General features: G+C 35.9%; 1 protein-coding gene, 2 long non-coding RNA genes and 1 pseudogene across 3 annotated transcripts; all 4 read left to right on the top strand.

Moving 5' to 3' along the window:
• The first annotated feature begins 12,969 nt into the window (after window positions 1-12,969).
• LOC109082324 (B-cell receptor CD22-like) lies at window positions 12,970-38,477 on the top strand. Its single transcript, XM_042716096.1, has 15 exons — window positions 12,970-13,024; window positions 13,971-14,315; window positions 14,408-14,550; window positions 15,588-15,591; window positions 16,173-16,292; window positions 16,437-16,691; window positions 19,209-19,448; window positions 21,202-21,277; window positions 21,549-21,591; window positions 28,448-28,522; window positions 28,657-28,731; window positions 28,863-28,937; window positions 37,265-37,339; window positions 37,473-37,551; window positions 37,709-38,477. The coding sequence occupies exons 1-14, from the start codon at window positions 12,970-12,972 to the stop codon at window positions 37,539-37,541; spliced, it is 1,650 nt and encodes a 549-aa protein (XP_042572030.1). The 3' UTR covers window positions 37,542-37,551; window positions 37,709-38,477.
• A 7,703-nt stretch (window positions 38,478-46,180) lies between these two features.
• On the top strand, window positions 46,181-56,131 carry LOC109060216 (annotated as a pseudogene).
• Window positions 47,765-48,495, top strand: LOC109075695. The gene is made up of 3 exons (XR_002015249.2): window positions 47,765-47,810; window positions 47,955-48,035; window positions 48,371-48,495. It is a non-coding gene; the product is annotated as an uncharacterized LOC109075695 (long non-coding RNA).
• Window positions 56,132-56,442: 311 nt separating the features above from the next.
• On the top strand, window positions 56,443-57,720 carry LOC109078214. The gene is made up of 3 exons (XR_002015721.2): window positions 56,443-56,522; window positions 56,628-56,687; window positions 57,021-57,720. It is a non-coding gene; the product is annotated as an uncharacterized LOC109078214 (long non-coding RNA).
• The last annotated feature ends 7,571 nt before the right edge of the window (window positions 57,721-65,291 follow it).

Genomic DNA, 65,291 nt, shown 5'->3' with positions numbered 1-65,291 from the left:
CTTAGATGAAATCAATGAGAAATAAAATACATGAAATCTCTCAAGATCTGATTTGTTGTAACAAAAATCATCCCCACAAACAGCATCACCAGCTCCACTTATTAAGATGTTGGTTGTTAACCAGACTGACTCTATTTTCTGTCAGACAGTCTACAGAAGATCTTATTGAAAATTAACTAATGTTTAGATGCTGATTTATTGTTTCATTTGAAGTAACCATGTTAGAGATCAGTGTTTGCTTTAGTTGGTGCCTTGACCCTTGACTCCTGTTTTATTTTATTTTTTCCTCTCTGGTGGTTGTAACCATATGTTTCTGATGCAAAAGAAAAAGAAACCCAATACAGCAGAGCATGGGTCAAGAGCCCAACTAAAGCAAACACTGATCTCTAACATGGTTACTTCAAATGAAACAATAAATCAACATCTAAACCTTATGGTAGCCATGGCTGAGTTTTGCACTACCACAGTACCCAGCATGCATTGCAGCATTTTTTTTTTTTTTATGGTCAAAAATTATTTATTTTAACTGATTATCATAAAACCAGTGACTCTTAAAATCACTTTTATTATAATCCGAAACACAAGAACTACAACTGACTTCAGACACAGCTCTGAAATCACAAAATCTTACATGAAATCTCTTAAAATCACTTTTATTATAATCCAGCCAATTTTTTGCACAACACCTTTTTAATTCTGAATTAGACTCAGATCAACAATCACTTTTATTATAATCCAGCCAATTTTTTGCACAACACCTTTTTAATTCTGAATTAGACTCAGATCAGTAATTGATGATTGTTATCACCAGTTTACAGTATAACAACTGACACCTGTGTTTTTGAGTTATAACAAGTATGTATCAGAAACACATGGTTACAACAACCAGAAAAAAAAAAAAGCTACGACAGAAGTCAAGGATCTAAAGCAAACACTGATCTCTAACATGGTTACTTCAAATGAAACAATACATCAACATCTAAACCTTAGTTAATTCTCAATAAGATCTTCTGTAGACGTGCTGACAGAAATAAAGTCAGTCTGGTTATTAATAAGTGGAGCTGGCGATGCTGTTTGTGGGGTTGTTTAATCAGATCTTGAGAGATTTAATGTATTTTATTTCAGTTGATTTCATCTAAGGCTGTGTCTGAAGTCAGTTGTAGTTCTTGTGTTTCTTTTGTCTTCAGTAATTCTGTTTGTTAACAGCGGGTGTTCACCACTAATGCTCAGTGATCATTCAGTTAATCACTTAATTACTTAATTGCAATGTATATCTTCTTTTTCTGAACTCAACTGAATTAAGTTCAGTGTACTCATAACTGTTAGTTTTAAAACTTAGGCAATCAGTTTCCTCAGTTTGAGTTAAGTTACTTGTCAGGTTTTAGTGAGGCTGTGTCTGAAGTCAGTTGTAGTTCTTGTGTTTCTCTTTTCTTCAGTAATTCTGTTTGTTAACAGCAGGTGTTCATCACTAATGCTCAATTATCACTCAGTTAATCACTTAATTACTTAACTGCAATGTATATCTTCTTTCAGTGAACTCAACTGAATTAAGTTCAGAGTACTCACAACTAATGATGTTTTATTAACAAGGTTCGGGAGGAGCACGTCAGATACTTAGCCTAATTAGCACAGGTGGAGCACACTTAAGATAATCAACTCTAGGTTATAAATACAGCTGAATTACCCCTATGCATTGACGGTTTATCAGCATTCGGTTTGCACCTTTTGCCATCATATGGCAGACTCAGGTTCTCCCATTTAGAAGACGAGGTCTATAATGGGGATTTTTCAGTTCTCTGGCCAATCTGCCGGGCCCAGAATCGCTCCTTCTCCGCCAGACACCGCTGCCGAACTCCATGCTTCACACGCTCCCCACGATGCCGAGGCTTAACCTCGCCTTTACCGGCATCACTTCCATTTTTCCCCGGCGTCCTTTTATCTTTCGGCCGTGCCTACAATTCCTACAAGTGGGAAGTGGACCGCATTTAATCCTGAGGCAAACGGCGATTAATTCCGACGCTCCGTCCTCGCGAAGGTAAAGGTAAGCCATTAGTCTCTCAGCAATCCGTCAAACCTCACTCCTAAATCCACAACAACAGGGCAGCCAATATATTGGGCCTCGAACTCGCCTCGCTCGACACCTCTATTGCCCCACGGTGCACAAAACCCGGCTCTCCTTAAGCGCTGGCTCGCAGCGGCAGGCTTCCAACGAGCCTGGGCCGCGCCGCCGATCTCACCGTAGCAAAGCTTTACTGGCTTCCCGCTTCGACTCAACCTTTTACCGTGGCTCTTCCGGCCGCAGCGTCATCATGCAGCCAGGCCTCAAGCTCTGGCGCTAGCGGCACAGGCCACGTTGCAAATACATATTTAGGTAAGTCGCTAAAAAGTGTCGTTGGTTGCCGAAAGTTGTTAAACGACGTTGTGACACAAGGATCTTGATATTATTCTAGCCACGTCACAAACGGCGTAGAATACAAAGAAAATTCTTAGATTTTCGTAATTTCGCAAATATTTTTTCCTGTATTTTAAATTACACTTCACTCAGATAAACAATTGAAAAAGATTGATTTGCGAGAAAATTATTTCAACTATGTACCTAAATGACTATCTCATTTTCCTCTTTCCCGTCTTCTCTTTTTTCCAGTGAGCACTTGGTCTCACAGCGGACGCAGTGAGAACTTTCCCGGTAGAGCACTTACGTTTTCTCTTTCGTCCAGTGAGCATTTGGTCTCTCAGCAGACGCAGTGTGAGAAAATCTCCCGGTCAAGCTCTCATTTTCCTCTTTACTGTTTTCTCTTTCGTCCAGTGAGCATTTGGTCTCCCAGCGGACGCAATGTGAGAAAATCTCCCGGTCAAGCTCTCATTTTCCTCTTTGCTGTTTTCTCTTTTTTCCAGCGAGCATTTGGTCTCACAGCGGACGCAGCGAGAACTTTCCCGGTAGAGCACTTACGTTTTCTCTCTCGTCCAGTGAGCATTGTGTCTCTCAGCGGACGGAGTGTGAGAAAATCTCCCGGCCAAGCTCTCATTTTCCTCTTTCCTGTTTTCTCTTTCTGTCCAGCGAGCATTGGTCTTACAGCGGACGCAATGTGAGAAAATCTCCCGGTCAAGCTCTCATTTTCCTCTTTGCTGTTTTCTCTTTTTTCCCTTTGGTCCAGCGCAGCATTTGGTTCTCACTTACGTTTTCTCTTTCGTCCAGTGAGCATTTTTTGTCTCCCAGTAGGACGCAGTGTGACTCCCGGTCAAGCTCTCATTTTTCCTCTTTCTTGAACTTTGGTCTCCAGGTAGCAGCGGAACTTTCCCATTTTTTTCTCTTTCGTCCAGTGAGCATTTTGTCTCCCAGTAGACGCAGTGTGAGAAAATCTCCCGGTCAAGCTCTCATTTTTCTCTTTCCTGTTTTCTCTTTCGTCCAGTGAGCATTTGGTCTCTCAGCGGACGCAGTGAGAAGTTTCCCGGTAGAGCACTTACGTTTTCTCTCTCGTCCAGTGAGCATTGTGTCTCTCAGCGGACGCAGCATGAGAAAATCTCCCGGCCAAGCTCTCATTTTCCTCTTTCCTGTTTTCTCTTTCTGTCCAGCGAGCATTGGTCTTACAGCGGAGAAAGGCGCAAACTCGCCTGATCGGTCGCTCCAAATTACAACTAGCGGGGGCCGTCAGTCCAGGTACAATGAGCCGCTATCACGGGCCCCCTGGCCAAACATTCAGACCCTTTCTCGAGATGCCAGCCCGCCAAACTCGGCACTCATTTGGAAGGTGGGGGGGTCTTTAGTTCAGCAGCTGTCCTCTGCTCTTCAGCTTTTTGGGGGGAGTACTCTGGGTTCGGGCCGAACTCCGAGCTCGGAGTCCTCCCTCTGGACAGCACGCCAAATATGCATTATATAAACTTCAGTTAATTATATGTAAGTGTGAACTCGTGAAATTATGTTTTATTAACAAGGTTCGGGAGGAGCACGTCAGATACTTAGCCTAATTAGCATAGGTGGAGCACACTTAAGATAATCAACACTAGGGTATAAATACAGCTGACTTACCCCTATGCATTGACGGTTTATCAGCATCCCCCCTCCACCCCATCTCCTCCACTTAGAATTCATTTTACACCTCTATATAGGGGGGAGTACTCTGGGTTCGGGCCGAACTCCGAGCTCGGAGCCCTCCCTCCGGACAGCACGCCAAATATGCATTATATAAACTTCAGTTAATTATATGTAAGTGTGAACTCGTGAATTGGTTTTAAAACTTAAATGGTTTAAGGCAATCGGTTTCCTCAAACGGTTTCAGTTAAGTTACTTGTCGGATTTTACAGTGTAAAAGAAAAATACAAAATGTGAAGAGCAGGGGGGCGTAAGGACTGGAATTGAGAACCGCTGCTCTACACTGCTCAAAACTCGCGTTTGAATCATCAGTGGCAAATCCTTTACATATGTAAACCAACTTACAGACTGTGAATCAGATGTGCCAGCATTGTAGTCTTCTCTCCCAGGATCAGGAAACAGTCCTCCATAAAATGCGTTGCACACATCTAAATATTTGGGTTGAACTGTTCTGGAACAGTGTTGTAAATACAACTTAACCATTCTAGTTGTATCCTCTTTTGGAAGGCCTAACAAAGTATTTTCGCTTTCACAATGTAACAACATCTCCATGACATGGCGCCGGCGGCAAACAGCGAGAATCAAAGTTACACCTTCTGTCTTTGCGTAAACATTTGGCGGCATTATTCAAATCTTCCCACATCTTGACGTGGACATGTCTGGGCGTGTTTAAATGTGGCGTTTTAGGGGGGTGTTAACTTTTATAAAGAATATCTCTTTGGGTTTGACACTTTAGTCTTTGCAACTTTAGGGATCTTATCTATTCACGAACAGCTTGTAACACTCCAAAAAAAAAAAAAAAAAAAAAAAAACTTGAAATCACATCATATGACTTTAGTTGTTTCTTTCTTGGTATCAAAATTATCTGGTCTTTATTCTTTAAACAATGATGTACACTATGTGTTCATGAAATGCATCATACTATTTGTACAATATTTTGGGTAAAACTGCACCAATCCTCCAGACCGGCCATAAACATGCAAATGGGCTATAAAGGGAGACAAAGAAAACTTCTCCCGCTCAAAAATTCACGCCTGGCATTGGCTATTCCACCCAAAAGGTGGGTGTGGATAGGAACTATCAAAAGTCATTAAGACTAATCTTGGCTCAAAAACCTTTCTTCTTGAGATGGACACTATCCCAGACTCCTCAAAACTCTCCTCTTGAGTTTGATTTTCCGGCAGTTTTTAACTTCAAGTAACTTTGTCGTTCCGCTGTGGACTTTCCTATCTTCAGAAGAACTAGAGGAAAACCTTCAGCTCACTTCTAAAAGAACTCATCAAGAACCTCCGTTGTCTACCGCATCAGGACTCTTGTTCAGCAACAACGCCAATGCAAATAACTGTTTACAACTATTTAGATGCGTGTTTAAGTTTAAGCCCCTTTTTAAAGGGATACTCCACCCCAAAATGTAAATTTTGTCATTAATCACTTACCCCCATGTCATTCCAAACCAGTAAAAGCTTTATTCATCTTCGGAACACAGTTTTAGATCTTTTGGATGAAAACAGGGAGGCTTATGACTGTCCCATAGACTGCCACGTAAAATACACTGTCAAGGTCCAGAAAAGTATGAAAAGCATCGTCAGAATAGTTCATCTGCCATCAGTGGTTAAACCGTAACATTATGAATGAACGACAATACTTTATTATAGATAAAGATTATAGATTTACCTATAGATATAAGCTAGATGCAGTTTTTTTTTTGGATCCACATCAAATGTTCTTCGACTTTTAATACATAATAAATTTGTTTATGAATAAAGATTGATCTGTTGAAAGCAGTTATTTTGAGTAAAATGCCAAATGTTCTCCTCCTAATTTGACACTGAAGGTATGCATACAACATATCACATTCAAATCTGATTTTCAAGAAAAAAAAAAAAACCTGGGGAAAATAAATGCAGAACATGTTCACACAGGACACTAATAACATGACTACAGGTGCTGGTCATATAATTAAAATATCATCAAAAAGTTGATTTATTTCACTAATTCCATTCAAAAAGTGAAACTTGTATATTATATTCATTCATTACACACAGACTGATATATTTCAAATGTTTATTTCTTTTAGTTTTGATGATTATAACTGACAACTAATGAAACTCCCAAATTCAGTATCTCAGAAAATTAGAATATTGTGAAAAGGTTCAATATTGAAGACACCTGGTGCCACACTCTAATCAGCTATTTAACTCAAAACACCTGCAAAGACCTTTAAATGGTCTCTCAGTCTAGTTCTGTAGGTTACATAATCATGGGGAAGACTCCTGACTTGACAGTTGTCCAAAAGACGACCATTGACACCTTGCACAAGGAGGGCAAGACACAAAAGGTCATTGCAAAAGAGGCTGGCTGTTCACAGAGCTCTGTGTCCAAGCACATTAATAGAGAGGCAAAGGGAAGGAAAAGATGTGGTAGAAAAAAGTGTACAAGCAATAGGGATAACCGCACCCTAGAGAGGATTGTGAAACAAAACCCATTTAAAAATGTGGGGGAGATTCACAAAGAGTGGACTGCAGATGGAGTCAGTGATTCAAGAACCACTACGCACAGACGTATGCAAGACATGGGTTTCAGCTGTCGCATCCCTTGTGTCAAGCCACTCTTGAACAACAGACAGCGTCAGAAGCATCTCGCTTCAAAAAGGACTGGACTGCTGCTGAGTGGTCCAAAGTTATGTTCTCTGATGAAAGTAAATTTATAATTTCCTTTGGAAATCAGGGTCCCAGAGTCTGGAGGAAGAGAGGAGAGGCACACAATCCACGTTGCTTGAGGTCCAGTGTAAAGTTTCCACAGTCAGTGATGGTCTGGGGTGCCATGTCATCTGCTGGTGTTGGTCCACTGTGTTTTCTGAGGTCCAAGGTCAACGCATCCTTACTGCTGCTGACCAACTTTATGGAGATGCAGATTTCATTTTCCAACAGGACTTGGCACCTGCACACAGTGCCAAAGCTACCAGTACCTGGTTTAAGGACCATGGTATCCCTGTTCTTAATTGGCCAGCAAACTCGCCTGACCTAAACCCCATAAAAAAATCTATTTGGGTATTGTGAAGAGGAAGATGCGATATGCCAGACCCAAGAATGCAGAAGAGCTGAAGGGCCACTATCAGAGCAACCTGGTCTCTCATAACACCTGAGCAGTGCCACAGACTGATCGACTCCATGCCACACCGCATTGCTGCAGTAAATTCATGCAAAAGGAGCCCCAACTAAGTATTGAGTGCTGTACAATGCTCATACTTTTCATGTACATACTTTTCAGTTGGCCAAGATTTCTAAAAATCCTTTCTTTGTATTGGTCTTAAGTAATATTCTAATTTTCTGACATACTGAATTTGGTACTGATTTTCCTTAGTTGGCAGTTATAATCATCAAAATTAAATGAAATAAACATTTGAAATATAGCAGTCTGTGTGTAATAAATTAATATAATATACAAGTTTAAATTTTTGAATGGAATTAGTGAAATAAAACTTTTTGATGATATTCTAATTATATGACCAGCACCTGTATATGTATGAAACCATTCAGAAAAATGTGGGCATTAAACTCCAGGGCTGAAAATGAGTCCCACTTCGGCCCTGACACACACACACACACACACACACACACACACACCTATAATATTGTATATTATAATATTGCGGCAACCTGTCATGTCCACTTTAGTCTTGTCAATGCAGCACACATGTGCTGATAGCTCTGAAGAAAACTAGAGCCCTATACTGTTAACTCTTGTCATCTGTAATAATTGCATATGTTGTCTGTAATTTTAATTCTGTACGAATCGGCCATGTCCATAATTTGTGAAGTAAACCCCCCCCCCAAATGACCTACCATATTTTGCCAAACACCATCTTGTGATAATATTAGTCCCGTGCGAATTGGCATGTTCGTTTGGAAGCGCTTTTCACTGCATTAGAAAATGGGCATGTGGCGTGAGAGCATTGTCAACTGTGAGAGCGTTGTCAACCTTGCTGTCTCTCACAAGGTACACATGATCAAGATGATGACTAAAAATAATGTCAGTGTTAATTTTTTTTTTTTTTTTTATTGCTACTGGTAAAACTATTTATGTATATTACATATTGCCATATTTATAGTTTTAGAATAAAATGCTTAGAAGACTAATAAGGATTTAGATATTCAGAGGAAGTAGCTGTAATGTGAAAGTGAAAGTTGTGACATTTGCCAAGTATGGTAACCCATACTTGGAATTGGAGCTCTGCATTTAACCCATCCAAATGCACACAAACAGCAGTGAGAAGTGAACACACACCCGGAGCAGTGGGCAGCTATATCCAGCGCCCAGGGAGTTCAGTGCCTTGCTCCAGGGCACTTCAGCCATGGGTATTGAGGGTGGAAGAGAGCACTGTTCATTAACACCCCCCACCTACAACTCCTGCCAGCACCGAGACTCAAACCTGCGACCTTCTGGTTACAAGTCCAATTCTCTAACCATTAGGCCACAGCTGCTGTGTTCTAGTAGGCCTATTTCTGCTTCATCTGTATGTTTTAAAGTTGTTGATGTTTATTACCAAATTGCCAAATATGGTTCATTGAGAACATACACATACACGTTTGAAAACATTATATGGACTGATGTAAGGTTTTCACAGTTTAACTTCAATTTTATGCCTTTAGTCTAATGGCATCACTGTGATGATGGCCTTGTTGCCACTATCTGCACAAGGTGAAGTGTCATAACCACATATTAAAATATAAGGTGCATGCATCACATCAGAGTGTGTTCTTGAGAGTGTGAAAACCACAGTGCTGGTTTCATCCTGGTCATTTGTAGTGCTATCACTGGTCATGAGTGTTGGAGAAACAGGTAAGAGCTACTTTTATTATCTTTCTTCAGATTCATTATAATCACATATATGTTGTGTGTTTGTGGTATAATGGAGATTAGGCTAGATGTCTTACAGGGATTTTCTCATGAGCTGTAAGGTTTAAGGTCAAAAGTCCAAGTGGTCTTGTATGTTGGTTACAAACACCTAGTTCAGAACTGTTTTAAATTTAAATATATGTTGTAAATTCTGACTTCAAAGTGAAAATTCTAGTATCACTGTGCGCTTCAGTTGAGTTTTAAATAAACACAGTGACTTTTTTAAACTCAAAGCTTGAACTGTGTGTTGGGAATGTGTGTTCTATTAATATGTTTTCAATGAACTGTGTCTTTTTAACCATGAAAATGTTTCTTTAAGTAAATGTGACTTTAAAGATTAAAATTTTAAAAACAACATGCCGCTGAATAATATATGATTCTTCAGTAGCCCAGGGAGTAAATTTAGCTGCGGTTAAAATTCTCTTTGTCTATAAGACATTCACCATAAACAGCATAAACCAGTGCTTAAAGGGGTCATATGATGCTTTTTTAAAGACAATTACTTTGTGTATTTGGAGTAACGGAATATGTTGACAAGCTTTAATGTTCAAAAACCACATTATTTTTTAAAATACTGTACATTATTGTAGGTCCTCTATGCCCCGGGGGCTGCATCTGGGGCGGGGCTGCACGTGTAGCCTGGCCCCATACCTACTCTGATTGGTTCGATCGTCTTTCATAGACATACATGATAGGAAATGTGTGTGTAGTTGGTGTAGGACGGAGTATGTTGTTTAAAAAGCTAAAAATGCTGTACAGTTTTACAAAGCCTTCATAATAATGCACAGAAGAAAAAAAAAAAAAAAAACATTAGCCTGGAACTCGCCATGTCCCTGAAATGATTGTTTTGTTAAATTAAACTGATCTTTAGGCTAACAGACTAAGGACCAATGACATCTAGTGTCGATAAATGACATCGCGATAGTCTAATGTATCTTTATCTAATGAAACCTTAATTTTCTTTACTACATTCTGCATAGCATAGACTTTTCCTCCCCATTTATATCAGGAAAATATGCTGCTCCTCATTATTGTTTAAAGTGAAGAAATCGAGAAACTTTTATTTACTATAATTAGGCCAGTGATGATTCTGAAAGGAGATACCTGTAATCTGTTTGCTATAGTAAAAAAAACGCAATTTCATGTGCATCATGCTAGCATTATTTTAGTGCCGTTGTCTCACAGCCACTGCGGTTTTAATATTGAGATAAAACTTTATAAAAGTATAAGCTATTTTATATTAAATAAATATATTAAATTGGTAAATTCTCCGATACCCATTCTGTGACCATTATTGAGCCGATTCTTTTCAATCAGCTGGAATGATTCGGGGCATTCTACGCTTAACGTGGCTTTATGCATTAAAACAGTGTTTTAAAAAGACCAAACTCAGTAAACATTTTTAATAAAGTATTCTATTTACAGACAGGCAGGTTATGGGAGGGAAATGCTTAACACCTAATTAATCGCATTGCGTTCGTATTCTGGGATCATATCTGCCACGTACTTTCACGTTAAATGCTTTTGAATGTCCCAATGATTAATTTTGGTCTTTTTAAAACACTGTTTTAATGCATTAAGCCACGTACTTTCACGTTAAATGCTTTTGAATGTCCCAATGATTCATTTGTGAATTTGACTGGTCCAGAATAAACTTGCAGTAAACATCTCTTGATTCAATTATAGTGAGTCAAGTTAACAATAAACAACTGCATTATAGTAAAGGCTTTGTAAAACTGCACAGCATTTTTAGCTTTTTAATCAACATACTCTGTCCTACACCAACTACACACACACTTCTTATCATGTATGTCCATGAAAGACGATCAAACCAATCAGAGTAGGTATGGGGCGGGGCTGCACATGCAACCCTGCCCCAGGTGCAGCCCCGCCTCGATCTGCAGGCTGCAGCCGGGTGTACTTGGACTCGTTTGTGACTTAAAAGGAATGACTTTGTTCCTCCTCTGGTGAAATCAGCTGCTTAGCTCATGGGTGGAGCAAAAATATGTCAGGACTATTACTACCTGGCCACCTCAATACACACCTCTGGTCAAAATAACCCAACCGCTGGGTTTGTCCCTTTTTCATAGGTGTGATTGGCAAAGGACAAAAAAGCAGGAAACTATACGGTGGACTTACCATGACGCGGCGCATAATTTATATACATTTAATGAAAAAATTGCAAACAGTGCAAAACAGTGCACATTCAATTAGACTACTTCTGTTTCTTGGCAGTAGTGTTGTCACGCTACCAAAATTTCAGTATTCGGTACCGATACCAGTAAAAATCCACGGTTCTCTGTACCAATTTCGGTACCAAAGCAAAACACAAAAACATAATTAAACAATTTGAAAACATTTTAGAGTTATTCAGCAAAGAATAACATCTAAGTTAGCTAAAAATTAAAAAAAAAAAAAAAACAGAACTGCTTTTCTGACTGATATGACACAATGTTAAATATTTGTTCATTCTCTAAAACGCATATCTTAGATTCATAATTAATTTAAAAGCCTCTTGTGTGTAAAAATAGTAAATAGCATCATGTCCTCTTGTTTTTTTTTTAACCTAATAAAAGTTATAGGAGCATTAAAAAGTTAAAATAGAAACTTCATTCTAATGCTCATTATATTTATAGTGGTTATAATTCATTATACGATTAACTACTCTAATAACAGCATTCATTTCAACCCCACATTCAAATTAAAATATTTAATAATATTTATAACAGAAGGCGTGTTTTTCACAGCCTTCCACTCTATTTTTGGCGGCATATATATGCAAATTCCTTTTCTGCCAGCAGGAGGCGCTTGTAGAGCGCGAGAGAGGTTTCCTCAGTAACGGCTGTAATCAGATAAGCGCTCTTTCCTTAATTCCTCCTTTTGATGTAGTCATGTCTCACTTCTTTTCTGAAGAGAGCGCATCTGCACACCTTTCGGATAGCGCATGAAGAACCGGGTTGACCGGGCGCTTGGTACCACCGATACTTTTTACAACACTACTTGGCAGCAAGCTTTTTCAATGCTTTCAGCCGCAGCTTTTGATAAGTCAGAATACGATTTTTGGGGAAAGCGCGTGGAATTGCCGCGAGCGTTTGTAACCTTGCACGTAGAGAGCGCTCTTCAGAGCTAAGATACATCGTTATCGGGAAACTCGATCCAAATCAGTTTTAAGCATAAAGCATTCATCAAAGTGAATCGGTTCAAAGGAGTCATTAGTTCGCAAATCGGACGTGTCATTAGTGGACAGATATGCTCATATGCTCCGCACATATAACGTTACTCCCAAATATATTTTTAGGTCGCACAGATTAAATTTCAGGAGCATATGCGACAAAGATGTTGGCAATTTCGAGCCTTGTAGAAGCTGCTAAGCTTTCTAGCTAGAAGTAAGCAATAACCATGGCGTTACTTTGCTAAGTTATCCCAGAATCGTTTAACATTAATGTTATGGAATCATGACAAAAATGATCAATAGATTGGTTAAATTTTACTAGACCTGCATATAAAATGAAAGACAATATATTGGATTTGATCACCTGAATCATCCGTGTTCACTGTCTTCGTCAGTCAACTGAAGCTGTTCACGTGAGTAGATGCTTGGGTGTGCGTGCTTGGGTGTGCGCGCATTCATAACGGTGCGCGTACACTTTGAACTTCAATCGTGACAAACGGTCCCTTATGATTGGACTACTGCGGAAAATGTGGACGGCATGAATCAGAGGCAAAAAAAAACATTGACAGCGGCGAGCGGATTTGCCCTGACATTAGACCATCTTAACAATAGCTTGACCCCGGAATAAACCAGTCACCTATCTGACTAAACCCTCAACAAACATCAGCATCGCAAATGCTTATATTGTTTTATAAAAATAACAATTAAAGATAACTAAAAAATAATCATTAAATAAAAACAATGAATAAAACTGGTTCATGATAATGAAATAAGACACTGTTCATTTGTTGTAGGTGTTGCTATGGTGATGTCAGTCAGAATGGCTCCTCCTTTTCCTCTGATCTTTCTGCTTGTGATTCACAGTGAGTCTCTGCAACACTTCAGAAACAATTGCCCTGTGTCTCAGTGTTCATACTGTCCATCCTAAATAGTATGATTACAATAAGTGTGTCCCAAAGCATAATATTTTGCAAAGAGTATGCCAAAAGTCCACAGATGGTCTACTATTTCAGGTCGATTTTTAAAGTGTGGATCTGTGCACACTCTAATGGCTAAAATTGCCCACAATCCATTGCGCTTTGGAGAAGGATTCAGTCCCGAATTACAAACAAGAATATAACACGTAAGAAAAACTACAAACGTGGCACATGCGCGTGATCGACGGTTTGGTAGAGAGGTTTACAAAAAGGGGTTTGAATTACTAATAATCAGCATTTAACATGGTAAAAAAAAAAAAAAAAAAAAAATATATATATATATATATATATAAAAAATTATATATTATTTATATTTATTTATTTATTTATTTATTTATTGTTATCCGTGTTATATTTCATTTGCAACAGCAATGTGAACTTTTATAAACATCCATTTGGTCGTTAATTTTTAAATGCATCATGTAGAAAATGAACTGAGTTCTCCACATGAAAGACCCGCGACTGGCAGATCAACGAGATACTTATTTTCTCTCCAGTACGGTAGGAAGTTAAATTAAATTAAATTAAATGTGACAAGATAATTGACTGGCAGTTTACAGTGACAGGGTGTGTGTAACAGGTGGGACAGAGCGCTCTTTTAAATACGCAATTGTGTGACGTGATAGTATGTCCCAAAGCTTGCCTACTCTTCTACTACACACTCAATAGTGTCTCCTTTTTCTTCAACAAAAGAGTACATATTTTAAGAGCGTAGTATAAGTAGGCACACTGAGACGCAGGGTCAGAGATTTTGCATGAAGTTATTTTTCCCCCACCAATGTCCTTTATACAAAAGCTGCTGCTATTTTGATCACTATATGAATTGTTTCAGGGGTTTCTAGTGCTAAGCAGAGTGTGAGTTACAGTCATTCACACATTTGTGCACTAGAGAACTCATCAGTGATAATGAGCTGCACTTATACATACCCTCCTGGACATCAGATCATGAATGTGTTCTGGACCAAAGGCTCTGCAGAAAATGTAGAGCCTCCAGATCTGTCTGAGGACCCTGAATACAGTCAGAGGCTTCAGTATCTGGGAGATAAACAGAAGAACTGCACCATCAGACTGAGTCATGTGACACAGAAGGATTCACACATGTACTATTTCAGATTTACTATAAATAAACCGGATAAGAAATGGACTGGTAAACCAGGAGTGAATCTTACTGTCACAGGTGATGAGGTTTCACTCTTCTTCTGTGCATTATGTCGAATAATAATCAGTGTATGACAGCAGCTCTAGATATAATGTGTGCGTTGTGTTCAGATCTTCAGGTGGAGTCTCCTGAGAGAGTGACAGAGGGAGATTCAGTCCGTCTGACATGTAAAAGCAGCTGCGCTCTGACTGACAGAGCAACATTCATCTGGTACAGAAACTCACAGCCATTAACTGAGAGAAGAGACAGAAACAATCAACTCCTGCTGCAGTCAGTCAGAAGAGAGGATGGATGTATGTAACATATTTACTCTACACCAAAAAAAAAACATCTACCCACCCTTTAATATAAAAAAAACGTGTGAGTACAGAATCATTAGTTCTCTTTTAAATTTGTAGAGTTTATGTTTGGAACTACACATTTTTATATATATATATATATAATATATATATATATATATATAGTATATATATATATATATATACCCACACAGCAAAAAATCTAGAGTGAAATTAACTCTTCTGGGAGTACATGTGAGACCACACTCAAGAGTGTGAAAGTGTTAAAATAGGAGTGTTAAATTAACACTGAATCAGAGTTAAAGTTAATGAGATAATTAAGTGATTGAGTGATGATTGACCATTATTGACGAGACCTGATGTTAACGAGCAGAATCAACAAAGACGAAAATCACTATTTTAATGTCACCATTATAGTGGCCAATGTTTGCTTTAGTTGGGCTCTTGACCCTTAAAATTTTAAAGTCAGATTTTGCTTGGCTGTTGTAATGGAGTTATAAAACAGACAGGCAAACAAAACATGTTGTTTTTCGTGAATCACTGAATGATTCTTCAGCATAGGATTACGGGAATTTTAAATACAATCTGTGGAATTTCTTAAAAGTTGTTTGTTCAAAAATCTTTCAAAAGAGTCCTTCACTTAGACATGCAAACATCAAGAATCAACCCGTGAACCTCAACGACGGTGACAATCAAAAAAAGCATGTTGCAGTGCATTCTGGGTGCCACCTATCAAAATTAATCCATGGCTCCCATGAAGCACTGCGGCATGAATAAATTATTAGCTGAATTGTCTTAGTAATTTCCTTTATTTTTACTATTCTATTTTTGTTTTCAATGCTACTTTTAGTAGTTTGTTTTCTAATGTTTAGACTTAACGTTTTAGGTTAAGGCTTTAAATAACTTCGGTGATTCAGATCAAATAATTATAATGTAAAAACATAACTAATAGCACATCATGTTTTTATTTTTGCTTGTCTCTCTATTACAGCTGAGTTATAACAGCCAAACCAAATCTAACTTTAAAAATGTAAGGGTCAAGAGCCCAACTAAAGCAAACACTGACCACTATAATGGTGACATAAAAATTGAGATTTTTGTCTTTGTTAATTCTGCTTGTTAACATCAGGTCTCGTCAATAATGGTCAATCATCACTCAGTTAATCACTTAATTATCTCATTAACTTTAACTCCGCTTCAGTGTTAATTTAACACTCCTATTTTAACACTTTCACACTCTTGAGTGTGGTCTCACATGTACTCCCAGCAGAGTTAATTTCACTCTGGATTTTTTGCTGTGTGTGTGTGTGTATATATATATATATATAATATATATATATATAATATATATATATATATATATATATATATATATATATATATATATATATATATATATTTTTTTTTTTTTTTTCTTCTTCTCTCTTTTTTTATTTCTTTAGATGCACCAAAGAGCATCTCATTGTCCATCAGTCCATCTGGTGAAATAGTGGAGGGAGATTCAGTGACTCTGAACTGCAGCAGTGATTCAAACCCACCTGCAGAGATCATCTGGTTTAAAGGAAAAACTCTGTAGGATCTGGAAGAATCTACAGCATCTCAAACATCAGCTCTGATGACAGTGGAGAATACAAGTGCAAGTCCAGAAATGAACATGGAGAGAAATACTCTGATGCTGTGACTTTAAACATCATGTGTGAGTATATTATAAAATGTATGATATTGAAGAACATCTTATCCTCTCTATTATGATCATTTTCAGATCACATTACTGACCAAAAACACAAAGGTCTTGTCAATTAACTTTCTTTCATGTTTATTTATTTATTTATTTTTTTAGACCCACCTAAAAGCATCTCAGTGTCCATCAGTCCATCTGGTGAAATAGTAGAGGGAGATTCAGTGACTCTGAACTGCAGCAGTGATTCAAACCCACCTGCAGAAATCAGCTGGTTTAAAGGAGGGACGTTTGTAGGATCTGGAAGAATCTACAGCATCTCAAAGATCAGCTCTGATGACAGTGGAGAATACAAGTGCAAGTCCAGAAATAAACATGGAGAGAAAGACTCTGATGCTGTGACTTTAAACATCATGTGTGAGTTAATGATGTTCATTAACTGTGACATTTAATCTTCTTTATACTACAGGGCCATTGAATTCTTGAATCTGATTGGCTGACAAACGTTCTGAGGTGTGCAATTATTTTCTGGGAAATGTATGGCGAATATAGTTCCAGGCAGCTCTCTTGACCGCATTACAGTTCCATATCACTTAGCATATAGTAAAGCTACACTGTAAAACCTGACAAGTCACAGTAACTCAAACCGTTTGAGTAAACAGATTGCCTTTACTTAAACCATGTAAGTTTTAAAACTTTGCAATTATGTAATCAAGTGATTAATTAAGTGCTGATTGAGCTTTTTAGTGATGAACAGCTGCTGTTAACAAACAGCATCACCAGCTCCACTTATTAATAACCAGACTGACTTTATTTCTGTCAGACGTCTACAGAAGATCTTATTGAGAATTAACTAAGGTTTAGATGTTGATTTATTGTTTCATTTGAAGTAACCATGTTAGAGATCAGTGTTTGCTTTAGTTGGGCTCTTGACCCTTGATTTCTGTCTTAGATTATTATTTTTTTTTTTTTGGACGTTGTAACCATGTGTTTTTGAAACGTGTTTGTTATAACTCAAAAAACCCAGAGAAAATATGATCAGGTATTGGTTGTTATACAGCATATTGGTGATGATAATCATCAATTATGGAGCTGTTCAGAGTTCAAAATCTTACTAAATAGGTGTTCTATAGTTAGTTCAGTTGATTACAATGAAAGCCATTCAAAAAGTCAGTGGTTCTTTCATAATCAGTTAATATAAAGTATTTTCCAAACAGTTTGGACTTCTATGGTGTCAATTAGTCACACACAGACATCAATAATCAGAATATGAACCTCAACAATGGTTACGAAAAAAAAAAAAAAAAACATGCTGCAATGCATGCTGGGTACTATTGTAGTACAAAACTCATCCATGGCTCCCAGCATGCTCTGCTCCATTTATTTATTTATTTTTTCATGGTCACCATTGTTGAGGTTCATATGCTGATTATTGATGTCTGTGTGTGACTAAGAGACACCACAGAAAACCAAACTGTTTGGAAAGTTCTTTATATTAACTGATTACCACAGAACCACTGGCTCTTAGAATGGCTTTTACTGTAATCAATCCAACTAATTACACAACACTTATTTCATCAGAGATTAGACTCCAAACAATTCAATAATCAGTGATTATCATCACCAATATACAGTATAACAACCAATATCTAGGTACAAGTTAGATAAAAAATGCAGCTTTGGATAAAATCAGCTTCTAAGAGTGTGAGTGTGTGTATAACACCTGATGATATTTTCTTTGGGCTTTTGAGTTACAACAAATGGTTACAATAGCCAGAGAAAAAACTAAAACAGAAGTCGAGGGTCAAGAGCCCAACTAAAGCAAACACTGATCTCTAACATGGTTACTTCAAATGAAAACATAAATCAACATCTAAACCTTAGTTAATTCTCAATCAGATCTTCTGTAGACGTCTGACAGAAATAAAGTCAGTAGGTTATTAATAAGTGGAGCTGGTGATGCTGTTTGTGGGGTTGTTTAATCAGATCTTGAGAGATTTAATGTATTTTATTTCAGTTGATTTCATCTAAGGCTGTGTCTGAAGTCAGTTGGAGTTCTTGTGTTTCTCTTTTCTTCAGTAATTTTGTTTGTTAACAGCAGCTGTTCATCACTAATTCACAATTATCACTCAATTAATTCACTTAATTATTTAATTGCAATGTATATCTTCTTTCAGTGAACTCAACTGAATTAAGTTCAGAGTACTCACAACTATTAGTTTTAAAACTTAAATGGTTTAAGGCAATCGGTTTCCTCAAACGGTTTGAGTAAACCTAACTTGTCAGGATTTTAAGGATATCTGTTTACTCAAACGGTTTGAGTTACACTACTTATCATTTACAACATATAATAACAAAAAAAACAACACTAACAAAAAAAACAAAAAGAAAGAAATAACACGATTTTACGAAAGTAAATGCACATGACATATCACTAGTGAGGTAATAACAGCGCTGTTCAGAGACGCTGCTGCAGTCTAATTCACACAAGCTCTTTCTCTCTCTCTCTCTCTCTCTCTCTCTTTCTCTCTCTCTGTGTGTCTCTGTCTCTCTCGCTCTCTTTCTAATAACTTAATTAATAACGGCATTAGAATGCTATCAACGGCTCACACCTCAATTGCCAGCTTTAAAATGATGTTTTAGATCCAGCAAAAGAAGCGTTGGATGAAATGCGGAAGAAATAATCCTACTCACAATAGCAATTTAAGTACAAAAACAAATCCCTTTAAATATATCATCTGATCGATGTCTTGAGGTGTGGTAACCGTAGTATAAGCGGAATAATTGACTCTGGGCCGTTGAATTATTAGAAAAATAATGCACACACGAGGTGGTGATGCGGCCACGACGCGAAGCCCATCGTCAATTATTCCTTACGTAATATCAAATGTATTGTGATTGTTAATGATATCCATGTTTTTTTTTCTGTTTTAGATCCACCCAGGAGTGTCTCAGTGTCTGTCTCTGGTGAAATAGTGGAAGGAGATTCAGTGACTCTGATCTGCAGCAGTGATTCAAACCCATCTGCAGAAATCAGCTGGTTTAAGGAGGATCAAAGCTCCTCTGTTGGATCTGGACAGAGTTTCAGTGCACTACAGAGTGGACGCTTCTACTGTGAGGCTCACAATCAACACGGATCTCAGAGATCAGACGCTGTTACTGTCACTGTTAAAGGTAGAGCAGCTCATTTACTTGTATTACTCCTGAAGAAAATTAATCTGTTCACGTTTTATTTATGTGTCTCTGTTGTACACTCTAAAAAATGCTGGGTTAAATATAACCCAACGCTGGGTTAAAAAGGGACCAACCCAACAGTTGGGTTGTTTTGACCCAGCAGTTGGCAGAGGTCTAAAGTCCAGGGTGTCATAAAGTAAAAGTCCTGCCATATTTTTATTCCACCCTGAACCCAGCAAGCTGTTTTAAACCAGAGGAGAAACCAAGTCATTCCTTTCACATCACAAACGAGTTCGAGTCAGGATCCCAAGTCCTCAAAGAGTTAAAGTAATGAGATAATTAAGTGACTAAGTCAATAAATGAAGATTGTGCATTAGTAATGACACCTGCTGTTAACAACTCAACATCACTGAAAGAAAAGAGAAACACAAGAACTACAACGGACCTCCAGGCACAGCCTTGATGAAATATACTGATATTTTATTTTTTTTTAAAAGCACACAAGAGTGCCACCAATAACTGGTGGTCCAGGTTTGCTTTAATTAAGTCTCTTGGACCCTTTTAATAACTCAAAGTAGTTGTTGTCTCTAGCATTGCATATATGTGTTTCACAGCAAACATTTGTGCACTGCTGAATCAAAAGCTTGAAAGTAGCAGAGTAACTTGTGATTTCTGCTAATAACTCATGGTAAATAAACATTCGTAAAGAGGTCTCTCTCTGCTGGTTTATTGTTCAGGTTACTGTATAACTACAAAAACAAACAAACAAACAAAACAAACTATTAACCACAATAGCCACCTTAATGTGTCAATATTGAATAATAAAAAAAAAAACTATATCAGCTCAGGAACTTTAGCCATAACATTTATCATACGATCCTCAACAGTGGTGTGAACAAATAATTTTTCATACATACCTGCAGTGCATGATGGGAGTTTTTACTATGGTGTTACCCAGCATTCATTGCATCATGAAGCATTTTTGTTGATGTCACCATTGTTGAGATTGGTATACTGGTTCTTGATGTCTCTCTGTGTCTAAATAGTATAGTAGGTTTTTTTTTTGGTGTATTATATGTATATACACACACACTTTTTTTTTTATTAATTCACTGTATAATTTAGAACAACAGTGTTCTGTAGTTTCACATAGTTCTTAATGCAAAACCTGAACAGGATAACATGGAAGCACAGTTTTATTTTAAATGAAATCAGGCCCATTTCATGAGGCTTGTTTCATCACATATATAACAGCAAATATCTCATCATTGTAAAACACCACATTGCATTTCTACAGAGAGAGAGTATCTAGGCGCAACAACTCAAGGGTCAAGAGAAGCACACTAAATCAAACACTGATCTTCCATGATGGGGCATCTATTTTAACCAATAAAACATCAACATCTGATCCTCTGTAATTTCCATAAACAGCATGGTTCATCATTAATGCACAATCATCATTTAATTAATCACTTATTTATCTCATTAACCCTAACCCTAAAACAACTTCTGCTGGAATAAAGACTTGTTTGTGACTTGAAAATGGAATGACTTGGTTCCTCCTCTGGTGAAATCATACTGCTGAGTTCATGGATGGGAGCAAAATATGGCAGGACTTTTACTTTCTGACCCCTGGACTACCCACCTCTGTCAAAATAACCCAACCGCTGGGTCAAAACAACCCAACCGCTGGGTTGGTCCCTTTTTAACCCAGCACTGGGTTATATTTAACCCAGCATTTTTTAGAGTGTAGGACATCTGGTGACATTGTACATATACGTTGTAGTGATTTGTGGAGCTGCAGTTATCATTGTGATGTTGGTGATTTGGTAAGATGTGTAGTATTTGATTGCAGACACTTAACCTCATTTATAACCTTCAGTAAAGAAAAAAAATAGCTGTGTGGGTAGCTTTCTACAAATATTGAATTTGTTGGAAGATTTTTTTTTTTTATCTTAGAAATGAAATAAGAATATTCTACAAGGCTGACAAAATTAAATTATCATATAAACGCATAAAAGTCCAAATAAAGTCCAAAAATAACATATAATAAAACATATAAACTATTAACTCTAACATGTAACATTCATTGTTTTTAAGGAGAAGCAGGGGGAAAAAGAAAAAAGACAAACTCGAAACTCAGGTGAGCAAAATTAGTTATCAATAGTCTCATCAGTAAATTAACTGTCCTGCTCAAAAAATTAAAATAAAAAAATAAATAAGGAATGCTTAAATGAAACAATGAATCTCAATTAATGAAAAATTTGGAAAAAAAAAATGTTTTAATAAGTTAAAACATATACTTATTAATTATACAGGACCTTTAGTAAACTGTGAATTAGTTTAAAACGTGAACACAGAACAGTGTTATTAGATTTGTTAAATTAATGTTAAATTACATTCAGACATGCAAACATGTACACTGTAAAACCCAACAAGTAACTTAACTCAAACCGTTTGAGTAAACAGATATCCTTAAAAACCTGACAAGTTAGGTTTACTCAAACCGTTTGAGGAAACCGATTGCCTTAACCATTTTAAGTTTTAAAACTTACCAGTTATGCGATACCCCTGAACTTAATTCAGTTGAGTTCACTGAAAGAAGATATACATTGCAATAAGTAATTAAGTGATTAATTGAGTGATAATTGAGCATTATTGATGAACACCTGCTGTTAACAAACAGAAATACTGAAGAAAAAAGAGAGAAAGGAACTACAACTGACTTCAGACACAGCCTCACTAAAACGTGACAAGTTATGTTCACTCAAAACCGTTTGAGGAAACCGATTGCCTTTAAACCGATTTAAGTTTTTTAAAAACTAATAGTTTGTGAGTACTCGGAACATTAAATTCAGTTGAGTTCACTGAAGGAAGGTATACATTGCACTTAAATAATTAAGTGATAATTGAGTGATAAATTGGTGAATTAGTGATGAACAGCTGCTGTTAACAAACAGATTACTGAAGAAAAGAGAAACACAAGAACTACAACTGACTTCAGACACAGCCTTAGATACAATAAACTGAAATAAAATACATTAAATCTCTCAAGATCTGATTCAAACAACCCCACAAACAGCATCACCAGCTCCACTTATTAATAACCAGACTGACTTTATTCTTGTCAGACTTCTACAGAAAAGATCTGATTGAGAATTAACTAAGGCTTTAGATGTTGATTTATGTTTTTCATTTAAAAGTAACCATGTTCGAGATCAGTGTTTGCTTTAGTTGGGCTCTTGACCCTTGATTTCGTGTCTTAGTTTTTTGCTTTGGCTGTTGTAACCACATTGTTTGTAACTCAAAAGGCCCAGAGAAAATATCATTAGGTGTTTATATACACCACACACACACACCACACACACCACACACACACACACACACCCACACCCACACACACACACACACACACACACACACACTCACTCACTCACTCACTCACTCACACTCACACTCTCACTCTCTCTTAGAAACTGCTTTTATCCAAAGCAACTTACAGGGCGTTCAGGTTAGCATTTAGGTTTTTATCTAACCTGTACCTAGATGTTGGTTGTTATACTGTGTATTGGTGATGACAATCATTGATTATTGTACTGTTTGGAGTCTAATCTCTGATGAAATAGGTGTTGTGTAACTAGTTCGATTGATTACAGTAAGACTGATTTTAAGAACCAGTGGTTCTGTGATAATCAGTTAATATAAAGAACTTTCCAAACAGTTCGGTTTTCTGTGGTGTCCCTTAGTCACACACAGACATCAATAATCAGCATATGAACCTCAACAATGGTGACCATGAAAAAAAAAGAAACAATGCAGCAGAGCATGCTGGGAGCCATGGATGAGTTTTGTACTACAATAGTACCCAGCAATGCATTGCAGCATTTTTTTTTTTTTTTTTTTTTTTTTTCGTAACCATTGTTGAGGTTCATATTCTGATTATTGATGTCTGTGTGTGACTAGTTGGCACCATAGAAGACCAAACTGTTTGGAAAATTCTTTATGTTAACTGATTATGAAAGAACCACTGACTTTTTCACTGACATCAACTGAACTAACTATAGAACACCTATTTAGTAAGATTTTGAACTCTGAACAGCTTCATAATTGATGATTATCATCACCAATATGCTGTATAACAACCATGATACCGATCATATTTTCTCTGGGTTTGTTGAGTTATAATAAAGGTGTTTCAAAAACACATGGTTACAACGTCCACAAAAAATAATCTAAGACAGAAATCAAGGGTCAAGAGCCCAACTAAAGCAAACACTGATCTCTAACATGGTACTTCAAATGAAACAATAAATCAACATCTACACCTTAGTTTAATTCTCAATAAGATCTTCTGTAGATGTTTGACAGAAATAAAGTCAGTCTGGTTATTAATAAGTGGAGCTGGTGGATGCTGTTTGTTAACAGCAGCTGTTCCTAGTCACATAAAGCTCAATCAGCACTTAATAATCACTTGATTACATAATTGCAAAGTTTTAAAACTTACATGGTTTAAGTAAAGGCAATCTGTTTACTCAAACGGTTTGAGTTACTGTGACTTGTCAGGTTTTACAGTGTAGCACAGTTGTGCTTTAGGTGTCCCGAGTTCCAGTCGCGGTATGTGGACCTTTCCCGATCCTCTCCATTTTCCCATGGCTTCCTGTCCACTTACAGTCCTATCAAAATAAATCATAAAACGCTAACGCTAAAAAAAATAATAATAATTACAGCGCTGCTGGCAAGAACTGATCTGTGAAAAATTGTGATCTTATCTAGATCGTGATGATAATCAGACATGTTCTTCAGCCGCAAAGTTAGAAGTTGAATGTAAAAAATGAAATTACTCTGCTGGTGAAGAAAGTGAACTTGGAACAAAACTGAGCTCTGATCTAGATATTTATGATGATCTGACAAGTCGTAAAACAATGAAAAACGATTTTGGTGCTCTCTGACCATCTGCATAATGAACTGCATTTGTTCTTCTGTCTTTAAGAGGAGACCATTGCACTCTCGGAGGAATGCAGCATCTCTTACATACATTTGCATTGGCCCAGGTACCAGGATCTTCATTAAGGAAGTCCTGTCGGAGATCTAGAATACATTTGCGAGTGTTATGTCATTGTCATGAAATGTTGCCAAGTATGGTAACCAATATTTAGAATTTGAGCACAAACACACCGTGAACACAAACCTTGAATAGTACACAGCCATTTGCTCCAGCAGGTGGAGGTAGTTATTTTTATTTTTTCTTTTCATTTTTTTCTTTGCACTTAAAAAGTATTCTTCTAGCTTCCTAAAACTGCGGTTGAACCATGATGTCACAAGGACTATTTTACTGATGTCCTTACTATGTTTCTGTGTCTGGGAACATTTCAATTGCATTGCTCTCCTTGTTATGGAGGGTCAGAAATGTCTCGGATTTCATAAAAAATATTTTAATTTGTGTTCCGAAGATGAACTGGGGTCTTACGGGTTTGGAACAACATGAGAGTTAATAATAATAATTAATGACAGAATTTATTTTTGGGTGAATGAACATTTTAATGTTCAGAGTGTCCTCTATTTCTGTGACAAATTTTAAAACTTTCACTCAAGTGGTTCTGTGTTCTGCCACAGACTCATGGGTGAAAGAAGAACACCAACTGATACAATAGGTGCCCAAGCACCTTTGCATTGATATAATATAATTCATATTATATATATATAATTCATAGAAAAAAAAAAAAAAAAAAAACTTGCTACGTTAACTGCATTGGGCTAACTGAGACTTGTCATAGCATTTGCATTTCATTGCTCTTTTGTTAGTTTTGATGATCTACTTAAAATTTCCACCATACCAAAACAAGGGGTTATCGTTACTTAAAATTTTCCACCATCTACTTAGCATTATTTCGAAGGACATTTAAAGCACCATACGTGTTAGTGACCACGAATTGGATAGTCTACAGTTGTGTTCTTTATCCCCGTGATGAATACTTGAAAGTCAACACTAATCTAATATTCTAAAATATAATTGTTCACACTCAGCTTTAACACTGGGTTTTGTTATAGGCTTAAACCATAAATATTTGACTGATATCGTGTTTGCATGAACTGTTGGTTTTAAACTGTAATTATAACTTTTTCTATTCAGGTTTAAAGAGCCACAAGCAGAGGTGGATAGTCCAGGGGTCAGAAAGTAAAGCAGAGGTGGATAGTCCAGGGGTCAGAAAATAAAAGTCCTGCCTAAACCCATGAACTCAGCAGCTGATTTTCACCAGAGGAGGAAATTCATTCCTTCCAAGTCACAAACAAGTCTCAAGTTAAATCCCAATAAGAGTTTAAGTTAATGAGATAATTAACTGACTAATTAAATGAAGATTGTGCATTAGTGATGAAACACCTACTGTTAACAATCAACATCACTGGAAAAGAGAAACACAAGAACTACAACTGACTTTAAGCACACAGCCTTGGATGTAATCAATTGGAAGAAAAAAAAAAAAAAAAAAAAAAAAAAAAAAAAACTTTGCCACCATAAGTGTGGTCAGTATTTGCTTCAGTTGGGCTCTTGAGCATTTTAACAGTTTTGATAAATTTGGTTCTAAACAAATGCATTACTGTTCACAGCAAACATTTGTGCACTGCTGAAAACAAATCTTGAACTAGCAGGTATCCGAAGCTTTTGATGACTGTATGATCTTGATTTGAATTTCTTTATTATTTTTCAAAAAGAGTGATATTTCATTAAATTACCACTACAATACTTTAATATTAAGAAAAAAAACCCTGCTTAGGCATTTAGCCATGAACATTTATCATGTGATCCTCATGGTGAAAATAATTATTCATACTGCAGTGCATTATGGGAGTCTTTCATGTATTGCAACATTTTTTGATGATTGTCACCATTGTAGAGATTCATATGTGGTTCTTGATATCTGTGTTGTCTAAAAAACACTGGAGTTCAAATTTTCTGTATGTGTTACACAGACTTGAATGCATTCTCTGTAAATATTAAAGCAGTACTTTTTTTTCAAACCTCGGATGACTTTCTATGGAAACAAAACAAACATTATTTTGAACATAATCACACCAGCTCATTGTGACAATGAGTTTATTGTAGATCACTGATCGCTCTTTTCTACAACACCACATACAAAAGCTACAGAGTGAGGTCTAGCACATACCAAGCCGTACAAGTCACGGGTCAGAGCAAACTAAGTCAAACACTGATCTCTATGATGGTGGCATCATTAAACCAATAAAAACATTAACGCGTCTGTAATTTACAATAACAGCAGGTGTTCATCACTAATGCACAATTATCATTTAATTAGTCACGTAATTATCTCATTAACTTTAACTCTTTGAGGACTTGGCTTTGTGACTTGGAAGGAATGACTGATTCGAAAGCGCTGATTCATGGGTGGAAAAACATATGGCAGGACTTTTACTTTCTGAATTGGACTATCCACCTCTGTTGTGCCAGTTACCCATCGCGTGTTGGTAGAGGCGTGTACCACAGTTTGCTTTGCCGACAGCGAAACGTGATTGGTAAACAGTTTGCCAGAATATACCCTGACCAAGAAGGACCCTAACAAAACACAAAACTAGAGATAAATCAGTCTTGCTGTTGGCTCTCCAGTGCACCTGTTGTCACTTTTACTTACACCAAAGCAGGTGAAACTGAGTCACAATCACTTCTGCTTTCTAATTGGACAGATTGACATCCCATAAGTTTAATTGACTTGGTGTTATACTGTGATGATTATGTGTTTCCTTTATTTTTGAGCAGAGGTGGGACTTTCAAGTCACAAGCAAGTCCTCAAAGAGTTAAAGTTAATGAGATAATTAGTTGACTAATTAAATGATGATTGTGCATTGGTGATGAACACCTGCTGTTACTGAGAATTACATAGGATCAGATGTTGATGTTTTATTGGTTAAAATTGGTACCACCATCATGGAGATCAGTGTTTACATTAGTTGGGCTCTTGACCCTTGACTCCAGTGTTGGATATCTCTCTGTAACAATGCATGAAGTGTTGTAAAGCAGGGAGATCAATACTGTACATTGAGCAGATATGAGCTGTTTTTATGCAGAGATCAGATCTAGTTAGACACACACAGACATCAAGAACCAGCATATGAATTTATATGCCTAGGTTTTTGCATAACCAACCCTGTGAAAAGAAGTGCTGCTCTAATAGTAACTGTGAAATGCATAATTTTTATTTTTTAGTCCAGATCTAGTTAGACACACACAGACATCAAGGAACCAGCATATTGAATCTCAACAATGGTGGCAATCAACAAAATGTTTCATGCTGCAATGCATGCTGGGTAACACCATAGTAAAAACTCCCATCATGCACTGCAGTATGAAAAATTATTGTCACCACTGTTGAGGATCATATGATAAGTGTCCATGTCTAAAAGCCTGATCTAAAAAAAGGCTCTTTTTCAATATTGAAGCATTATAGCGGCATGTTTAATATGTCTTTTTTCAGTTTAGTGTCAGTCAATAAACAAAAGAGAGACCATTTCATGATGTTTATTTATCATGCGTTATAGGCAGATATAGTATAAGATCACCTGCTTTTTCAAGCTTTGATTCAGCAATGCATAAATGCTTGCTATAAAACAACACTGTAATTGCTTAAATGCAAATTACTTTGAGCTAATGAAAGGGTCAAGAGCTCAAGTAATGCAAACACTGATCTCCATGATGGTGGCATGATTTTAACTAATAAAACATCAACGTCTGATCCTCTGTAATTCTCAGAAACAGCAGGTGTTCATCACTAATGCACAATCCTCATTTAATTAGTCACTTAATTATCTCATTAACTTTAACTCTTTGAGGACTTGGTATATGACTTGAAGACTTGCATGTGACTTGAAAGTCCCACCTCTGTTTTTGAGCAGTGAACTATGAGTTTGAATGCAGTTGTGAGTTGCTTATTAGCAATGGTTACTTGTTTAGTCTCTACTAATGTCTCAATTCTTCAATGTCAAAGATGAATCATTCCAGACCTGGTGATGACAGATATAAAGTATCTGATGTTGAGATGACTGAAGATCTGTATGAGAATGTAAGTTATCTTTAGGTAGTCCATTGGTGTGGACACTGATATGGTTATTGTTATATATATATCATTAGAGTTAACAACCATTGGTCAATTTCTGATTCTGTTTTCTCTCTGTTGTTTTTTCTTCAATGTCAAAGATGATACATTCCAGACCTGCTGATGACGGATATAAAGTATCTGATGTTGAGACGCCTGAAGATCTGTATGAGAATGTAAGTTATTGTTAGTCCATTGGTGTGGATGCTAATATGGTTATTGTCATAGATATCATTATAGTTAACAACCGTTGGTCAATTTTTTGATTCAGTTTTCTGTCTATTCTGTTTTTTCTTCAATGTCAAAGATGAATCATTCCAGACCTGATGATGGCCAATACAAAGTATCTGATGATGAGACGACTGAAGAGCTGTATGAGAATGTAAGTTATCATTAGCTAGTCTATTGGTGTGGACACTGGTATGGTTATTGTTATAGATCTCATTATACAGGTGTTTCTCAATAAATTAGAATGTCATGGGAAAGTTAATTTATTCCAGTAATTCAACTCAAATTGTGAAACCCGTGTATTAAATAAATTCATTGCACACAGACTGAAGTAGTTTAAGTCTTTGGCTCTTTTAATTGTGATGATTTTGGCTCACATATAACAAAAACCCACCAATTCACTATCTCAACAATTTAAAATATGGTGACATGCCAATCAGCTAATCAACTCAAAACATCTGCAAAGGTTTCCTGAGCCTTCAAAATGGTCTCTCAGTTTGGTTCACTAGGTTACACAATCATGGGGAAAACTGCTGATCTGACAGTTGTCCACAAGACAATCGTTGACACCCTTCACAAGGAGGGTAAGCCACAAACATTTATTGCCAAAGAAGCTGGCTGTTCACAGAGTGCTGTATCCAAGCATGTTAACAGAAAGTTGAGTGGATAGAAAAAGTGTGGAAGAAAAAGATGCACAACCAACCGAGAGAACCGGAACCTTATGAGGATTGTCAAGCAAAATCCATTCAAGAATTTGAGTGAACTTCACAAGGAATGGACTGAGGCTGGGGTCAAGGCATCAAGAGCCACCACACAAAGATGTGTCAAGGAATTTGGCTACAGTTGTCGTATTCCTCTTGTTAAGCCACTCCTGAGGCATCTTACTTGGGCTAAGGAGAAGAAGAACTGGACTGTTTCCCAGTGGTCCAAAGTCCTCTTTTCAGATGAGAGCAAGTTTTGTATTTTTTTTTTTTTTTTTTTTTGGAAACCAAGATCCTAGAGTCTGGAGAAAGGGAGGAGAAGCTCTTAGCCCAAGTTGCTTGAAGTCCAGTGTTAAGTTTCCACAGTCTGTGATGATTTGGGGTGCAATGTCATTTGCTGATGTACTTCAACCATTTTTTTTTTTTTTTGAAAACCAAAGTCACTGCACCCGTTTACCAAGAAATTTTGGAGCACTTCATGCTTCCTTCTGCTGACCAGCTTTTTGAAGATGATGATTTAATTTTCCAGCAGGATTTCACCTGTCCACACTGCCAAAAGCACCAAAAGTTGGTTAAATGACCATCGTGTTGGTGTGCTTGACTGGCCAGCAAACTCACCAGACCTGAACCCCACAGAGAATCTTTGGGGTATTCTCAAGAGGAAAATGAGAAACAAGAGACCGAAAAATGCAGCTGAGCTGAAGGCCACTGTCAAAGAAATCTGGGCTTCCACACCACCTCAGCAGTGCCACAAACTGATCACCTCCATGCCATGCCGAATCGGGGCAGTAATTAAAGCAAAAGGAGCCCCTACCAAGTATTGAGTACATGTACAGTTAATGAACATACAGTACTTTCCAGAAGGCCAACAATTCACTAAAAATGTTTTTTTTTTATTTTTTTATTGGTCTTATGAAGTATTCTAATTTGTTGAGAAAGTGAATTGGTGGGTTTTTGTTAAATGTGAGCCAAAATCAATTAAAAGAACCAAAGACTTAAACTACTTCAGTCTGTGTGCACTGAATTTATTTAATACACGAGTTTCACAATTTGAGTTGAATTACTGAAATAAATGAACTTTTCCACGACATTCTAATTTGAGAAGCACCTTTAGTTAACAACTGTCGGTGGCAAAGATGAATCATGCGAGACCTCATGATGATAGACTTAAAGGTAATGACATTGAGTCGACTGAACCTGTGTTTGAGAATATAATGGTAAGTGCTTTCACTCTTGATATCAAATGTTTACTGACAAAGTATATGGTGTACAGAATGTAATGCACTGTTTAAGATCAAGTAATCTCGTAAAGTTCTTTTATACTGACAAGAGATTTGAAATGTGTTATTAATGTAGTAATTTACTTTCTTTCAGTGTGGCAGGCCGTAGTGTTTGGGACACTTGGCAAAACATTTTATATACTTTTTTTTTCTTCCTTTTTTTTCTGTGTCTCTCTGTGTGTGGATCCCTTAATGATTGACAGTAGTGTCTTGATTTACACAAATTTATTTAGCAGTTGACCCTTCGCAAAAAGCTTGATGAACAGGACCAATCATAACACTGTTAAAAATCACTGTAAAAAAAACGGCCACATTTTGACAGTAACATGCTGTTTTTCTTTAAAACAGTGCATTCTGGGTAATATTCATCATTTTCGAGAAAGTAGTCTGCTGCTATATATGGTAAATGAACAGCAGAATCACACACCCTCATTCACTTTTGAATTAAGACACTGATGAACAGCTGCTGTTAACGAGCAGAATCACTGAAGAAAAGAGAAACAAGACACACACAAGAACTACAACTGACTTTAGCCACAGCCTTAGATGAAATCAACTGAAGATTTAAACAATCAACAAACAGCTTTACCAGTTTCACTCATTACTAACCAGACTGACTTTATTTCTGTAAGATCAGAGATCAGAGATCAGAGATCAAAAGATCTTATTGAGAGTTACAGCGTTTTAGATGATGATGTTTTATTGTTTTGTTTGATGTTACCATTTTGGAGATATTTGCTTTAGTTGGGATCCTGACCCTTGACTTCTGAGCAGTAAGTTTTGTTTAATTGCTATATTTGTGTTTTTAAGATACATTTATTATAGCAACTGTTTCTAATAGCCGTAATCTATTATACTGGCTTAAAGTGTCGCTGGATTCATTTGTAGTTTAGTTATGAATCTAATACATATCAATTTTTTTTTCTTTGATTTACCTTTTGAGATTGAACAGTTTTGTGACAACCAGAAAATAAGGATATAAGAACAGTTTGGGTTTAAATTATTTTGAGCTTCAATCAAGTACACCTGGTTGCAGCCTGCAGATCGAGGTGGGGCTGCACCTGGGGCGGGGCTGCATGTGTCGCCCCACCCCTTACCTACTCTGAATTGGTTATTCCCAGTAGAAATAAAAGTTTCTCGATTTCTCCACTTTAAAATAATGTGGAGCAGCATAAAATAAAGTCAGTCTGGGGAGGAAAAAGGCTTTACTTTGCAATGTAGTAAAGAAAATTAAAGTTTCCTAAAAATTTAAATGGCACACAGCAAACACACATTAGACTATTGTGGTGTCATTAATCTACTGCATGACAGATATTTATATGTAACAATAATTGTCTTATGCTGCATAAATAAAAAAAAAAAAAAAAGTGATACATCCTTTTCATTTCCTTTCTCACACAGAGAATTTTGATTATTTCATATCAGTCAAGGGTCAAGAGCCCAACTAAAGCAAACACTGATCTCTAACATGGTTACTTCAAATGAAACAATAAATCAACATCTAAACCTTAGTTAATTCTCAATCAGATCTTCTGTAGACGTCTGACAGAAATAAAGTCAGTCTGGTTATTAATAAGTGGAGCTGGTGATGCTGTTTGTGGGGTTGTTTAATCAGATCTTGAGAGATTTAATGTATTTTTATTTCAGTTGATTTCATCTAAGGCTGTGTCTGAAGTCAGTTGTAGTTCTTGTGTTTCTCTTTTCTTCAGTAATTATGTTTGTTAACAGCAGGTGTTCATCACTAATGCTCAATTATCACTCATTTAATCACTTAATTATTTAATTGCAATGTATATCTTCTTTCAGTGAACTCAACTGAATTTAGTTCAGAGTACTCATAACTGTTAGTTTTAAAAATTAAATGGTTTAATCAAACCGTTTGAATCAAACAACTTGACTAAACCCAAATTTTACAGATTCTTAACGATATCATTTCAACCAAACTTTTATAACTAACTCACCATCAGACATACACAGATTATTCACCCAAAACATCATAAAAACTAATTTAACTCAAAAAAATGATTTTAGTTGTTTGCTCAGTTTACTTAAATAAAATAAGCTGAAACAACATAAAACTTTAGTTTTTTTATTCAGTTGTCGTTTACACTCAATTTTTATTATGTTAAATGAAATTACATTTGTAAAATGTTAACTTAAACCATTGAAGTTAAGTAGGGGCTACATGAATCATTTATGTTGCATTGACTAAATGCTGGGCAGTGGGATTTCTAGTTCCCAGCATGCTTTGCATAGGAGAGTAAATGTTGAAATTAAGTGCTGTTTAATGTGTTTTTGCTAAAGGGTAAGGCTAACCCTAACCCTAACCCTAAAGGGAAAGACATATTCAAGTTTGTTGTTTAGTTATTTTTTGACATTTAAAAGAGTTTATGTTAATGATTATTTTTGAGGTTACCATTATGGTGAAGTATAGACTTTGTGGTTAGGCTATAGGCCACATGAGCTATAACTATGCTAATGTCATGAGAACATTTTACATGATCATTACTTGCATATGTTGAAAGTGTTATGCTGGCTGTTATACTCTCATAAAAATAAATATGAAAATCTAAAGAAAAAAAAATCAGTTTGAGAACCAGGACATGATTTGCATAGTCTATATTGTCAGCATTTCTACCCTTCACAACCAAACGATCATAGAACATTTATATGTGTGTATGACACCCTATTGACAACCTAAGCTCAAGCTCTACTCTTCACCACAATGGTAACCAAAAAAAAAAACAATTTATGTTGTCTGAACTAAACATATAAACAAATAACTAAACATTAAAACCTTAAACTCTAACAGGCCTTTCTATTTTCATAAAAATGCATAAAACTCACGCAACTCTGCACAAAGGAACCAGTATGAATAGCAGCAACACTGCTTGGATCAACAAGAGTGAATTATGTTCAGGGAACATTCACAGAATATGTCCAGTGAAATTGTTGTGAGCTCATTCAATTAGCATGAATTTTACTCATCAGTACATTTAACTTAATTTAAGTTCAAATAAATCAGTTTAAATGCGTGGAAATGTGTGTCATAATTTTATTAAGTTGACATTCACAACTAAATCAACACTAAAAATTCATCACAGATCTACGAGCAAAAGCTTATAAAAACGATTGTACTACTGATCTTAATATTATGGCCTGTTTCTCAAATGCATCATAACTTAAGTAGCACTTGAAATTCATCACAGATCTACGAGTGTTCTGGAGTAATAATAAAGCCCTAAGTGCATCATGAGAACAGATTTATGCGGTCACCTGCAGGACAATCAGCAGATTACACCTTTAACTTAACATTTAAATAAACGAGCATGTACTGCAATTACGAGCCATTCTATAAGGTGACATTTCAGCACTTGACAAATGGATAGCGACTCCAAAGTAGCACTTAAGGCATGGCTATGTGCTATTGCGTTAAGTGCATTTTTGGGAAACGCACGTGAAACAATAGCGAACAACCGTAAAATGACTCATAGAAAACGTTCTTAAGGTCTTAGATCAATCATTATGGAGAAACGCAGCCCAGATAAACGAATGACTTGACACAAACCATACAGAGGCAGAGCCTACAGAGCTTTCTTTTGTGTAGGCATAAATTCTGCAACCTAACAGTGAAACATTTAGTTTATCTAATAAATATTAATTTACTTCGCACCTGCACTCACAACTACCTACACACCTTTGGCACACCTTTGTGCACTGTAGTGCGGGAAGAAAGTATTAGACAAGTACAGACCACTATTAATTTATGTGAACAGGTAGTTTTAGACAATAAGCTGAGTTTATTTAATTAATATTGGGTGTTGGCCAGCTAACTGATAGCATAAAAAAATATTTTCTCTAACAACTAAACCCACGTCACAGAACCGTTGTGTGACTGACTCACAGTAGGTGCATAGAGTGGTGTATCGTTCCTTGAATCAGTCTTTGAAAGACCCATTATTATAGACAAAAATTCACTGACCAATTATTATAGACAGCCACTTGATTTTATTCCTGAATTAATAAATGAAGCATTTTGAACGAATAGATTGAATAAAAGGCTCCTTTATTAACACAATTAAATACTGTGAAATACACAGTGATATTACTTTCATAATTCAAGTTTCATTTTCATTTAATTTCAAATCATTTCATTTTGTTCATATTTCTGTATTAAAAATGTTGTATAAAACAATCTTATTTCATTATACAATTATATTATACAATAATTGCTATGTAAATGCACGTACAGCCGTCTGAACAGCATTAAACTGTAAATACATCTAAAAGCATCTTCAGATGCAGGTTCTATATCTCTGAATAATTGGTAACAGCCTATTGTCATATTATTCTATTATTCTTTTTTTTTTTTGAAGTAAGAATTTAACATTAAAGATGATTAAAGAAAATCAGGTGCCTCTTATGGGAAAGTTAATTTCTGACACTGATCTCTGAAAATCAGGTGCCTCTTATGGGAAAGTTAATTTCTGACACTGATCTCTGGTTTATTGTTTGAAGTGTTATTTCAGGGTTTGGATATGTTCTTATGATTCAAACGAGTTTACCTTCAATTCATGACGTCGAATTCACATTTCAGATTCAATCATTGAAACAAGCGCTCTGACGAACAAATAGTCCCATGCCAGTCGGATAACAACATATGATTTCCTAAATTTGTATAAAGTGCTCTATTGAATAAAACTCAAAATAGAAAAAATAATAGATGTGCTAATTTCTTTTCGTATCTGTCATTTTATTTAAGTTCCTTCATAGTCCAAAATGCAGTATATTGTCTTAAACAAAATTATGACTACATGTTCACATAAATTGATCGCTACTATAGTACAACAGGCTGCTACATTCTCCCCGTGCTGCAGTGCATCACACAGCTTTGCCAGACAGATTTTGATAGGTGGATACTATAATAAAAAAATAGGAGAAATAAACACGTTAAACATGTAGAATAATACAACCAAAAAAGATATAAAAAGAAAAAAAAAAAAAAACATTAAGAATCCGTAGAAGCAGAGGACTCTTATTATGTTTTTAGGACTCTTATTATGTTTTTAGGACTCTTATTATGTTGTAATATTTGGTCGACCAATCAGCGGAGAGGGGCGTTTCATTCCCGCTCACATGTAGAGATTGAATATTCAAGTTGTTCATTCATTTTTTGTCCCTGAACATAAAAACGAAAAAATTAAAATGAATTCTTGATTTTTCGTTTTGTTTGGACAAATGAAAAATGAAAAATGTGCCATTTTTCAAAATACACACAAATCAATATTAAAAAAAAAAACGTAATAAAAGATATTGTAATAAAATATTATAAAAGTGGCGTAATACATTCAAATGTGTTTTAATAAGACAAAACTCAGTAAACATTTTTTAATGAAGCATTCTATTTACAGACAAGCAGGTTATGGGAGGAAAATGTTTTACGCGTCATTAAACGCGTTGCGTTTGTATTCTGGGCTCATATCTGCTTGTCTGTGAATATAATGCCAAATTCAGTAAACACATTATTTTTACTGAGTTTGGTCTTTTAAAAACACTGTTTTAATGGATTAAGCCACGTACTTTCATGTTAAGTGTTTTAGAATGTCCCAGTGATTCATTTGTGAATTCGACTGGTCCAGAAGATTAAATTTGCAACAGCTAACATCTCGTGATTCAATAAAACAGATAGTGAGTCAAGTTAACAATAAACAACTGTGCTTTATAATGAAGGCTTTTTAAAACTGCACAGTTTTTAGCTTTTTAAACAACATACTCGCTCCTACACCAACTACGCACACATTTCCTATCATGCAGCTATGTCTATGAAAGACGATCGAACCAATCAGAGTAGGCATGGGGCGGGGCGACACGTGCAGCCCTGCCCCAGGTGCACCCCGCCTCGATCTGCAGGCTGCAGCTGGGTGTACTTGGCTATGTCATTATCAGAAAAAATGGCCAATATAACCTGAAAACATTTTCTCTGTTTTTTTTTTTGTTTTGTTTTTTAACCATAACCAGTGTGTTTCCCTGCCACTCATGGTTCTCGTGTGTTGAGGAAACAATGATATTGACAGTGTTACGCATGCGCAGGATACTTTACTTCCTGAACAAGTGCGCACCCGAGTCTGTGTTGCTTGCACATTCACGTGAACTGCGCCACAGTTCGGGAGCAACCGAACTTAGATCACCTTCTTCAGGTAGTCTCGGGTTCGGTACCCCAGTGCGCACCAGGGTCCGATGACAGCATTCACATTAGCGATTTTTCATGCGAACCGTGCCCCGTTCCACACTAAACTGCCAGTGTGAAAGCCCCCTAACACTCTTTTAGAATGGGACCATATATGCTCTGAGCAGTGTTAATTTAACACTCAGGATTTTACTGTGTAGTCCATTGGTGTGTACGCTAATATGGTTATTGTCATGGATATCATTATAGCTAACCGTTGGTCAATTTTTGATTCAGTTTTCGCTCTAATCTGTTTTTTTCTTCAATGTCAAAGATGAATCATTCCAGACCTGATGATGACAGATGTAAAGTATCTGATGATGAGATGACTGAAGATCTGTATGAGAATGTAAGTTATCATTAGCTAGTCCATTGGTGTGGACGCTAATCTGGTTATTGTTATAGATCTCATTATAGTTAACAACCGTCGGTCAATATTTGATTCTGTTTTCTCTCTATTTTTTTTTTCTTTAATGGCAAAGATTAATCATGCAAGACCTCATGATGATAGTCTTAAAGGTAATGACATTGAGTCGACTGAACCTGTTTGAGAATATAATGGTAAGTGCTTTCACTCTTGATATCAAATGTCTACTGACAAAGTATATGGTGTACAGAATGTAATGCACTGTTTAAGATCAAGTAATCTTATAAAGTTATTTTATACTGACAAGAGATTTGAAGTGTGTTATTAATGTAGCAATTTACTTTCTTTCAGCATGGCAGGCCATAGTATTTGGGACACTTGGCAAAACATTTTATAGATTTAAATTTTTCTTTTCCTTGTTTTTTTTTTCTTTTTCTCTCTGTCTCTCTGTGTGTGGATCCCTTAACAATTGACAGCATTGCCTTGATTTAAACAAATTAATTTAGCAGTTGACCCTTCGCAAAAAGCTTGATTAACAGGACCAATCATAATGCCAAATCCAATTTAAGACAGGAGGGTAGATTTACTTTGGTGGGCTTGAAAATTGTGTGTATTGACATCTTTCTGCAGTTGAAAAAAATAGGTTAACATTAAAGAGCCACAAAATGGTATTTATTGTTTAAATCACTTAAAAATTTTAAATTTGAAAGCTGAGCCTTTGTTTCATATAAGAAGTAAATTACTTTGTCTTGTCTGTCGGCATGTTGTCATTTCCCTCTTTGCTCTGCGATGTATTTTTCACTGCACGAGAACATGTGTAGTGTGAGAGCGGCATGGCTTGTCAGACTTGCCAACAGTTACTTAAGAGGGCAGGTTTTTGCGAAGGGTCATTTAGTTTTATCCAGTGTGACTTACAAATGATGTGCCTTAAAGGTACTGTAACTTTATTTGACTGTACTAAAGCATAAAAATACCATATGAATTATGAAAATCTTAATTTATAACAAACAAAAATAATATAATCATGTAAGATCTCATTGTATGTATATCTTTAAACACAATGCATATTGTAAATTCTGCCTAATAAGTGTATTGCCTTTTTATTAAATTGTATTTTCATACTGCAGCTTGTGTTTCCAGTCTTTCCTTTTTGTATTTGCATTTGCATGCGTTTGACCAGCAGAAGTTCTCAGATGTTCAGAACACTGAATCATTTTACAAAACAACTGGTTTAGTTGATTCATTTCAGAAAACTTCCTCTCTCATGTCAGTAGTCACAATGAATCTATTTAACAACCCAGCTTTTAGCTCCCTCTTAACCAAAAAAAGGAGACTCTCTCGGAATTGAAATTGTGGTCTATAACTCCTCTCTGAACTTCCTGCTGCCTGTGACATGGACCCAATGAGAGAGCAATTTACGTTTTGATAGTTTGTTTTTCCATTTGAAATGAAATGAACAGAAACTAGAAAACGGTCGTTTCCCCCTTTTTTCTTTTCAGAAAAATGTGAAACCTGCTTTTTTTTTTTCCGTTTGTTAAAAAAATAAAAAAAACAAGATTTTTTTATTTATTTTTTTTTTTTTATGGGTAATAAATGGATAAACCACTCAAAATTAATTTCCCCCTTGTGGGCGGTCATGACATGCCCCTTTCTGCCAATTGGTCAACCAAATATGAGCCTGTGACGTCATCCTCAGTTCATTCACCAAAATAATAGCCCTCTGCTGCTATATCAATATATCGTCTTTCTTATGTGCAACCTAATGCGTTTCACAGAAATATTTATTTCAGAAATATTAATCAGAACCCATGCTATTTTAACTAGCTGTGCGTTGTTAATGGTGAAGCTGAGCTACCCATAGAGGAGCAGATGAGAAGCACAGATAATTATTATTATTTTTTTTAAAGGATAGCCTAAATTCATTAATTTAGTCACTGAAGTCTGTTTTTAAACTGTCAATGTGTTTTTAAAATGTAAGTGCCTCTACATCTGTAGACAGCCAAGCGCATGACATCGTTTTGTAGGCTACTGCTCAGGTGAGGCTAGCTTAAGCAAAAAACGAGACTAATATTACACTCTGCGAGATAAAACCATGTCAGACTAATCGAGCGCAGCATTAGTTCAGTCAGGCCACGGAGGCATAGTGCTACGACCAGCTGACGCGGTAAGCTGTCAAATCGCTCCAATCACTACCATTCTCCTATTAGACATGGGACACATAAACATGGCACTACTGCTCGGTAAGTATGCTCAAATGGCTCACAGGTTGTTGCTGTGGGCCCCCTTGAAAATGCGTCCCAGAAGGAGGGACCCTTCAAGCCCGGGGCCCCTAGAAATGTCACCACCTTTTGCCCTGCTAGCAACAACCATGTGTAGAACCATTGTCTGTCCCATCCTGTTTCAAATTATATTTATTTGAACCACTCTTTGAGCTTCTTTTTTGTGTAAAGATAATAATAAAAATTACAAAAAAACTCGCCTAAAAACACCCATGAGTACATTTGTCTGATCCTTGACGTGATCGCGAAAAACGTGGCGTAGCACTTTTTAAAACATTTGCTTTTCAAGATGAAGTGCATATAGGTGCATTTCAATAAATTAGAATGTCGTGGAAAAGTTCATTTATTTCAGTAATTCAACTCAAATTGTGAAACTCGTGTATTAAATAAATTCCATGCATACAGACTGAAGTAGTTTAAGTCTTTGGTTCTTTTAATTGTGATGATTTTGGCTCAATTTAATCTCAACAAATTAGAATACTTCATAAGACCAATAAAAAAACATTTTTAGTGAATTGCTGGTCTTCTGGAAAGTATGTTCATTTATTGTACATGTACTCAATACTTGGTAGGGGCTCCTTTTGCTTTAATTACTGCCTCAATTTGGTGTGGCATGGAGGTGATCAGTTTGTGGCACTGCTGAGGTGCTATGGAAGCCCAGGTTTCTTTGACAGTGGCCTTCAGCTCATCTGCATTTTTTGGTCTCTTGTTTCTCATTTTCCTCTTGACAATACAATATGGAAAATGAAATCAGCATCTTCAAAAAGCTGGTCAGCAGAAGGAAGCATGAAGTGCTCCAAAATTTCTTGGTAAACGGGTGCAGTGACTTTGGTTTTCAAAAAACACAATAGACCAACACCAGCTGATGACATTGCACCCCAAATCATCACAGACTGTGGAAACTTAACACTGGACTTCAAGCAACTTGGGCTATGAGCTTCTCCTCCCTTTCTCCAGACTCTAGGATCTTGGTTTCCAAATGAAATACAAAACTTGATCTCATCTGAAAAGATGACTTTGGACCACTGGGCAACAGTCCAGTTCTTCTTCTCCTTAGTCCAGGTAAGACGCCTCAGGAGTGGCTTAATAAGAGGAATACGACAACTGTAGCCAAATTCCTTGAACGTCTGTGTGTGGTGGCTCTTGATGCCTTGACCCCAGCCTCAGTCCATTCCTTGTGAAGTTCACTCAAATTCCTGAATTGATTTTGCTTGACAATCCTCATAAGGCTGCGATTCTCTCAGTTCGTTGTGCATCTTTTTCTTCCACACTTTTTCCTTCCACTTAACTTTCTGTTAACATGCTTGGATACAGCACTCTGTGAACAGCCAGCTTCTTTGGTAATGAATGTTTGTGGCTTACCATCCTTGTGAAGGGTGTCAATGATTGTCTTCTGGACAACTGTCAGATCAGCAGTCTTCCGCATGATTGTGTAGACTAGTGAACCAAACTGAGAGACCATTCTGAAGGCTCAGGAAACCTTTGCAGGTGTTTTGAGTTGATTAGCTGATTGGCATGTCACCATATTCTATTTTGTTGAGATAGTGAATTGGTGGGTTTTTGTTAAATGTGAGCTAAAATCATCACAGTAAAAGAACCAAAGACTTAAACTACTAAATACATTATTCAATGAAACTTTTTAAATATACAAGTTTATATTATAAATTATATTATAATTATAGTTTATATTGTAATTATATTTACAAATGTTTGATTTTTAATTCGTTAGACTAGGCCTATTTAAAACAGGCTAGGAAGACTATATATTCACAAATAAGTGCAGTTTATAAGCTACCATGTTATTGTTCTTGTTTAACATTTTAGACTCCAGGTTGAAATAAAAGGATGCTTAATGTTATTGAAGAAAAAAAGGAGATAAATCGCATCTTATTCTGGATTTTTACAGGAATGCAGTTTCACATTTTTCTGTCTGCAGCACAAAATGAATAGCCTAAAACAATTAACTTGCAATGTTAACGCATAGCCTAATACAAAATAAACACTAAAAAACGAAGATGTGTTTGACAAAATCAGAAAAATAAGGATTAATGAATTTACCACAGGTTATCCTTTTAAAAAAATAAATAATTGTCTGTGCTTCTCATCTGCTCCTCTATGGGTAGCTCAGCATCACTATTAACAACGCACAGCTAATTAAAACAGCACTGGTGCTGATTAATATTTCTGAAATAAATATTTCTGTGAAACATGTTAGGTTGCACAGAACAAAGACGATATAGTGATATAGCAGCAGAGGGCTATTATTTTGGTGAATGAACAGAGGATGACATCACAGGCTCATATTTGGTTGACCAATTGGTGGAAAGGGGCGTGTCATGACCGCCCACAAGGGGGAAACAAATTTCGAGTAGGCTACCCATAGTCGTTTGCTAGGTTAAACGAATTAGGATTTTTGAACGACTCATTTAAATATAGGGTTCAACTCTCTCATTAAGATAGAGACTTACCGCCACCTACTGCCGGTGTTAGTTTCATAGTTAAAAAGTAGATGTTTCATTTTTTCAATCATTTCATATTTCTACATTAAATTTTTAACATTAAAAAAATAATCTCTTAACAGAATTTATGCAATTACAATTTGCTGTGTAAATCCACATGCCATGTCTAAACAGCCTGTCAATCCAAAATATTATTTTATTGATACCGACTTCCTTTTATTTATTTTTACATGCATTATATTTTATTATAATGACAATGTAATATTAGCCTACCGCTATACTTTGACTAAAGGCATGTTGCATGTTGCATCTTGTTCTAGGAACCTCAAAGGATATTTAAATTTTTTGTGTAATTTGTGCTACTCCATCATGATGTTTGTAGCGTACGTAGGGCCCAAACATAAACACAAGCCCCCAGCCCCTTAAGTCCTGCCCCCTAAATCCTGTATGTGCATACAGGCCTTAAATAACAAATAAGAAATAATAGACATTATAAAAAATATATTATTCATAAGAATTTAAGTTAATAAAAACATCTAAAACAAAGAATAAATGTATTATTTAAATTTGTATGATGACAACTGTCAATGCGTGAACATGTTTACATTTAGGCTATTTCAATAGATTTTTTCAGTCAGTGAAGCCAAATAATTTGGTGACAAATAGCATGCATATATGGACTATTAATTTTACAGGCTAAAAAATAAAGTGTTGGGAAAACTCTTATTTTGAAAAAACAATGACCAGTCAGATTTGGCACCACCCACAGGACCCAATCAGAATATCAAGTGATTTTTCTGATTTTCGTGCAAGAACGGGGAAACCAAAAATCAAGTCATAATTTCATTTTTCATTTTTCGAAAAAATGAAAAAAGGAGTTGTTTTCTTGTTTTTTCGTTTTCATATGTGAAAGCAAAAACAAATGAACGAATGATACCTGGACCGTACACAGAGCGATTTCAGGCATTTGTCAGTGATTTCACAAAACCTGTTGGCGAGTGAAGATCAGGGGTAAAATTGTGCAGTGTCGACCTCGTGTTTCATTTTTCACCATTAACGGAGATGTAAGTAAGGCCTGTGTGAAAGGTGCAATTTTCTTCGCTTATGTTAACTTGTTTTGTGATGTTTCTGTAATAGCTTTTTTTTGTTACTGTTGTTGAAGGCTGCATAGACAGGAAACCAGCCTCATTCAGTACAAGAGGACAGTAGACTTTTTTTTTTTTTTTTCACAACCTCTCTTTATACCCCTACTTGAGCAGAAGAGGACAGTGGACATTTTTCACAACCTCTCTATTTACCCCTACTTGTGAAAAAAGGGAACTACATGTCCCAATTAACTTTATTTTTGTAATAAACTTTTCCAAAATAGAAATAAATATACAAAAAACAACCACCATTCAATATACAAGGACATTATACACAACCCACAACCCAACTTTCAAAAAGTCTAAATTCAAACCCAAAATCAAAAATATTCTTTTCCTTTTTTTCTTCAAGGAGACAGAGACGTGAAACCAACATCATTCGGTATAGAGGATGACTGTGGACATGTTTGTCAACCTCTCTTTTTTCTCTTACTTATAGAAAAGAGAATTGCATTTCCAAAATTAACTGTATTTTTGTATTAGTCTTTTTTTTTCTTTTTTCATTAGGGATACAGAAACATGAAACCAGTGTAATTCAGTAGAGAAAAAAAGTGGACAACTTTCACAACTTGTCATTCCCTTACTGGTTGAATAAGGGACTGCATGTCATAAATTTACCTTATTTTTTAAACAAAAATATCTTGCCAGATGCCACCAAACAAACTGTGAGGACTACACTCATTTTGACAGACCTTGTGTTTATGCAAAGAAAGAGGAGGAGATTCACTAAATACATGAAAAAAAAAAAAAAAAACAGCTATATTGTGATTCCATCTGAGTGAAAAACACTGGCTTAATAAATCTGGCTTATATGTATTCTTTATAACAACTTTCATGAAATATTCTTCATCCTTTTCATTTTTTTTTTTTTTTTTTTTTTTTATTTTTTAGAAAATATTAATAAACTATTTTGATATGTAAATAGTTATCAGTGAAAGTGACTGTAATAATATTAAGGTGCATAAAAAGTATATACTGTCATCTTTTGAGTAATTAATCAACTGCATAAATGTAAAAAAAAAAAAAAAAAAAAAAGTTTCCCGAGGTAACTATAAATTATGTCTACTCTAGCTTGGATCCTCTTATGAAGACTTCACATGATCCAACACCTTTGAATAGATGACACCTAACCCTTCAAGGCCTCCAGAACATCAACTCTGGATGATTATACAAAATGATCAGGTTGTCATTGCTTTAAAATGCATATTTATTTTGCTTAAATGCATATATGATATTTTTAAATAGTGTAATTTTAGCATCTTCCAACTGTACTTTCTATTCATCTCTTAAAAGACTACTGAGGTGTTGTAACATAGAAGCATCTGCCTTAACTACAGATACCAGACCAACAGTTCTGTGAGGTCAGCACTCGTCTGTCTGTCTGTTTCTCATTGGGGTCACATGATCACACAGACAGCAACACTAGAGAGATGCTGCTGTGAGTTTGGACATGTCTTGTTTTCTCACCTCTCTCACTACAGAGGAAACTGTATTTATGGCCATATTTAGAGTTTCACAAGATAACCAGTGACAATAGAGAAGTGATACAAGGCCAGACTAAGAATAAAAAGCTAAGAAGATTTCAAAAGCTGACAACGTTTCAAAAGAAGCAACTGTTTTCATTTATTTATGTATAAATTACAGACTTGTTTTTTTTTTTCAGCTGAAGTTTTACTTCTTGACGTAAGTCTGATGTCTCTCTGATGTCACTCAGTTTCCTTGATAAAACTCTTCTGCTGTATGCTGAGAAGTGACATATCCTTCTGCTAAAATATAAGGTGTTGACCACATAAAAACTCCGTTACTGGTTTCTTCCTGATCATTTATACTGCTGTCACTTGTCATGAGTGTTGGGGAAACAGGTAAGAACATGATTTTATAATCACTCTGTAGACTGATTATCATCAAATATCTTGTGTTTGTGTGTGTGTGTGCGTGCTTGAGTATTTACTAGTTTAACCATAATATATTCTGTTTGGGAAGTTGATGTCATACCAGGCTTCTTCTCTACTCCTGGGGCCTCATTTATAAAGTGTGCGTATGCTCAGATTTGATCTAAGAGTGTGCATACGCTTAAATCCATGCCAGCGCTCACATTTGTAAAAACTGCCTTTGACGAGAAAAAGTTCTTAGCATCATGTCAGGGTCTGAGCAGACGTACACACTTTTTCTTGTCGGGGTACTGCGGGTTTTTGAAAATGTAAGCTGTTCTTGCAGCAAGCTGTTCTAGAATTGGGATGATGACTGGTGATCTTTGACATGTTAATGACATCAATTAGAAGTCGTTTACAAGCAGAGAGCTGAAATCATTAATTTGCGTGCTAGTTCAAGATCAGTTGCGATTCATAGATTTCACATCAGAAAGAGACGCGTACATGTGTTTTCTGTATGTACGTTCATTTTATGAATCACATGTATGCATATTTGAGAGATAATCGAAAGATCAAATTTAGGATGGTTTCTGTGCAATATTTTATAAATGAGGCTACTGGTTAGCAAGTTTCACCAGAAAAATGTCATGCAACTATACCTGCTTTTTTTCTGCTTTTGGGTGGTTGCATGAAAGTGGCTTGTTTTGTATGTAGGTTTAAGAGAACAATTGCAAATGTTGACCAGTGAACAGAACAGGATTGTGTGTGTATTTACTGTGTATAAGGCAGGTATATACGAATTAGAGCTGGTATTTGATTCTCGTTCTGTGTTTACTTGCGAGTCTCTTTGTTATAGATGGTGCTTGATTCACACTTTACAGAAAGAGAAAGATATCTTTAGTTCATACGTTCTTATCTACAGTATGTTAACCTCAACATTTTTTTTTAACCCATAGCAATGAGTCTGGTGAGGCATTGATTAAATTATATTTGGAAGACCTTTTCATGCACCAGCAACTGTAAAGTTTATAAGGCACTGTCCTATAAAATATTACAATGGGAGCTAAACAACAACAACAAAAAAATAAAAAATAAAATGCAAAATTATAAGGCACTGTGCATTTGTTGTAGGTGTTGCTGTGGTGATGTCAGTCAGAATGGCTCCTCCTCTTCCTCTGATCTTTCTGCTTGTGATTCACGGTGAGTTGCTGCAGCATTTCAGAAACAAAAGAGATTTGCATGCAGTTTTCCCACCAACTTACTTTTTGCACAAGCTGTTACTATTTTGTTTATATATGAATTCTATGTTTCAGGGGTTTCTAGTGCTGACTGGGGTGTGAGTTACAGTCATTCACACATCTGTGCACTAAAGAACTCATCAGTGATAATGAGCTGCACTTACACATACCCTACTGAATATCAGATCAAGAAAGTGTTCTGGACCAAAAACCCTGTAAAAGTTGGTGAAGAGTATCCAGATCTGTCTGAGGATCCTGAATACAGTCAGAGGCTTCAGTATCTGGAAGATAAACAGCAGAACTGCACCATCAGACTGAGTCATGTGACACAGAAGGATTCACACATGTACTATTTCAGATTCACTACAAATGTAACAAAAGGAAGATGGTTTGGTAAACCAGGAGTGTCTCTTACTGTCACAGGTGACTTGATGAGGTTTCACTCTTCTTCTGTACATTATGTTGAATAATAATCAGTGTATGACAGCAGCACTAGATATAATATGTGTGTTGTGTTCAGATCTTCAGGTGGAGTCTCCTGAGAGAGTGACAGAGGGTCATAATGTCAGTCTGACATGTAAAAGCAGCTGCGCTCTGACTGACAGAGCAACATTCATCTGGTACAGAAACTCACAGCCATTAACTGAGAGAAGAGACAGAAACAATCAACTCCCTGCTGCAGTCAGTCAGAAGAGAGGATGCAGGCAGATACAGCTGTGCTCTACAGGAACACACTTACATCTCTCCTGCTGTTCAGCTCAGTGTCACGTGTGAGTACAGTTTATTTATTAACTTGTTGAGTTTATGTTTGAAACTACACATTTTAGTTTTTGTCCTTTTTAGATGCACCAAAGAATGTCTCAGTGTTCATAAATGGATCTGGTGAAATATTGGAGGGAGATTCAGTGACTCTGATCTGCAGCAGTGATTCAAACCCACCTGCAGAAATCAGCTGGTTTAAGGAGGATCAAAGCTCCTCTGTTGGATCTGGACAGAGTTTCAGTGCTCTACAGAGTGGACGCTTCTACTGTGAGGCTCGCAATCAACACGGATCTCAGAGATCAGACGCTGTTACTGTCACTGTTAAAGGTAGAGCAGCTTATTTACTTACATTATTTCTTCTAAAGTGATGCAAAATAATCTGTTCCACATGTGTTATTCTTTTGTCTCCATTGTAGGACGTCTTGTGATATTGTACATATCCATTGGAGTGGTTTGTGGAGCAGCAGCTATGATCGCAATTGTGCTGATTTGGTAGGATGTGTGTAGTATTTGATCATAGACAGTACAATGTCTTTTTTTTTGGGGGGGGGGGGGTATCCAGTGTACAGGAAAGATTTGTTGACATACTGATTTGAAGACTGACACCTGATCAGAAATACTAAATTTTATTGAACATACTCAATATCTTTAAAGTTGAGCAGGAAGAAAAAGAGGAATGGAGTCACACAGGAGTCTCAGGTGAGAAAATGAGTTTGGTTATCAGTAGTGTACTGATCAGGTAAATTATTTGGTAACTCAAGCACTGAAAGCCTGGATGTAGTGATGTTCATAAACATCAGTATTTTTTTTTTATCGCTATTGTTCTTTTATTCCATGTCAAAGGTGAATCATTTCAGACGTCATGATGACAGATATAAAGCTTGTGATGTTGAGATGAATGAACCTGTTTATGAGAATGTAAGGGTAAGTTTTGCTGATTTACAAAATACTAAACTCTCCTCATGTTCAGCAAGAATGAATTAAATCCTCTTCACTGTCAGTGGCAATATTAAATATCTATTGACTCAATATATGGTAATTTTAAACAACAGAACAAGCATGAAAAGTTTTCAGATATGAGCATCATTATCTAATGGGACAGGGCTTAACAATGATTGGTCAACACACTGGTTTGCAGATGACAAAAAGAATATAATTTACTGTTGATAATTAAATAAAGACATTTTATAACTAATTGATTCCATAAAAAAATTAAGAGTATTATTTATTAATGTTTTTATTAACCTGTCTTCTTTCAGCTCGATATGAAGAGACCATAGTGTTTGGGAAACCTGGTGAAACATTTTATAGCATTTTTGTATCTCTTATGTGTGGAGCGAAAATGTATGTGGAGTGGGGCCCTGAAAAGTTCAAAGTTTATATACATGTCTATATAATCAAATGTGTTATTGAAAGTCTGTCTTTTTTTTTTTTTTTTTTACAGTTTGTATTTTATATTTAGTTTGCTTCATTTAAATGTTTTCAGATGCTTCTTTTTTACCTTATTGACTACATTGTTTGTGTTTTAAAGGCAGAAAATAAAGATCTGCTCTGAAAGATCTGACTGTAGTAGTTTGCAATCTTCTGTCATTCAATACCTCAGTATAACAGCATAAATAGCAATACATTAAGAGATTGTTAGAAGTGGATACATTGTGTATCCACAAGGAGCAGACAGAGGGAAAGGGGTTCAAAAGCCAAAATAAATCATACCCTAAAGGGGCAAAACCCCTGCATATGTTGATATTCGACTACGCCACCCTGGGAATTTCACTCAGAGAATATGACCAGTGCACAGGTTACCTACTAAAGACTAGGAGAATGGAGACACAGTCATTTGATACAAAAGTATCAAAGTTTATGATGTTTTATTAAAATTAAATCTGAGGCACCTGCATAGGGACAAGCCCCAATCATTCAAATATGTTAAAATAACAGAAGCTGTGGCCTCTCTCTAGAAGTGTCCAGGCAAAAGATAGACACGTTCCCCTCACATGCACTGCACGCTCACAGCACACGGGCCCCAGTGAAGTGATCAGTCACGGCACACGGTGGAAACACCACCAAAGAAGAGAAGGGAACAGTCAGTTTCCTATGCAAGAAGGCTGCAGCTCCTAGAAACAAACAAACAAACTCTCCACTCCACACACAAAAGAAAAAGAAAAATTATTAATTATATTAACAGACAAGTGGTTGTCAATTATTCATCCACAGCCGGCCCTTGGTAGAAAAACCCTTACTGGCCCTGTTCAATAAAACTACTAACAAGAAAAAAATGACACAAACAACCAAATAGGCTCAAATAAACAAATTTGTTATACACATACAGGAAATCAAACCAATTAACTTCAATTAAGGAATGCACAAAATAAATCATGTTTCAAAAAGAGAAAAAAAAAACAAATGTATTGTTACACACAATTCACAAATCAACAATCAAATCCAAATTAAATAAATCAGGATTTAAACAAAGATTCGTGACCACACAGTCAAAAACACAAAATGATGCAAAGAAATGAAAACAAACCAAAAACAAACAAACAAACAAACAGTGTAAAGTAGCGAGTATGTGAGTCTCAAAACAAACCATTGACAAAACAGCGGTGACCTCGCTGCACTGAGTGCGATCCTCCCACCGTCGAGAGAGAGAGAGAGAGAGAGAGAGAGAGAGAGAGACGTCCCTTTAATAGTTCACAGCAGTCATTCATACATCACGAACTACAAAACAATACACGAGAGTTACCATCTGACCAGTTGCTATATTTTAAAATGTCAACCACAATCCATTAAAACCCGTCATACACGCACCTGAAGGGCACAGACACCCGCACAGCAACCAACAAACGGGAAGATCCCGAAATCACGTCTGTGACGAAGACTAGATTCCAGCATCAAACCGTTTAGTCACTACATACACGCTGGAGATCGCGCTCAGTCTACCATCAACCCACTTACCTCGAAACGGTCGCAGCAACACACCACGACACGCAGCACCAGGACAAGGCACGCGAATTATTTTGGGAATGCACCCCTGGTTTGTCTGCCTGAAGATGCCATAGTTGCGTGTTCTTTGCACCCCCTGCTGGTGACATTATTCCAAAGCAGCATAATTTACTTTCTTTCTAAAATACAATTGTTTCTGTGATGCGTGAGACCTAATATTGTATTAGTATGGGCAACTGTAAATGTCAGCACCACTCTTGCATATTAACTTCTATATAATCTGCAAAATTTCAGAACTGTGTGTTAAATGATATTATGTACTGCTCTGTTATTAAATTGTCTTATATTATTCACCTTTTTGACCAGCAGATGTCCTCAAACTGCGCTGTTCAAAAAAGTGAATCATTTTGAAAACAAATTGATTTGAATGTGCAGAATTGTTTTCACATCACTACTGTTATCATAATAAATTAATAAAACCAAACAAATCAAGACTGAAGGGGGCCTTTCTAAATATTTCACTTTTCTTCAACAAAAACAAAGGAGGAGTGAAGATCCTTTTATTATTATTATTATTATTTTTTTATCCATACCTGACCACTTTTATCTAGTTTGAACCTGACCATTTCTGTAATCTACAGTACGCATTATTCACTCCTCTCCAGTCACCTGTGAGCAGAATAGAATTAATGAGAAAAACACAAGAGCTTGAACGGAGAGTTGTGTCATAACCACATTATTTATATGTGAGCTTATGGAAGTATGGGCTAATAAAATATATTTGAACCTAATGAGGATTTGTATACTGTAATACTGTAGTACACATAGCAAGGGATTTTTTTTTTAAATTATATAATAAATGAAAAGAAAACAGATAGAATAGAAAAAGAATAGAGCAAGCTTGTTATAGGGGCCTTTTTTTTGCTTTTGTTAATAGTATAATAAATAAAAAGAAAACAAATCAAATACAAAAAGATTAGAAAGATAGTGTTATATTAAATTAATATAGTTCAAATAAAAAAAAGAAAAAAATGAATATAAAAAGAATAGAATTAGAGTAGAGTACAGTATTAGAATAGAGAGTGCTAGAGTTATAAGGCCCACTGTAAAACCTGACAACACAGTCCACAGTAACTCAAAACCGTTTGAGTAAACAGATTGCCTTTACTTAAACCATGTAAGTTTTAAAACTTTGCAATTATGTAATCAAGTGATAAATTAAGTGCTGATTGAGCTTTAGTGATGAACAGCTGCTGTTAACAAACAGCATCACAGCTCCACTTATTAATAACCAGACTGACTTTATTTCTGTCAGACGTCTACAGAAGATCTTATTGAGAATTAACTAAGATTTAGATTTTTGATTTATTGTTTCATTTGAAGTAACCATGTTAGAGATCAGTGTTTTGCTTTAGTTGGCTCTTGACCCTTGATTTCTGTCTTAGATTATTATTTTTTTGGATGTTGTACCCATGTGTTTTTAAAACATGTTTGTTATAACTCAAAAAAACCAAATAATGGTGATGATAATCATCAATTATGGAGCTGTTCAGAGATCAAAATCTTACTAAATAGGTGTTCTATAGTTAGCTCAGATAATTACAATGAAAGCCATTCAAAAAGTCAGTGGTTCTTTCATAATCAGTTAATATAAAGGACTTTCCAAACAGTTGATCTTCTATGGCGTCAATTAGTCACACACAGACATCAATAATCAGAATATGAACCTCAACAATGGTTACGAAAAAAAAAAAACATGCTGCAATGCATGCTGGGTACTATTGTTGTACAAAACTCATCCATGGCTTCCAGCATGCTCTGCTGCATTGTTTTTTTTTTATGGTCACCATTGTTGAGGTTCATATGTGATTATTGATGTCTGTGTGTGACTAAGTGACACCACAGAAAACCAAACTGTTTGGAAGTTCTTTATTAATATAATAAAGTATATTAATATATAATATTATCACAGAACCACTGGCTCTTAGAATCACTTTTAATGTAATCAATCCAACAACAGAATTACACAACACCTATTTCATCAGAGATTAGACTCCAAACAGTTCAATAATCAATGATTATCATCACCAATACACAGTATAACAACCAAGTACAGATTAGATAAAAAAAAATGCTAACCTGAATGCACTGCAAGTTGCTTTGGATAAAAGCAGCTTCGGAGAGTGTGAGTGTGTGTATAACACCTGATGATATTTTCTCTGGGCTTTTGAGTTACAACAAATGGTTACAACAGCCAAAGAAAAAACTAAGACAGAAATCAAGGGTCAAGAGCCCAACTAAAGCAAACACTGATCTCTAACATGGTTACTTTAAATGACACAAAAGCATCTAAACCTTAGTTAATTCTCAATCCAGATCTTCTGTAGACGTCTGACAGAAATAAAGTCAGTCTGGTTATTAATAAGTGGAGCTGGTGATGCTGTTTGTGGGGTTGTTTATCAGGTCTTTGAGAGATTTAATGTATTTTATTTCGGTTTATTTTATCTAAGGATGTGTCTCTGGAGTCAGTTTTGTAGTTCTTGTGTTTCTCCATTTTCTTCAGTAATTCTGTTTGTTAACAGCAGCTGTTCATCACTAATTCCACATTATCACTCAATTAATACTTAATTATTTAATTTTCAGAGTACTCACAACTAATAGAACTAAACTGAATTAAGTTCAGAGTACTCACAACTATTAGTTTTAAAACTTAAATGGTTTAAGGCAATTCGGTTTCCTCAAACGGTTTGAGTTAACATAACTTGTCAGGTTTTAGTGAGGGCTGTGTCTGAAGTCAGTTGTAGTTCCTTTCTCCTCTTTTCTTCAGTAATTCTGTTTGTTAACAGCAGTGTTCATCACTAATGCTCAATTATCACTCAATTAATCACTTAATTACTTAATTGCAATGTATATCTTCTTTCAGTGAACTCAACTGAATTAAGTTCAGAGTACTCGTAACTGTTAAGTTTTAAAACTTAAATGGTTTAAGACGTGATTTGGACTCAAAAAAATACAGTAAAACTAACATTTAATAACCTTAAATATACAATTTTACTCAAGTTATAAGGCCAAATAAAGAAAAAAGAGAATTAAAAAATATTAGAATAGAGAGTTCTAGAGTTAAAAGATCAAATAAAGATGGAAGAAAATTTAAAAATAAGTATAGGCCTACTTGTTTTTTATTATAGCCTGTGATAATTAATACATTACAAAAACAATTTACCTTACAAAAAACTAATCCCACTCCACTATTATGTCTCCTACTATCATAGATTGGATTACAGTGTCACGAGCCTCCGTGCTGAACATTAATGTAAAGGAAGGAAGTTGCTTGTCAGATTTTCCCAAAAAACAAACATTTTAAAAAAAAAAAAAAAAAAAAAAAAAAAAACATGCCATGATTTTCACTCAACTTAACAAAAAAACTAAAAACTAAAAAAAGGAGAAGCCCAAAGTCATGTTTTCATGAAAATAATTGCACACCATAGAATGTTCTTCAGCCAATCAGATTCAAGCATTCAACAGCCCCGTAGTATACATGTAAATGAATGTTACGTCATGGTTTTGATTATGTACACTTTATCAATAAATCTGATTCACTGACCAGTCAAACTGTGATTGACTGACAAATAAAAATTTTGACAGAATTGTTTGTTACTTCATTTGTTCCTCTGCTTGTGTGGGCAGGAGTCAAGAAAGAGGAAGAAACATTTGAGCAATCATTTTAAAATAAACAATGTAAAGCATGAGAAATGCATCAGTTGAATGCCTGCTGGAGATCAGACACACCGCAACACGGTAAGAGATACTCCGCTTAATATGTGAATATAGTCTGATTAATACTGTTGTGGAGACCAATAAGAAATATTTTCAAAGTTCAACAAATAGATGGTGCTTTATGTTTTTGAGGCTAACAATTGTGTTTCTCATAATGTGTGTGTGTTATTTTGTAGAGATATCAGTCAGAATGGCTTCTCCTCTTTCTCTGGTGTTTCTGCTCGTGATTCACAGTGAGTTGCTCCTGTTGGAGAATTAATAAACAGTATGTTGATGCTAATGAAATAAACTTTCTTTGTGACTTTCTTTAATTGGGGGCCTTCAAATCTTTGGAGTTTTTTGTTTGTTTGTTTGTTTGTTTGTTTGTATTAACCAAAAATACAATATCATGCAAACTTTAGTCAGAGCTGAATGAAAAAAACAAACAAAAAAAAAAAAAAAAAACCGCAGTTGACCTACAAGTGTCTCTTACAATGTTAAATTAAAATGATTGTAGTTTATGACTGCATAAAGTTTTGAGACAACATGAGGAACATATGAGGAAATCATTTTGGGTGAACAATCCCTTTAATGTGTGTTTCAGGGGTTTCTAGTGCTGGTTGGGGTGTGAGTTACAGTCACTCACAGATCTGTGCACTAAAGGACTCATCAGTGATAATGAGCTGCACTTATACATACCCTACTGAACATCAGATCATGGACATTTTCTGGACCAAAACGCTTGAATATGAATATGACTTTGAATATGAAAAACTCATGTGAAGCTAAAAGTGTGTCCAGATCCTGAATACTATCAGAGACTTCAGTATCTGGGAGATAAACAGCAGAACTGCACCATCAGACTGAGTCATGTGACACAGAAGGATTCACACATGTACTATTTCAGATTCATCACTGATAAACCTGGTGGAAAGTGGACTGGTGCTCCAGGAGTGAATCTTACTGTCACAGGTGACTTTGATGAGGTTTCACTCTTTTCTTCTGTGCATTATGCTGAATAATAATCAGTGTATGACAGCAGCACTAGATATAATGTGTGTGTTGTGTTCAGATCTTCAGGTGGAGTCTCCTGAGACAGTGACAGAGGAAGATTCAGTCCGTCTGACATGTAAAAGCAGCTGCGCTGCGCTTTTGACTGACAGAGCAACATTCATCTGGTACAGAAACTCACAGCCATTAACTGAGAGAAGAGACAGAAACAATCAACTCCTGCTGCAGTCAGTCAGAAGAGAGGATGCAGGCAGATACAGCTGTGCTCTACAGGAACACACTTACATCTCTCCTGCTGTTCAGCTCAGTGTCACGTGTGAGTATATATTAATTAGTTATTTTTAATAACTTGTTGAGTTTATGTTTGGTGCTACACTTCTCATTTTTGTCTTCTTTAGACCCACCAAAGAGTGTCTCAGTGTCCATCAGTTCATCTGGTGAAATAGTGGAGGGAGATTCAGTGACTCTGAGCTGCAGCAGTGATTCAAACCCACCTGCAGAAATCAGCTGGTTTAAAAAAGGAAAAGGAGGGACATTTGTAGGATCTGGAAGAATCTACAGCATCTCAAAGATCAGCTCTGATCACAGTGGAGAATACAAGTGCAAGTCCAGAAATAAACATGGAGAGAAAGTCTCTGACGCTGTGACTTTAAATGTCATGTGTGAGTACATTATAAAATGTATGATATTGAAGTATATCTTACTATCTGTATTATGATAAATTTCAGATCACATACTGACCAAATATGACCAAAAGGTCTCGTCAATACACTTTTTTTTCTTCCCCTTTTATTTTATTTTTATTTTTTTATTAGACCCACCTAAAAGCATCTCAGTGTCCAACTCAGTCCATCTGGGTAATAGTGGAGGGAGATTCAGTGACTCTGATCTGCAGCAGTGACTCAAACCCCACCTGCGTGTCCATCATTTCATCTTGCTGAAATAGTTGGGGGGAGGGAGATTCAGTGACTCTGATCTGCAGCAGTGATTCAAACCCTCTTGCTCTGAACTTCAGCTGGTTTAAGGAGGATCAAAGCTCCTCTGTTGGATCTGGACAGAGTTTCAGTGCACTACAGAGTGGACGCTTCTACTGTGAGGCTCACAATCAACATGGATCTCAGAGATCAGACGCTGTTACTGTCACTGTTAAAGGTGAAGCTTTTATTAACGCACTCCTGTATCTTCACATCATTCATCAGTTTGTTAATTATGATGATCTTCCTCTTTCAGTTCATCATGTGGCTGGTAAGAGTCTAGTGTTTGTGGTCACAGTGGCATCTGGAGGAGTATTCATCATCATCATCATTATACTATTTACAATGTAAATAAAATAATGAGTATATAAACATCATTTACTTTCAAACTAATGCAGAAGGATATTTGATTAACAGAAATATATATATGAATCAATGAAATTTACTGTTTGTTTCCTTTTTGACAGTCAGAGGAAAAGGATGAACAGAAGAACACACACACACAAAAATAAACACAAATAATAAATTCACCACAAACACACACACACAAAAACAAAAAAAAAAACACACACACACAAAATCAATATAAATGATAATTTTTTCTTTAAATGTATAAAGATATGCATATATTCTCCCTCTTTGCCTGTAGAACAATGATCCCAGTGCAAGCACATATATGACTCTAGATCTCAAGTCCAGTTCTTCTGATGTGTACAACACACTCACAGTAAGTGAAGTCTCAAAAACTACAGTACAAACGTGCATGTGCAAAAGAATTTGTGCATTAAAAAGTTATTTAATCTATCAAATAATCAATGTGAATTTCACATAGTCTGTCCATCCCAGACCCGCTGTTCATCAGTCGAGCTCTTCTGAATATAGAAATCAGTCAGTAAGTATAAGATCCAGAGGTCTTCTCTATATATCCTCAGTAGTCAATAGATATAAGAGCGTTTTGAAATGAAAATGGTGTTTATACGTTTATCTGTATCATTGTAGACGTAGTCTGAGGCTGTCAACACTGGACATGAGATAGCAATTTGTACTTATTTATTTAAATATGCTATTATTATTATTATTTTTCAGTGTTGGGTAATCATTGGAATCACGTTTGATAAATGTGGAGTGCTGTAGAGCTGGGGAGAACACTAATGTTAGGATGGAATTAACTCAGAAGACGATACATGCGGTTCCTTGTTCTGACTCTTGTTCATTTATTCAACAGGTTTGCAGCAACAACCAAAACATCCTGTTTTAACTGAATTAGTTACACATAACACTGACAGGCATTTCACATAGTTCATGCATACCATAAATGCTATAATACTCTCCGACTGTCATTACAAACACAGGCATCATTTTGATGATTTCGATTAGTGACGTATGTTGAGACACTGTCAGTGGGCTCTGATTCATTGCAGAGGTTGGGATTCTGGATGGGGTTATTTCCTGTGCTACCCACCTCTACTGCCCACTAGATCCTGTCAGTTCTCTTTTTGACAATAAACTGAAGTTCAAAAAAAATCTCTCAAGGGTGTTGAAGAATAAGCTGTCTGTCTGTGGTCAAAGTGATGAAATATAATCTTACACAATATATGTTTCAAATTCTTCTGAAAATGTTTCCAGGAAGAAACGATGGCCACTATAAAAAAACAAAAACCAAAAAAAAAAAAAAAACTTTATTTTTGTTTAATTTATACCTGAACATCTCTTCAATGCAAAAACAAGTGAAATTGTGAAAACGCCCTACTAGGCTGTATGTCAATAAATCTCTGATTCACTGATCAATCAATGTGATGGACAGATTTCTTTATTTTTTAAGCATTTTGGCATTTATAAATAAATGCCATTAGATCATGGTATGTTGTCTATAGTTGCTTATGTGGGCAGCACCCACGAAAGAGGAAGAAACATTTCTGTCTGCATGGGCATTTTAAAATAAACTGTGTTAATCAGTTTAACGCCTGCTGGACATCAGACTCACCAGAACACGTTAAGAGTTAATGTGTAAATATTAATATGTGAATAATATATGGTTAATATTTCATTTTCCATTTCAGACACTTTATTTATTCCATAAGAGCCACAAAGTCATGTGGAATAACATAAACAATATACAGAAGGAACATCACATACTGCATGCAATGTGCATTTTAAATATAATCTGCTTTAGGCAGATACCTAAAAAAAAAAAAAAAAAAAAAAAAAAAACATGAATTTAGTTTAATTAATATTGTTGTACAGCCCACAGACTAAATGGGAAATATTCTCATTGAAACCTGATTTATGGAGATGTTTTTGAAGCTAAAGATTGTGTTTTTCTCATGATGTGCGTGGTCTCGTAGTGATGTCAGTCAGAATGGCTCCTCCTCTTGCTCTGGTGTTTCTGCTCATGATTCACGGTGAGTCATTGGCTAATTAACAAACATTATAGTCGCTTATTAAATAAACCTGCTCTTTGTTACTTTCTTTAGCTGGTGATCTGCAAATCATTGTTGAATGATTTTCTGCAAATCATTTTTGAATGATTGTTGAATTCTTACTGACCAGTATTAACCTTTAGTAAAATAAAAATGTAGTTGTTAGTTTAGCTTTCTACAAATATTGAACTAGTTGGACAACTTTTTTTTCAAAGAAACATGCACTCCCATCATAGAAATGCATTTGAGTCCAATATTGTTCTAATACAACATAGTAATTTTGTACTCTTTTAATTAACACATGTGTTGCTTTTAAGGAGAAGCAGGGTGAAAAAGAGAAAAGACAAACTTGAAACTCAGGTGAGCAAAATGACGTGCAAGCGAAAGCCAATGCCCATATCAAACATCGCCTCCTCATGTGATTTCCATCCCTCGTACCTGGAAACCCGGAAGTATGTTTGAAGCAATTTATGGAAGTTAATGGGATCTAAATAAAATAATATTGTCCTTCATTTTACTAATACCGCGTTTTTCTTATTTTTACAAGGATGTCTAGGCTAAAATGGCACAACTTAAATCTAATATATATATTTAATATGTCTAATATAATGGAGCTGATTTCAGTCATCATAACAGCTCTAAAACGCTTTTTATGTTGATTAAAGTAGGCTAATTGTCAATTAAAACTTTTAAACCTTACACTTGTTCATTTATGCAATGAGATAAATTCACATTTATTAAAAAACGATTTTGACCTTATCTAAGGCAAAATTTAAATGCATCAAATTTAAAGGGGACAATTAGATTTTGGTATTGTAAAAGTATGCAAAATTATTGTAAAAGTTGTATAATTGTCATTTAATTTTCTAAAGCTTTATTCCACTTATCATAAAGTGTTAACATTTGAATGATAGAATCAACAGTTCCCCATACATGCAGTAGGCTACACATACTTAGGCTGAATAAAGATTGCATTGATAGATTATATAAGTAACATGACATTGACCTTCAGGCCTTGTTCATCACAACTTGATATGAAAAAACATGTCCAGGTCCTCCACATACTTAAAAGATGAATGAAAAAGGCATCCATTGTTTCATTGGGTATTTTTTATATTTATTATTTTACAAAAATAATTACATGTACAATTTTACAAAAAAATAAATAATAATAATAATAATAATATACACCACCAGTTTTTGAACAGTAAGATTTTTATTATTTTTTTTTAAGTCTCTTCTGCTCACCAAGCCAGCATTTATTTGATCCAAAACACAGCAAAAACAGTAATGTGAAATATTTTTACAATTTAAAAGAACTGCTTTCTATTTGAATGTATTTTTAAAAATGCAGTTTATTCCTGTGATCAAAGCTGAATTGTCTGCATCATTACTCCAGTCTTCAGTGTATTAACATAATAATAATAAAATGTTTTTTTGAGCATCAAATCAGCTTATTAGAATGAAGGATCATGTGACTGAGTAAGTCACCTTTGAAAATCACAGGAATAGATTTCATTTTAATAGAAATATAGAAAATTGTTATTTTAAATAGCAAAATATATTACAAAAGCAAAATATTATACAAATATTTTAAAATTGGACTGTTTTTGCTGTACTTCAGATTAGATAAATGCAGGCTTGATGAGCAGAAGATATTTCTTTAAAAACATTAAAAAATCTCACTGTTCAAGAAAAAAACTTCTTTGACTGGTTGTGTTTAACAAAGGTATGCTCCAAATATTTAAAGTCTGAGCAGCTGGAATGAGCAGCTGAATGATCAGATAAACAGTTCTTGACATGCAGTACACACACATACATACATAGACTACACAGAGAGATTCCTTGCTTCAATATATCCTCCGATTCTCCTCCAGGTAGTCTTTGATGGCATTCTGTTGATTTTTACTGTCCATCTGGAGAAGCGCGGCAGGCCCTGTCACCTCCCACAGAATAACCCACGATGACTCTGTACCACGCTGGACCAATGTCCACTTACAAACTTCCACTTTATGTTCTCTTGGTGCTCCTCTTAAAAATAGAGAATACATACGTGTTGGGGTATATGTGTCCACTAAAAATTGATTTACCTCATCATTCTACATAAACATTTTTGATTTTAAACCACAAAAATCAATCAGTATCTAAAGAAATGCTCTCACCATACCTCCATGCACCACTGCATGGCTTATGTGGTCCTTCAAGTGAACTGTAAAAAGTAATTTTCTTTACTGGTGAAACTGCAGCAGGGACCCCTTAACCTGGGAGAACTGCTCTGCATCAGGCTTGGACTGAAAATGTGTAGAATGTCTGTAAAACATGACAAACAAAACATTAGGTGATCTTTCTTTGTTAATATAGAAGAATACAAAGATAATTTGTGACATACACAGAGTTATCCAGCAAGACATAATGAAATGATGCGTTGCCCAACCAAGTTACTGTGCATGGGTACTGTGGATCAGAGTATATCATTAAAGATATCTTGTGTGTGTGTGTGTGTGTGTGTGTGTTTGTTTGTGTGTGTGTGTGTGTGTGTGTGTTTGTTTGTGTGCAGGTAAGTACATATGTGTGGGAGAGGGATGAAGTGTGTGTGTCTGAGAGTGGGAGATGAGTGTTATGTGTGGGGGGGAAGGGTATAAAAAAGTATTGCACATTGATTCATAATTTATTTTATGTTGTAAGACTTGTGCCTTTATCTATCTATATCTATCTGTCTCTCTATCTATCTACACATGTATGTATGTTATTAATTATTTAATTTATTTTTTGTGTTTTTTTTTTTTTTTTTTTTGTGTGTGTGTGTGTGTGTGTGTGTGTGTGTCATGATAATGATGCATGCCACTAATACATACATACGCCCACATACATGTGGATAGATAGACCCTCCAACATAAAAACACTATCTCTTGCTTTCTCAGTATTCCCAGAACCCCATTGCTTTCTCAACACACACACACACATAATACACATACACACATATATATAAGTATATTTGTTGCTAGCAATAACGTGCCTGTGTGAAGTTGAAATTAAACATACTTACTGGTTGTTTATGCACATGCACACAAATGGACACTGCGTTCTTAAAGTTGTCAACGATTTGGTAAAGACGCAAAGATACTTTTTTTTTTTACTTACGGCAACCACTGCAAAACCGCAGCTTCTTTTTTAGCGGTTGGCAAACAATACAAATTATCTTCTTTTCGATGCTTCTTCCTGTTTCAAAATGAATGAGAATGTGACGTATTTTGACATGGCGTGGTCTGTGATCGCCACACTTGGATGTGGGCCGGGTTGGATGTCCACCGGAGGCTGCATGCAGCGACAGCCTCAAAATAGGGCGGAACTCCAAAATTGGGCAGAACCCAAAATGGGGTGGGGTCTCCTCAAGAAAGACTTTCCCCATTGGCTCTGGCTCCAGCCAATTGTTATTGACTTACATATCTAAAATAAAATTTTATAAATTAAACATTGTTTCTAGTTCATTTTATTTTCATAAAATAAAATATGCTATATAAATAAATATTCTGTGAGAGCAACCCCAAAGCTTGTGGCCAGTGATGTTAGGATCTGGAGTTTGAACCTCTGCTTAATGATGTCTCTTGGGAATCACCCACAGGGTCTCCTGGCGAGCCGGCCCCAGCTTAGCTCTAACGCTTTTTTCTTAAATAACTTGGGGGCATCCTGGGGTTCGAAATTTGCAGGGTAGATTAATTATCAAAGATTAATAGATACTGTAACAAATATATTGTTCATTGTTAGTTCATGTTAATTAATACATTAACTATTGTTTACTGTAATGGCACCTTATTGTAAAGTGTTGCCTCTTAAATTTACCTTCATGTGACTTCATATGACTTTTTAGGACACTGTCAGTGAGAAGAAATTCAGAGAAGAGACCACAACTTCATGTGGCTAGATAGTCTCTTTAACTCCTTAACATGTGGAAAGTGAGTACTGTAAAAAGCATCTGAGTGTCTGTCTCTTTTTCACTCTCTGTCTGTCTCTCCTCAACCATCTGTTTTTGTTTTTCTCTGATAGACTGTATCAGGAGGCTCTGCTAGGCTCACTCAGCCTCTCTTCTTCCTCAGGACACTGAAGAGAAGAACCAGCTGTCTCTCAGCCATCCCAAGTGAACTTTTTACCGGTAAAAGGATCGAGAGCATCCTGGACCAGCCGGATCACAGTCCGGTATGAGAACTGCCCAGTGCAGCTGACCACAAAGCACTGCAGAGGGTGGTGGAAACCCGCCTAACGCATTACAGGGACAATTACTTCCTGCCATATTGGAGGACATCCAGAGGAAACGCTTGCCCATGCTGAGCCTACAGCATCTCCCAAGGACTCCCTCTCTCTACCCCTGACCTCATGGACTGTTTAACTCTCCCTTGACATTCCTCCTCGAGAGGTGCCTTCCAGGAGCCTCGGGACAATGACCAGCAGATCCAGGAACAGCTTTTTCCCTACAGCTGTCTCCCCTTACTGAACTCCTGTCCTCTTGACCCCCCCCCTCCAACACCCCCCCCCACACACACACACACACACACACACACACAGACTCCTCCCTCCTCATCACTAAGACATCTGATTTTACAAAAACAAGCAAAAACAGTAAACTTGTTATTACTTGAATCCTTACTGTCTGTTCATCCAGAACGCTGAATGATCCATTTGCACACTGAAATATTTTCTATGCACTTTTTTACTCTCCATTGCACTAGTGTAAATGATGTTCATATGTTCATAGTTTCTGCTTATAGTGTACATACACATACACTATATAATCCATCTGTATAGTCTGTTCATATACAACACCTATCTGTATATCATGCTGATAGTATTTAAAATCTGTAAATTATGTCCATAATACTGCCTTATTTGTAGATTTTATTGTACATTTGTAACATATTGTAGACACTGTATATCCTGTTCTTACTAAGCTTACTGCACTTCTAGCTAGATGCTTACTTGCATTAAGTTGCCTTGTACCTTATAATGTACAATGACAACAAAAGCTTGAATCTAATCTAATCTTAAAAAAATTAAATAAAATTGCCCTCAACTTGACAAACTTTTTATTAATTTAGTTGATGTTAATGCTGGTTATAAAATTAAATACTTTACAGAAAAAGCAAATAACACTTTTTCTAATAATTCCATCCTATAATATATTTAAAATACATTTAAAAATCTTTTCCCTTTTATGGCTCTTTTCTGCCTTTCTTCAAAAATGATTTAATATTGCTTTTTAATATCGTTTGTTCTTTTATGTAAATTAGGTGTCGTGAACTGGAGTGGCATTTTCTCGCACAATACAACCTGGTTCCAGGGTTGCAACTTTTACTTATTGCAAATAGTGACAAGTATCTGCACCCTCAGTATTGTAGTACATATTATAAAACAGTATGCAACAAATAAACTCTATTGAGTGTAAATTATAATTTTAATTCAAATTATTAGTATGGATTGCCAAACTTCTATTGGGACAATAAAGCCTCCATCACAACTTTTTGATTATTTCCTATCATTTCATTGAAAATACATGCTTTTCTGATGTGATCTGAAATTCTGAAGAAGGAGAAAAAAAACTTAAGTCAAAAGGAACACTCGAACCCGGGTCGATTGCATCAAATTGTAATCAACACACGTTTTACTAGCTAAAACCCACTAGAGCTGATTTGACTGATTTTCATCTGTTTTACCTTTGAATAGCTCAGTAAGACATATATATATGAGGTGTCACTAAAGTGTAATATTACAATACACACAGTGAAGTAAAGTGCAACAGAATGTTAATATATATTGTAAATAAAATACTATTACAGATATTACAGAATAAACTCCTGTAATTCCAGAGATAATTTTACCTCAGATGAAACATGGTTAAAATAATGGATATGTGCTCTTTGCTGTATTATATTTTACTGTTGTTTTTTCCTGTCTTTTTTTACACCTTAATGTTCTTTTTTAATACTTTTAACATTTTATTAGAGTATTTCTCTTTAAGTACGCTACATGCACGTGTCGCCCTGCCCCATACCTACTCTGATTGGTTTGACTGTCTTTCATAGACATACATGATAGGAAATGTGTGTGTAGTTGGTGTAGGGCAGAGTATGTTGTTTAAAAAGTTTCAAAAACGCTGTGCAGTTTTACAAAGCCTTCATAATAATGTGCACAGAAGAAGAAGAAGAAAAAAAAACATTAGCCTGTAATTCGCCAGTGTCCCTGAAATTATTGTTTTGCTAAATTAAGCTTGATCTTTAGGCTAATGAGGACGAACAACCTTTTTACAACTACATTTAGTAAATTAATTGGGCTGTATTATCCACAGTGGCAGGATCAGGTCTTCAGATAGAAGAATGAATTATGAATTAAATAATTTTTTAATATTGTGATTATTTCCATATCATCAGAGTATGAGAAAGGAAATGAAAAGAATGTATCAGTATTTTGTTTTAATTTATATAGCATAAGACAATTTTTGTTACATATAATTATCTGTCATGCAGTTGATAAATGATACTGCAGTAGGCTAATGTGTCTGTGTGCCATTTCCAAATTTTATGAAACTTTTTTTTTACTACATTGCAAAGCTATAGACTTTTCCTCCCCTTTATTTCAGGAAAATATGCTGGTTCTCATTATTTTGAAGTGAAGAAATCAATAAACTTTTATTTCTACCTGCCAGTGATGATTCTGAAAGGACATGTAATCCGTTGCTATAGTAACGAACGCAATTTCATGTGCATTGTGCTTTTATATTAGTGCAGTTGTCTCACAGACACTGCGGTCAAATATTGAGATAAACTTTATAAAGTATCATCAATTTTTATTTAATTAATATACTAAATTGGTATATTCTCCGGATACCCATTTTGTGACCATTTTTTATTGAGCAGATTCTTTTAAAAAAACCTCAGTAAACACATTAATAATAAAGCATTCTATCTTCATACAGACAAGCAAATGAGTCCATATTACGAACGCAATGCGTTTAATTACGTGTTGCTGCTCTTCTCCATAGAAAAACCATTAGCCTAAAAGAAAACTCTGACGTGATATAATGATTT

The sequence above is a fragment of the Cyprinus carpio genome, chromosome B1 (genome assembly GCF_018340385.1).
Source record: "Cyprinus carpio isolate SPL01 chromosome B1, ASM1834038v1, whole genome shotgun sequence".
Lineage (NCBI taxonomy): Eukaryota > Metazoa > Chordata > Actinopteri > Cypriniformes > Cyprinidae > Cyprinus > Cyprinus carpio.
Note: the sequence above shows the minus strand (reverse complement) of the source record. Positions and strands in the feature narration are given on the sequence as shown.

Bases quoted from the DNA above. Each gene is read 5' to 3' on its own strand.
- LOC109082324 (XM_042716096.1), top strand. From the start codon at position 12,970: ATGTCAGTCAGAATGGCTCCTCCTTTTCCTCTGATCTTTCTGCTTGTG. The intron at 19,449-21,201 runs GTAGAGCAGCTC...TTTAGAGTGTAG, and splicing joins TGTTACTGTCACTGTTAAAG to GACATCTGGTGACATTGTAC. The intron at 28,732-28,862 runs GTAAGTTATTGT...TCAATGTCAAAG, and splicing joins CTGAAGATCTGTATGAGAAT to ATGAATCATTCCAGACCTGA.